This window comes from Xiphophorus hellerii, chromosome 9, assembly GCF_003331165.1.
Source record: "Xiphophorus hellerii strain 12219 chromosome 9, Xiphophorus_hellerii-4.1, whole genome shotgun sequence".
NCBI lineage: Eukaryota > Metazoa > Chordata > Actinopteri > Cyprinodontiformes > Poeciliidae > Xiphophorus > Xiphophorus hellerii.
Genome location: NC_045680.1, coordinates 19,222,617 through 19,294,705, shown reverse-complemented (window position 1 = coordinate 19,294,705; position 72,089 = coordinate 19,222,617). Strand labels below are relative to the sequence as shown.

The 72,089-nt window shown below is 41.4% G+C and overlaps 1 protein-coding gene across 2 annotated transcripts; it reads right to left on the bottom strand.

Annotated features, from left to right (window-relative positions):
* Positions 1-42,517: 42,517 nt before the first annotated feature.
* On the bottom strand, positions 42,518-69,928 carry midn (midnolin). 2 transcript variants are annotated; one of them, XM_032571745.1, is made up of 8 exons: positions 69,573-69,928; positions 67,312-67,891; positions 65,774-65,861; positions 65,580-65,642; positions 54,989-55,552; positions 54,114-54,237; positions 53,685-53,999; positions 42,518-46,190 (listed from the first exon to the last, which is right to left on the bottom strand). In XM_032571745.1, the coding sequence occupies exons 2-8, from the start codon at positions 67,530-67,532 to the stop codon at positions 45,928-45,930; spliced, it is 1,638 nt and encodes a 545-aa protein (XP_032427636.1). In that variant the 5' UTR covers positions 67,533-67,891; positions 69,573-69,928; the 3' UTR covers positions 42,518-45,927. The 2 variants fall into 2 exon arrangements, with proteins under 2 accessions (XP_032427636.1, XP_032427635.1); XM_032571744.1 differs by having other exon boundaries at positions 67,312-67,540.
* Positions 69,929-72,089: the final 2,161 nt, after the last annotated feature.

The following is a 72,089-nucleotide window of genomic DNA, read 5'->3' as shown; positions in this document are numbered from 1 at the left end:
GTGGCGTGTGTGCGTGTGTGTGTGTGGCAGGTAGTACTGGTTATGAAATCTTACTAAGAAGTGAATGAAAACCAGACGGGCCTGAGTTGAGCCAGGCCTTCTATTAACCTGTCCTTCCAGGGGAGAGGCTCGTAAACAAGGCCAAGATGGCAGGAAACGGCGGAGGGGGAGGTAACGAAGAGGTGGAGGTAAACCAGAGGCCTTGATGAGGAACTGAGAAGGTCAGAGTGAAGGCAGGGGGTGCGGTGGTGAGGGGGCTGGGGAGGTGCTGCCACAGGGACAGCACTTGCTACTTCAAAGAGAAGAAACGCAAGCATTGATCTGCGTGATCTCTCTGATGTTGCAGGCATGAACACAAAAAGGTACAAATGAGTGGAGATGATCTGGATGACAAGCTGTCACACTCTTTTAAGTCTCAATGCTGGGAGATGTTTTGTTTGAGGGGGTGAAGCGGAGATGAAATCATCCTTTTAGCCTGCGGCCAGGACTTTTTAGGCCTCATAAAAATCACTCCATCGAACCTGTGACTGATTCCAACTTAGCTGAAATGGCGGCTTGTCAGCATCGCCCCTGTAATGCAGCCAATTCTTAGACGTCTTCTTAAGTATGCCAAGAGTGCAGGGAAAGGTATGAGACTCGCATGATATTTACAGCAAAATTTAAAACAAGAATCTTAAAATATGAGATGATGAAGTGAAACTCTTTCTAAAGCAAATTGACATATTACTATTATGATCACGTTACCTGTAACATATCCTCTTTTATTTTGACAATAGTGAAAAAAACAGCAATAAACACATTCACCTGGAGTCAGCTAAATTTCTCAGTTTCATTTCAGACTGATTTATGTATATAATTATTTAGTCAATACGCACAAAGAGATTCAAATTCAATTAAGCACATTCCTATTTGATGCCAATTATTAAGAAAGGAGACCCAACCATCGAGTCATTTTTAACATTGCTGTAATCGCATCTCCTGTGTCAGTATGTTGTGACGGTGGACAGTTGACTTCCTCAGTTCAGTAACTTTGCAACAATCATCCATTCTGGGAACACATGTAGTCACTGCTGGGAGGAGAACCCATGGCAGACCCAGAATTTAGTGGTCGCTTTCAAACGTTGATTGAGCAGAATGTGGCTCTTTATGCCATTCTGCTTCTTTTGAAGTAACAAAGGCATAACCAGCTGCCATAACTGATTAATTAGCCAAGCAGCTAGCCTGTAGCCGGGTGCTTGACACACATGAGATTGTAGTTTACCAAGTTTACTTTTAAAACAGTTATGCCTCCTTGAGTTTTCATGCCATGAGTGCCTGTGTCAAACAAAAGCCACTTCTTCATCATCAAGTCTACTCGGTCAAAATGTGGCATCTGTCTACAGTTACTTAGAACAGCAAAACCCAAATGCCCACATGAACGTTCACACAGATCCAACCTTGTGTGTTGAATTGAGACTTTTTTTCTTTTCAGTTCTCCTTTTTAGCAGATGATGGAAGCAAACATGGCAGAGCCCAGAAATTTTGATGGAGCGTGCGTACGGGGAGCCGGGAGGAAAATCAGGACATTGATGGAGCAAAATGGAAAACAAAGGTCTTCTCCTCCTCTCCTCTCTCCGCTCTGCTCCTCTCCTCTCGCCCCCGCAGCCTCCTGAGCACAGCTGTCTACATGGCTGGGCTGTTTTCACTGACAAGCTGTGAGAGCCATGAAACAGGAGGGCACCAGGGACCCGGGCCACCTCGACAACATGCGCCCCCTCATTCTGCCCCCCTCCCCACAAACCCCCTCTGTTTCTTTGTTTTTATCCACACTAACAATCCTCCTCACTATTCCAAGCATTTCATCCCAGTCTTTCTTTCTTTCCTCTCTCATGCCCGCTCCTCTTTTTTTCTCTCTCTCCTCTCGGTTTCTATCAGATTTTACTGTTTGTGTCATTCTCTCTCCCCATACTGTCACCCTTTCCTACCCCCACCTCTTTCTTCTACCCCTTATTTCTGCCCTCCAGTGGCCTTCTCACACTGTCACATCTGCATGTTTTTGTTGCTGGGCTGTCATGTCCCGTGTTTTTGCCTCAGCCACACATCGCTTCGTACAAAGATGAAAAGGAAGGAAAGGTGGGGGGGAGAAGTGGAAAGTCCAGGCTGATCATGAGGAGGTTAAAAAAGCATCTGGGGTAAGAGGGAGGCAGGGTGAAAAAACCCCAACAACAAACAATTTCTTATTTTGACTCGCTCCGCGGCGCAATTGCAAGGCTGCCTGGGATTTAATAAGCACTTCTTTGGCATAAGGAGTCTCCTTGTTTTCGTTGTTGCCGAGGCGGAGGCACCGAGTGCCCCCCCAACCCCCTCCCCACCCTTTCCGTTTTCAGCTTTAGACAGCGGAGTCGGCAGTAGGGGGGTGGTAGAAGAGATCTCTGCCAGGGGCTAGGAGAAAAGGAGGAGAGTATCCCCTCTCGCCCCCGTTTGCTGTCCTCCCTGGCTGGGTGGAGCTTACGTGCAGAGTTTAGCTGAAGGGTAGGTGCAGGAGCTGAGGTAGTGATGACGGGGACAAGCTTCCCTGGAAAGCCCTTGAGGGAGACATCTTCTCTGCTGTAAATAAACAGCCCACTCTCCCTGCCTGCAACTGCTCCTTTCGTGAATCCCAAACCCTCAAGGACAGCTAAATATCACCCCTTCCTTTTTGCTTTTTCACTGTCCCTTTCTTTCACTTAGATTTTTTTTTCTTTCCTCCCCCAACTCTCTAAGACAGTGTCACCCTTACACACACACACACACCCCCACACACACACACCCCTTCTCTTAACACACCAGATCAAGGAAGATTAAAATGTGATCTTTGTAATTCCATTTTTGTCCCACACCCCAGCCCATACTATTGTGAAGTTTTTTTTTTCGTTTTTTTTAAAAAATCTTTCATTTCATTTTCAAGGAGAAGCAGACAACAATGAACAATGTGGGATTTGTTACATTCTTCTCATGAGAGAATACTTCTAAAGGCATCTTCTGGGGCAAAGAACAGAGGAGGGGGAGAAAAAAGTGGGGGAACACCCCCGCTGTGCAAATAAAATCAAAGTAAGAGCTATAACTCAGAACTTAACCATGTTATGGTATCAGATTTGTTTTGAGTTTATTGTTAAAACGATCCTGATTTCTGTGAGCGTCAGAAAGAGAAACACTCCTGCACTTTGCAGCACAGTAGTCTGTGGCAATAATCTTCATTTAAGTATGAAATAATTACATTTACATCTAATTAAACTGGATCTTCCTGTCACGGTTGTTAGGTAATTCAGAAAAGTCAAAGTGGCGGTTCTTAGATGCAGAGTGATGTATTTTGAGCAACATCACAATTTTTGGGGGGATCTTTTCGCAAACAACATAACATAATTTGGCTTACAGCTTGATCTCACAGAAATGAATTCAAGTCATGGCAATTTATTCACACTGAGGAAATATACGATCAATCACTTCTCTATGAATTTTCAACATAAAGAAGGAAATGAATTAAAATGAATATAAAATTTTGAATCTCACTGATGCAGCATAGTAACACAATTCATCTGTAATTTAAAGTACACTGCTCAAAAAAATAAAGGGAACACTTAAACAGGTGTTTAACACTTAAAGTGTTCCCTTTATTTTTTTGAGCAGTATATTTTAGTCACATGATCTGCTATTAAAACTATCAATGAATAATCTATAATTATGCATACAAATATTAATATAAAATAGGCAATCAATGAAAATATCATGAAATATAGCATGTCTTGCTTTTCAGTACACACTTCTTAGGCCAAATTCAATTATTTTCAAAAACGCTCCATTTCGGTTTTCATTATCTGTAAGCTATAATCACCTAAATAAACAAAAAATAAGTACTTGAAATGCATCTGTGGGATAAATCTATTTAATTAATGTACTTTCGTCACGTTTTTCTGCTAAATTGATTGACTAAGTTTAGTTAAATTCCCTTGATTTTCTCTCATTTAGTTAGATGCTCCTAGAACACAAAGTGACAAAGTTGAAAAATGTTATTTTCTAGATTTATCAAGTGTTTCTACATCGGGGCAAGTTACACTTTCCAGCTCTGGAGGGGTTTTGCCCTCTCCACCCTTTAACTTGTCCTTCAAAACATGTCTAGATCAGCCCTCGTTTGACAAGTCGTCGATTGCCACAGCATGAAAGTGAGATTTAAGGTCAAAGACAGATTTCTCACACATTCTCTGAGCAGCCACGCTCTCACCCAATACACATCAACACATCTGATTAGTTCGTTGCTCAGTCCACCCACATAGGGAGCACGTGGCGTACATGCTGCACGCATGCTGTATGTTTTGCCTCAACTGTGATGCTGCTTCTGATTCACTGAGGTCTGCTTTCAGCCTCTTTCTCCTCCTTTTTCTTCTTCTTCATCCCTCTGCTTCTCACAGACCTGTCGATGCTCGACTTTGCACCGTGGGATTGACCCACTTCTTACACCAGTGGTCTCAAGTGAAGGTCCCCGGCAAAACCAAATTGCATACACACTCAGAGTGACACATGCAAATGCTTACACAGTGATATTACCATATGACATTCTATATGGCAGCAGACATAACATAATATTTAAAGATAAATGCTCAGACGGTGGCTGGACGCATTCATGTTAAAAACAGAACATGTGAGTCTCATTCTTAGATTAACACACATACACTTACATTAAAAGCTAATGTAATTTTTGTCTCTACTAGTGATGGGACTTATGGCTCTTTGAAGGGAACCCAGTCTCTTCTAAACGACCATTCAGAAGATCCATTTCTGAAAATGTAAATTTTTCTAAGTATAAGTCGTTTTACCTTTGATGATGTTCAATATTATTATTATTATTATTATTATTATTTTGGGTGAAGTTCACCAAAGCAGTTGATTAATCTGTATTAAGTATCTTCTTGAAAAATAACAAATAAATAAATAATGTACATATTGTATAAAATATTAAATTTCAAATGCCCATGTAGTGTTTTACAAATGCTGTGTGAACTTAGAACATTTTAGCACTACAAAATTTAACTTCAGTTGCTTTGTCAGAAAGAGAAATCCTCTGTGCTCATCCATCAAGCCCATTCTTGTATTTTATTCATTTGCCAGTGAAATAATATAATTTTAAATTAAAAAGACACTGTGGTGTATGCAGAGCATTGCAAGCAAGCAAAGTTATACAGAAAAAAAAACACAGAACAGCTCTCATTAACTGAGACATGGATGGATGGATGGATGAATGGACAGACGGACGGCATATATCTAAGTATCTAAAAAATTAATCAGAGTTAGGTTTAACAGAGCAGAGTTGGCAGATTGCATTGCAGGTGGTTATTTTTCTGAGCATGACCAAGCTCTTAAGCAGGCCACACGTTTTCGGTAGGGTTGAAATTGAGGCCGTTACAGAAGGCTTGTGTTCAAAAACACTTTTGATGTGTATTTCAGCTCATTGTTGTCTTGTTGGAACAGTCACTTCAAGGTTCAGCAGTCTATCTGTCGATAACAAATGAAAATAAATTTGGAGGTAGGCCACTGTGGTCATTCCTGAATCTGTTCCACATATGGAGAAAAAAAAAAAATCAGTTTGATACTTGAGATCACATTGCTAAAAAAAAAAAAGTCGGTGAGGAGCGCTACATTTGTTTGTTGTAAAAATGCTTTATTGTATGCTTATGGCACGCCCCAGCTTTTCTCTTTTGTGTTTAAACATTTGTGCCTAAATGACTGGCGTTCTGAATGACATTAGGATGGGACATGACACTATTTCCTGTGAGGGCGTACTACAACGCCTAGCCTTGTGCAAAAGGAAAGTTATGCGTATTCAGACTTGCAGGCACATATGGAAGGCCATGGGGTTACTGTCTGCTTCCAGACTTGTGAAGAGGCCAACATATCAGGACAACATACATAGAATCCGAATGATGATAGCATCCCTAGAGCACTAAAGAAACAAGCGGCACAAGTCCAGGGTCAGACTTGCACAGGAGGATATGTGAGCCCTCCTGCTTAAACATTCATCAGATGCTTTCACAAGGAATATACCAAGACAATCAATAGTGATACAGCTGAGGAATACTGCTGTGAGTGAGGGTGCTGTAGCACACCTTTAATTTAAACAAAACATATGGCTTCCACATGGTGGTAGCTCACGTTTCAGTCACATACGCATAACAACAAATCTTGTTCACGTTTTATTTTCTGATGTATCTTTTATTGGAAATGGATATATGTGCTGTTCTTTCATAATTAAAGCAGCAGTCTAGCTTGGAAATATTTTCAATTTGCAAGCTGGAGGAGGCCCCTGCTTTAACACGTTGGCAGTTTTTTTTTTTCAGTAGGTAAAAATACAACACACCAATTAATTATTTTTTGTTCATTTTGATGTTGTCTGCTTACATTCAATGAAAAATCAAGATTTCTTATTGGAATATTCTCTCAGATCAATAACAAAATGTTTTTAATATAGATGTGTCAGCTTGATGAAAACTATGACTACTGCCCTCTTAACGTTTGTTATTTTCAAAAGATAGGTTTTAATCTGGGCTCATTAGAATAAGTATTCTAGTTTATTGACTATGATGATGTCAATAATTGTGTGCCTATATTTAATATTTGGATTTACAAAAGAATGGCAGATTTGCTCCCTAAAAAATATGTTTAACCAAGTTTCTTTTTCACCAACAAACTAAACGCAAGCTCCTGCAAGCACAAAAACTGAGTGATTATAGAGAGCATTGCAAAAATATTCCTTTCCAGAAGCTTCAGAATTTGTGAAGTTAAAACCATAATTGTTGGTGTGATGAAGTGGGATTTTATGATAGAGCAACACAAAGTTTTGTTTTTTTTTTACAAATAACTAGAGTTTCCTAAGTCAGCAGTTTTTAGAAACAACACTTTGCTGTGATTAAAGCTGCAAGTCTTATTTTGTATCTTTGTCCATCTTTAGAAGAAGGTGAAACTTTAACCTAATTTTATTTTATTTTATTTTTTTGTGAAATTGCTCAAGCTTAATAAGACTGCCAGGAAAACATCGGGAAACAGCAATTTTCAAGTCCAGCCACAAAATCTCAATTGTTTTCAAATCTGAACTTTGATTCTTCCATTGCAACTCAAGCATAAGCTTTGACCAAAATCACTGCAGTGAATTGAAATTCACGTGCAGAATGCTATCTTTCACATGCATGCTTTGTCCTCTTCAGAGTTTGTTGCAAAGTGCAAACCGGATTTCTTGCAACATCACATTTTCTGCCAGTCTTCCATTAAGGTCAGATTTATGTCTGGCACACCCAATGCTGTCCTGTCAGCAACAGCCTACTACTGGTACTGCAGATCTTAACAGCTCTTCCAGAGTTACTGTTGTTCACATGGCTGCCCTCATTGCCCTACAAGTCAGTCATGTCTTGGTGTTTTGCAGCTGGGTCAAACTCTTTTGACTTTCTGTAAATCGACTGAATAGTGAGACAATTCAAGCCTTGGGATATTGTGATTAAATCTGCTTTGAAATTCTCCACAACTTCATTGCTGACCTATGTGCAGTGTTCTTTGGTCTTCGTAATGATGCTTATTTACAAAAAGAAGAAGAAGATGGTGAAGCCTTATCTGAACAGTTTAAATGACATACATAAGATTTGATTTAGTGGTTTCAAAATTAATAGGGCTGAAAAGAAAAAAAAAACACAAGCATGCAACACTTCAAAATGAAGCACTTCTTCACGTTGGTCCACCACTTGAAGGTGGACCAACGTCCACCTTCCTTCCAACGAAGGACGTTGAAGGACCAACGTCCTTCAAGGTGGACGTTGGTCCACCTTGAAGGACCAGTATGCTGATATCAGTATGCTGATATCAGTATGCTGATATTAAGCATCAGGATACTTAATATCCTGATGCAGGATATTAAGTATCCTGCATCAGGATACTTAATATCCTGATGCACCGAAGCTTGTGGTTGAAACATGACACAATTTTAAAAAGTTCAATGAGTTTAAAAACAGAAACTTCCCATTCTTCTCCATGATTCACACAAAACACTCAAGGGAATAAACAAAACCAAAAAAAAACAGTAGTCAAATATCATTTCTTTCCCAACACATCCACTAATATTTTATTGTTGCAGAAAAGCGATCATTAAAGAGAAGGAACTCCCAGACCTTAAAGATGATTACATGTTGGCATCCAACCTGCGTCAAGGCAACATTAAAACATAAGCTGTGATTTCTGGAGGAATGTCTGTGATTACCTGAAACAGGTAGACAGACAAAAATAATTATTAAAATTGAACCTGTTTAAAGGTTCAGCCAGCGCCTCACATTTAGCTCACAGGGCTTTACAGACACAACTTAATAAGAGAGCAACATCATCTTGAAACCTTCAGCAATTGGAAATGCGACTTCAGAGTATTTTTTGACACTGAAAAAACTGTATATTGAACACACACAACCGCAGTTTCAAAATGATTCTGCGAGGCATGTGGAAGACGAGAGTTGGAGAGAGAGACGTGTGCCGGCAGAGGAGAGTCGTTGCCTGCTTGACGCATGTACATGCATGTCGGTAAACCCAAACGTATGTTTTGAAAAATGAGAAAAAAAGTTAGTTTTTAGAGTAGCAGTAACTCCAAGGAGGGGAAAGCAAAAAATAATAATAAATAAATTAAATGAAAACTTGTGGAGTCATAAATAGTTTTTGACTAGTGGCATTATGAAGGAAATTCCATCCAGTAATTAGAGCTGTGTGCAAAAACCTCAGATTCTGTTCAAGTTAATTCAGAGATTGTAGGGGAAAAAAAATAAATAAAAAAAGACTGCCCATCAGTTACAGCTCACAGTGCCTGTCAAATATCTCTGCAGCTTTGCACACCGTATTGTCATTACACTGTAGATGTATTGACATCTACAGTCATTACATGGACAGCTTAGGGTTCCAGCTTTCCATGAACCCTAAAGTATGAATGACGAATGTTCATACAAGTAGATACAAACATTCACAGTGCATAATTATCTCAGCTTAATCTGCTTTCTGTTGCAAACAGCTCGACAAGTAAAAAGGAAAAAAAGAAAATCCTGGTAAGGTGCAAACAAGAGAGACAGCAGTGAGAAAAGAGGAAGGAATGGACGACACAGGAAATGGAGTAAAAAAAAAAAACAACCCTGTGCATCACTAAAACAATAATGACTTCCACTAATTGTGTTTCCTATGGCCAATGTGAGTGTGGTGACATTTCAGCTCGGTGTTTGTCGGTCAAAAGATGAGCTAATTAATATGGTAATTCAGCTCCGACGCCTCCAGTGACAACCACACCCCCTCGTTAGGAGCTACAGGGACACAGGGTCGGATGCACCAGGAGAGATGGAGGAACAAAGAGATGAGCAGGAGACGACAGAGAACCAGAGAGGTCTTTTTCTGGGCTTCCCTTCTCAGCATCAGCCGTAGTCGCACACAACTCTATGACAGGAACAAGTGATTATTTCTAAAAAATGGGGAACTTTGTCAAAACTTATCCCACCCACTCTCTTCCTGGCGCTCTCTCTCTGTCACACACACGCACGCACAGACGCACGCACGCCTTCATGCGTGGGCACACACATGCACTGGTGGATATAAACACACACAGCTGTGCAAATATGCAAACGTGTAGTCAGAAGTGCACTGACACACAAAAAGAAACAGGACTTACAACTCAGAGGCATGTTTTTTAATTGATCCGAGGAAGCCAGTGGGTATCTCTGCCTGGCAGGATAAATGTGACATATCTCCAACAAATTGCATGATCCAATGAAGTATTTTTTACCTTTCACAAGAGCTGAACTAGACAAACATCTAGGTTAAAATTCAGGGGGGGGGGGTTACCTCAAAGTATTGAATTTTCTAGATTGGTTAACCCCGTAAATGTTTGAAGTGTTTAAATCTAAATCCTGTTGTGGTGTGCATAATAATTACATCACAAGTTGTGCACATCATTTCGGTGACTAAATGGGTTTTCCCTGACAGTTTTAGTGTTTTCCAACACAGTGAGACTGTGTTGTTTGTTGCGGCTACCAGTCCGCCTGTGTCATGTGAGACGCTCTGCTAGCTGTGCTCAGATATCCCCAACTGTCCACGTTTAAAAGACAAAGACCAAGGTCAGGAAGCAGATAAGCTATTTTTTCATAAGTTCTGTATGTGTGAAGAGCTGAATTATCATAAAGTCATAGAAAAACAAGGACTACACATGCTAGCATTAAGCTAGCATTTCAGGAAACTGACCTAGCTTAAATCATTATCAGGAGAAACAAAGAATGAGGTGACTTAAGACAAATAATGCAGGTGACGTGTGGTCAGCACACCGTAGGATTTCTTAACCTAGTTAACTCTGTGTTGAAACAATACATATGCTGTGGAATGTCCTGTTGGGACAAAAGTTTTGAAAGAATTAGAAAATTCTCCTCATTTGGACGCAATCGCATTACACATAGGGCGTATACCAACTGATGAAATGTAGTGTTTTATTGTAACGCACTTTAAAGCAAAGGGATTTTCAATAAAAAATAATGAACTGAATTTACTGAGGTGAATTTTATCTGCAAACAGCAATTCTTACGCAAATCAGATTGGTATCATAGAGAAACTAACTTGATCGGAACATAACTATGGCCTTTTTACTCTTTGGCAAAACACTCAAAAGACATTTTTTTCCCCCAAAAGAGGACAAACACTTTTTACTGCATGACTGACAGGATTCCCAAACCGATTATTTTTAGGTGGTAGATAATTTTCGTGTTATCAAAGCTGACTTTCAAATCAGCAGTTTTGTTTCTCTAAGCTTCAAGAAATACACACTTGGGCCGTAACGTTGCCAAAAACCCTTCACGTATTCTCTAATACAAACAAACTGCTCCTTCTCTGCACTGGAAATCTGAGAAAGGACATACAGTATGTGTTTGCATGTATGCATTTCAAACAAATGGAAGCACAACATGGGTTGTCAATGTGGAAATGTTATCTAAATTTCACAGGTGGAAAAACTTTGCTTTGGAATCAGGTCAGAGTAAGAGAGGCCAAAATCAATGTTTCATACTCTGATTTCCACTGTGGCTCCTTATTTTACACAGATGTGTCTATCTTTCTAAATTTTACCTTTGAAAGTTGCCAAATTGTGTAAATAGTGTAAATACGCTTTTCATTGTAAAAGTGTATTTAGTGAGTGCTAGTCCAATTAGTACTCGCTGAATGCTAATTGGGCTATTGCTATAACGTAGTGCTATCCATCGCTGCTTTTAAATGGTGAATGAAATGTTGTATATTGTCTCTGCGTAAATAAATATATAAACAGCATAAGGAAAAAGTAATATGTGGGAGCAAAAAAAATGCATATATTGACACAAAAAGTAGTGCATACCAATTAGGAAAAAAATAACTCAATGCATGTTATAATGGAGCTATTGTTAATGTTTCCATTAACAATATTGAAACATTAACACTATGTTTACATAGTGTTAATGGAATATTGGGCTGGGTATATACCAAAATATACCAAAAACAATATACCATTGTTTTAGGTATATTTTAAAATATACCTAAAACAAAAATTCTGCTATACTCCAAAGGGCAACAGCATCACAATTTGAGGTAAAGTGGAAATTCTAGCAGCATAAAAGGCTGTTTCTCAACTGCCGTTTTAATAGGCCAGCCTCTTCCTCTACCACCCACCACATCATTCCTCTTTACTGCTGTTCTTTCACCTCGCCTTAACACACACGTAGAACTATCACAAGGACGCACACACACACACGCGCGCAGACAAACATTTGCCTGGCTCATTAATTAACAGTACAAACAATTTACCGAAGTCAGCTCTTCCAGCTTTCCAGAGGAAGGAGCTTTTTTTTGCCCCCATTTGCAGAGGAATGTGAGGTGATCTAAACTGTCTAGTTAATGTAAATAATTTACCTTTACCTTTATCCTGAAGGGATCTTAATTGTGACTCCCTGGCTCAGCTTGCTGTAATTTATCAATGTCCTTCTTTGCTGGAAAAAAAAGATGCTCTGTCTATCGATGGGAGGGGTAGAAAGAAAAAAAATCCTTGGACTTTGAAATAAAGTGGAAGACACTGGAAAAGCACAAACACAATACAAAAGAAACATGCATACACAGTGGATTAATGGCAACTCTTCGCCAATTAGATGAGAGTTTGTTTGTTTTTTTGTTTTCATCCGATGCTGCTGGTCATCTGCTGTCTTGGGACATTGATCTATATATCAATGGAATAAACAGCAGAGGGAAGAATATAAACATTATGGACTGGGGCCATTCTAGCCTGAGAACATCTGAAGCATTGTCTGTGAATCTACTCACTCCAGTTCAAGATATGTTTTATTCCTCGAGACTGAATAATGCAAAGATGAGTTGGGGCCGTCGGCCATTCAGAAGGTAGGACAGTAACTGGAGCGCATGTGTGTATTTGCAAAAAATGGGAGAGTCAGAGTGGTGGAGTAAGTGAAGGGAGGGAGGGGAGGGAGGGGGGGGGGGGGGGCTGCCTCAATATTTTTCATTCTCGGCATATCAGCCTTGGAGGGCCTCGACGGCGCAGTAAAAAGCCATGCATCTTGGTCATGTGACTGTGAAAGCGTAATTGCAAGTCTCTCCAGTTGAAATGAAAGTAGAGTTTGGCCATTTCTCAACACAAGGGCTAAAAAGAGACCGCAAAACCTAAGCACTTCCCTTAGCGAGAAATGTCCCTGCACACCCACAGCCTGCGCACTTTACCAGAAGCTGCAGCAGCTGACAAGGCAACCATGGCGGGGTGTGTGTGTGTGTGCGTTTTCACACTCAAACTTTACACTGGTGTATGCTGATTTATCTGTTTTATTATGTTGCAATGATTAGTCACAAATCGGTTATTTGCCCTGTGAAAATCTTCTTAAACAGTTCTCAGCAAGTATTTAAAAAAAGGAGCTAGCTGAGCTTCAGAAAAAGTGAACAAATGTGCTGTGACCGGATTATATTTGACCTTCACAAACCACAACTGTACAGTTTCAGTCATCTTGTGATTTTATGAGCATGACTGGTTTGAAGCGAGATTATTTTAAGTGCAAAACTGCAGCCACCACCCACTTTTTGGGTTAACATTACTAAAACCAGTTCGGGTCCCTTTTTGCTTTCAGAACTGCCTTAATTATTTCTTAAATTGATTCAACAAGGTGTTGAAAACATCCTACAAAGATTTTGGTCCAAACTAACATGAGAGGATCACGTTTCTTGAAGTTTTGTCTGCCATGTCAACTTTTCGTTGCACCATGTACCAAAGGATCTCGCGCTACAATTTGGTCACCATGGAGCCCACTGGATTTAAGTAACAGTAAACAAGTTTGAGTTGATTTTAATATTGTAATAAGATGCTTTATCTTGCAGGCTACATCATGAGAAGGCTACAATGTGGTCATAAAGGCATAAACATGGCATCGACATTACTCAGGTAGTTGACGCAATGCTTGATTGGCACTAAGGGGACCAATCAAGTAGTAAAGCCTGGCAGACTTTACTAAGAAAAGTCCACCAGACCATTACGTTGCCTCCACCAGTTTGTTGATAAAAGGCCACATTTCAACTCTACCATCCAAACATCACAGCTGAAATCAACACTCATCAGAACAGCCCTCATTTGGTGCAAATTGTAGCCTCCGCTCCCTGTTCTTTGCTGACTGGAGAGGCACCCACTGTGGTTTTCTGCTACTTCAACGTTCAATCTGTTGTGCGTTCCTCACACCTTGCAACAAGTGGTTATCGGAGCTACTTTTTTTGGACCATTCTCTGTAAATCGAAAAGTCTGGTAGGTGGCTTAGAGCTACTTAAATCCTATTCCTTCAACATTCTGGTGCTCAGTCTCTTCTAGCAAGCCACCTTTACCGTTGTTAGATGCCCAAATGCATTAAGTTCGGTTGATTTGCTGTTTGTGTTCACTACTGATAAATGTGTGTTCATTTGTACACAGAACATAAGGCAAATTTTTCTATATGTGCACAGGGGCTATAAGACGAGCCAAAGCTATGGTGATGATAAGGGGTCAGCTAAGGGCCACGCTGATCCACTTACGCTCGTCATTGATCCCTTTGATACGCGGCGCTTTCTATATTGACATCTAAACATTCAGGCCGATGCTGGAAGGAATACAGTCTTCCATGTCTGAGCTCTTTATTGAACACAGCGAAAGACCCTAATGACGAACAATAGCTTCCAGTAAGACTTGTGCGCTGTTCTCCTTCACCTGCTGCGACCCCCGTTCTCATCTCAGAAGCACATTTCTGTCTTGCGGACTTTTATCAATAATTACCTCTGTCTTAGTGTATTTTGTTGGATTTTTTTTTGCTCCCGTTTTATTCTAGCTTTAGTCTCCATTTTCATGCCTGTCTGCATCTCTGTTCCTACCCCCCAACCCCTTTCCTGTGTTTCCCCACCCTGCGCACCTGCTTCTAAGACCCAGCCCTGTGCCTCACAGCCGGGTTGGGTGGAGAACAGACGGGGCCCTGTGTTTTCTGATAATCATCACATAGCTTGCATGCCTGCTCCTCTTCTGTGTCTCTGTGTTCTTTATCCTCAGTGCCCTGCCTGCCAGCTTACTTCAGACGCCCAGCCCTCTGCATCTGTCCTGCCATAGATCAGATGCCTGACAGGCTCACTCAGCACCCACAATGCCTCCGTTTCATTCTTTTCTCCTTTTGTCATGAATTGCATCAATTGCAGCTGTCAATGGCAAAGCACACATGTGGGATAAGTGTTCCCTTCTCAGCAAGTATGAGCAAGTTGAAGGATAACTTTTTTTAAGCAACAGTTCAGGGTTGTTGTTTTTTTGAAAGCCGAACATATTTAATTTTATCTCGAAAGACCCGCATTCCTTCCCATTCACGCCTTGTGCTTTCCGATTAAAAACCGCGACGTAATACGACCAACGAGTCTGAACTGCTTGGCTCCACAACTGCATGTTTGAAAAGGACGATCTGATAGAAAAGTATAACTAATCTCTGTCAACTGCCAAATGAGCCATAAAAGTAAACTGTAAAAACTATGCTAAGCGTCTAGTTTTATGACTTAATGTCAGCAGGGGCCTCCGGTCTTTGTCTTGCAGGTACGCACAGCACATGAGTGAGACAAAACTGGAAATTGTGGACCCGAGAAAACTGAAATGTTTACAAGAAATGACAACTAAACTTGTTATTTTAGGCTGATTAAATCTCTCGAAGGAAGCAAGACGTTACTTCTTAGAAGAAGTGCTGCGTCATGTCTTAATGTAATTTGCTTCACAATGTGGTTTTTACGCCTTATAGTTGTAGGAGTGTAAAATGTATAGGTGGCTTGGTTGATTTTGGCTCACCGTCTCAAATATTGCATAAACAGCAGACGCAGGGAATGTAATGCACAGGGAGTGGAGCCTTGGAGAGGATTCATGTAAAAAACCCACAGTATAAGCATCATATTCCTAAAACTCATAATCCTTTGCTTGAATTCTGTGGATGAGTTTTTGCATTCTTGTATGTAAACAGTTTGTCTTTCACAGAGAAAATGCAAATAAAAAGGAATATCAGCTTTTATAGTTTAAATGGGATAAACTCATAGTTGCTTCATCAGCTCCATTGCTACAAATGTGAAAAGGAGGTAAAAAGATTTCTTATTTTGACATCACATTTTCTATCCATCCATTTCCAATATCTACTTGTCCTTGCTAGGTCACAAGGGAGCTGGTGCCCATGTCCAACACAGAAGATATTTTCTATGTATTAAACAATTTTTAGAGGTATTACTATTGTTGTAAATTGAAAAAACACTGGAAGACTCTATCCTGGCTACTACTCGACAGTGCTTTTAATCATTTTCAGAAGCCAACATATTGAGTCTAGCGAAGAGAAGAATCAAAATGTGGGACCAGGATTTTCCTCCAGAGTTGTTTTTGTAATGTAAATGGAGAAAACAAGCTTAGTTTAAAAATTAGATGCCATGTTTGTCTTAAGTTCATGTTTGTTGGTAAATGATAAATCATCCAACGCTGGCAACAAAAGTCCTGATTTACTTGTGCGTTTTTAGCACGCACTTGTGGAAGGGACAGGACAGGAATACATATTCTCCAGTACTTAAATTGCTTTAAAACCTTACATTTGGAAATGTCAGTGGGTCGCTTAAATTTTACCAGAAACTGAAGCTGATCAGCTGTGTTGACTTTTTACAAACCACACATAACGGCAAAAAAAAAAGAATCTTTTTATATGGAAAGAAAATGCAATTCTGCCTTTCTCCCACTTACAGCATATTTCCAGCTCTAAACCACCCTGACACTTCTTTTTTCTCTTTTTTTTCCCCCTGCCTCGCCTGTCTCTTGATGCAGGTGTTCCCATTGCTTGGGTTTGAAAAGCAAAGAAGCTAGTGAAAGCTGAGGCTATTGAGCTAATGGTTCCTCATTCCCCACCCACGCTGCTTATTAGGACCTGCTTTAAATAACTGGAAAAAAAAAAAAAAAGAGAACGAGAGAAGCGGCAGCCGCTTCCCTCCGAAAAAACCCAATTCACAGATCCCCACCCGTGTGTGTTACTCCGGTTGGCAGCATGAGCGAGGATACCATCTTTCGGTGTCATTATGCGATCAAGTGGTTCTCAGTCATCCAGCGGCCTGCGCAGTTTGTACTTGAGGGAATGAAAACCCCCGCGGGCCCCTTCTAAGTATCTATTGTGTCTGTGTAAAGAAACCCAGATGGAACAGGGGGCCCCTGTTGTAGGCAAAATTGCTCATTTATTAATTCATGCTATCAGGTTGCTGGGTTTCATGTTTTACAAAAAGTGCCAGCTAGGAACAGATTAGCTATCAACACCAGCTGTTCAGGATCGACAGGCTGGACTCTCTGTCCCCTCCAGCAGCTCCTGATGTACCAAACGATCTGCATTCGTATGTGTTTATGTGCGCTCTTATTTTCTTTCCCACCGAAATTTCTCTTCTCTGCGAATGAACTTATAGCGACATTAGGATCAGGCAGAATGACAGCGACTCGAATCAATAGAGAAGATCAATACTTCGCAGACTGGCTGAAAAAATCCGGCCTGACTGACAGACGTCCGATCCAGTCTGCTCAGGTCTACGGGTTTGAATCCTGCCTGGTTTTGTTCAAGGTTGGACATGTTTAGATTTCACTTTGAAATGTTAAACAGTTTGTGGATGACTTTTGTTTCCAACCCATCAGTCAGAATTTCAAAAGCTGCAAACAAGCTATAAATCTAATTTAAAGTATATTGAAAGCCAGTTTTTTTCCCCTACCCCACTTACTTTCTTTTGTTTTTGAACAACCTTCATTCGCAAATATGTCTTGGAAACAGAAGTCTGCAACAAAATGACACATAGGTGCACATGAAAGCAACATACTTCACCACTTAGTTCTCTTCATTCACAGCACATTAAGTGAAAAAACACCCCTGTAAAATGTCAAAAAGCTGCACAGGAAAGCCACAGAGAGAACCCGGTTTCATTGTTTTTGCTTTTTGATTATACACAGGTTGAGTGGAAAGTCTATCTTCATCCACTGAAATAACCTTTTCTCTTGGAAAATTGGCATGTGCAGTTTTTCATAATTGCCATGCAGAAAAAGAAAAGACGCTTGCAGATGAATGAGACCACTGTAACCACTTGACACCAAGTTTGATCTTCTCATTTTCCCTCCTCTATTTATCTATGTCTTCAGACATGTCTGAGCAAAGCAACATTCTTACAAAAAAAGAAAAAAAACTGGTCTGTATATTAGCTTACATCCTTTCCCCACCTGCCTGACACCCGTTTGTTCTGAGACTTTTTTTTTTGTTTTGTTTTTTTTTGATGATAGACAGTGACAGACTTTAGCAGTTTCATGGTTCCTGCCTGTCTTCCGGCTGCAGCGTCTGGTGTGTGTTTGATGTAATCCAGGCTCGCTGCCGGCCCCGTCTCTGACTGTTAGCCCGTGACACCAAACTCAGACAGAGCTGAAGTCTGAAGGAGAGGAAGGAAGTGAGAAAGGAAGCAAACTTCCAAAAGAAAGAAAATCAACAGTGAATCTTCACCGTGTCAGCGACGTTATACGCTGTCACATGGGTTAAGGATTTTCATGAGTTTCAAAACATGAAATGCTACAGAATGAGACTGAGGACTCCATTTCATAAAATGCTTAGAATATAACTAAATATTTATTTATTATGTAACTGTGACTTTTTGTGTTTCTCATTAATATCTTTAAGATAAACGCCACACAAAAACTGGAACTTAAATTCTCACTCTATGCCCGATTCTTCAACTTGGAAGAAATTGCAATCTTCAGCATAAGCTATGTTGACAAACCTATTGGCTCACCCTTAAAAATCATTGAATTCAGGTTTTCTAATCACATCCAAGGACACAAGCATATAAACCCAGGCATGCAGCCTGCTTTTGTAAACATTTGTGAAAGAATGGACTGCCCAATAACTTGCCTGCCTGAGAGTGTTGTAACATGATAGTATCCGACCTGTGCAATGAGTCCAGTCTTTGCTCACTCTTAAGCATTTCACAGTCAGCTGTTACTAGCATTATCACAAAGTGGGAGTAGAAACATCAACAACTCAACAATGAATTTGTAGACCACATCAGAATCACAGAGTGGGGTCAGCGGATGGCGAGGCCTACAGTGTGCAGAGATCGCCAACCTTCTGCAGCATCAGTAACCACAGACCTCCTTCGTTTTGTCTTCAAATGGGCTCAAGAACAGCCTATACAAAGATTTATGGAATGGATTTTCAAGGCTAAATAGCTGCAAACCTTACATCACCAAGTACAACTCGCAGCGTCTGATGCAGTGATATAAAGCATACGGTACTGAACGGCAGTACAGACTTGTTCTCTGAAGTGGAAAATCATGCCTCTCTGTTTGGCAGTCCACTGGACAAAGTCCACTGGCCGTTTCCAGAAGAATGGCATTTGCCTGATTGCATTCTCAGGAGTAAAGTGATATGCAGAAGGGATTTTGGTGTGCAGATGTTTTTCAGGAGTTCCAGTAAAAGTAACTCCTAAATCTGCAGAGTTCTGAGATATTTTGGAAAATTTTATACTGCCAACTTTGTGGGAACAGTTCGGTTACGGCTTCTTTCTGTTACAACTTGATTGCGAACCGGTGCAAAAAGCTATCTTTAAAAAAAAGATAGCTTCTAAGTGGAGGAGCAAGATTGGGGTTGATGGACTTTACTGACCATCTTTTGAGGTGAATTAGAGCTGAGACCGTATGTCAAACATCCCTGTTTGACCTTAAAAATGTGATTCTGGAAGAATGGTCAAAAACTCCTTTGAACATTTTCTAAGCTTCATTTTACGTAAAAACTCTTCTAGATGCAAAAGATGGACTGACATCATATATTACACCCCATGGAATAACAATGGCATCTCATTCAAGTTTTTCATTGTGTGAAGACAGATAAGCAAATTCCTTTGAATTTAGGTCTGCTTTCAGTACTTTTCTGTTTCAAAATTTTCTGTAAATTTTACAGAGGGTGTAAATTGTGTGTGTAAACTGCAAATATGTTGCACTTACAAATATTTAATCTTGATATTTTAAATGGTACAATGCCAGAAACAATGTTATATCTTAAAGGGGCTGATCTCTAAATAAAATCAAATAAGCCAAATGTCTGGATTTAAAAGAAGTGCAATAAAAAATAAAATTTTTTTAATGAAAATTCAAAATTTTCTGCAGTATTTGTTTATATCTCAAAACAACATGTAAATGAGACAGAATCAAAAGCAACATCAAACAAATTGCAATTTATGATTCTCTAACGTCCAGAAATCAGTGAGCGTAAAGCAGTGAAATAAATTGCCAATTTGTATGTTTGTTTATTCTGACTACATCAGTCACACACTGGCAATGTAGGAAAGCCGATGTTTGCTTGAATTACTGAGTGGACTTGTAACTTAGTTTATTGAAAGAAACAACTTACAAACCATAATGGTTTCCCAAACTTTAACTAGAACATGCTCAAATTGGCTCTGACACAATTCCCAGGTTTGAGTTTAAACCTTCGAACGTAAATGGAAAGCGGCATGCGGATTTGATGAGAGACGAAAAACAGACCCAGCAAATCATAACTGAGTCAAACAAGTAAATACTTTTCAATTTAAAAAAAGAAAGACACAGTCTATTGTGAATTATTTAAAATGTAATAAAAGGGATAACCTTTTCTCCAGGGGATGTGGCTCCAGATATGCACGACTTCCTATATGAAAGAGGAGAGTGAAACCAGGCTACGACTGTGGAAGCAAATAGGTTTGCTTGAGAATCTTGGGCAGGTCATAAAAATAATCTACGTCTACCGACACAAATCCACAAAGGTGTTCTGTCAATAATCTTTTCATATAGAGTATTTATGGATGGGCCTGTCCAAAAATGTACCATTTATTTAAACTTTGACAGCAGAGGAATAAATTTAGTTCTTAATGACAGCTGAATCAGCCTTAATTTGCCATGATTAGGGGGAATTATGGGAAAGTAATTTTATAAGAAGTGTAAAAAATTACTCCTCCCAAGGACTAATGATATTGCTTTCAAGTGAATAACAAGAAATTAGCAAGAAATTATGTTTTAATGCTTGCCAGGGGTTTGAAAATCCACATGTCCTGATATTGGACTGTGATGGCTGAAGTTATTCATTAGGTCCATAATTAGCGTTGTGCGTCTGAACTGCCTGTAGCACTAACCTTTAAAAGTAAGTTACTGCTCTGTAACGTTTTACATGGGGTTTCTGGGAACTCTTCTCAAAGTGATCTCCACTTCGATTTTGCTAGCTAATTGAAGACTCATTTATGTTTATTTTTGTAACGTTTAAGAGTTTTTACAAAAAAGATATTTTATCTCTTATCACATTTAAAGACAGTGTTTAGCTACAGTATGATAACATTGAGCATTGCTCAAAACTACATTTGTTTGACAAGTGCATGTAAGAGACATTACATGCATTAGTTTAAAAAATTATTGTAGACCAATTTTACAAGGCATATAGTGAGGGCAAAGTTTGTCATTCTGCCAAAAAAGAAGCAAAAAACAGAATATCTAAGCATTGTGGAGTTCCAAAAAGGCTTGGCTTTGGAAAATTTAGTACCAAGTGAGATCTCCCAAACATTTTGATGATTTCAAATGCTTGGAAATGCTTGTATGGAAATTATTCTGTAGTCTTCTGAAACAACAACAGAACATTTTGAAAGGTGTGCATTACATGACATGATGCTGCTTTACTCTTTCAGAACCTGGTGATTCTCTGTGCTCTAGCAAAAAAATCCAGATGTGTAGGCACAGTTTGAGTCCTTATCGATGGTCTGCCTCTGTAGTCACAATAGTCACCATCAAGTCATCACATTTAAATCCACAAATCTCTTTACCTTAACCTGCTTCGTGCAGGCACTGGGCGAGAACTTAAGGTTACACACTCAACATTTCTTAACGTGCATTTTTACACCCAGTTCCAGGAATTTGTACCATCTGATACCGTTTATGGGACATGCAAGGTGTCACAGTTTTCATGGAGGAAATGACTAACTAACCATGGGACTCTACTTTACATGATATCTCTGCTGAGACTAAATTTATTCTGCCGCTGTGAGGTTTGAAGAAGTATGGTGAAGCAACAACAACAAAAAATTGCATTGTGTACTCTGAAATGCAAATATAAATACAGTTCCAGCAAATGCATCCGTATTCCTGGCACATTCCATTTCCTCTTGGGTACTTCTAAAACAAGCATGTGATAAAGGGTTCGGCTGGAGGTCATGGTGAGTCACAAAGCAGAGCGGGCTCGTGTTTCCTCTCAGGGGAGTCACAGAGTGTTTCATGCTTCCTTGTTGGCGGGATGTGGACGGGTAAGCAGAGGGAATCCCACAATATGACGAGGAAAGTCCACAGTGCCTCCCTTCAGACTGCCTTCTGTCTTTTCTCTGTTGCTCTCCTGGTTCGAGCACACATCCACACACACACCGACAAAAGGCATCGACGTGTGCTCCTTGCATCCTCAATCTGGGACCAAAGCTTTGAGTGCAAAGTCTTAGTGGATTTAAGAAGCAAAATTATGGTTGCTCTTTATAGATTATTGCTTCGTTCTACTCTGTAACTTTAGAGGATTTCCACTTTCAAGCTTTGTTTTCGAATGCGCGACCATGAAGCGTGGTAATTTAGATATGTGTTTCTTGGGACAGCTGGTGCCTCTTTGACAAAGAACATTACTCGCGCCTAGAGTAAACGAGCTTCAGTGGAAAACACAGTGATATGCTTTGAACGCGATCACCGTCGTGATGCAATAATGTGCAATGTGCCCTTTCAAAATTTTCTGGGGAATTAGCCTGGTCTGCGAAAATGTCATGGCCATTGCTCACCTTGGCGTTGCGCTTTCTCCCCCGTTAGCGCCTGACCTTATTTTCCTTATCAGCAGCAGCCATGCAAAACCTCTGCTCATCTGCTTATGTGTCGGATGTTTGTGGTACTCCATTATGAATTTGACGGGATCCAGGTCTGAGGAACTCTTTCTTTTCTCTGTGGTGACATGCATGTGTTATATGAATGGGGACTAAGGCAGTGAATGTTTCCATATTTTGACACCTTTCAAACCAGAAAGTATTTTACTCTGATTTTATGTGGCCGACCAACACAAGGTAGCACAAGCTAGTTTTGAATCTGCCTCCTCTGATACCCCTAGATAAAACTCGACCAATTACATTAAAAATGGATGCCATTGTCTGTAATTTAGACTGAACATAAATACAGCTATCGTGTAAAAGCCTCAGAGAGCATTAACAAACGGTATCATGCAGATCACGGAACACAACAGATATTTAATGGATAATGTAGTAGTGTATTTTAAATCAGGACTTTATTGCGCGATTCAATCAATCCACCTAAACCAGGGATCAGAAACCTTTACAATCCAGTCAGATTTACCCTGGAATTCTGGAAACTGAATTTATAGGGACACAATATTTGCATTTTTTGAGGGAAAAAATACACTTTTCACATTTCATAAAAGGACTCGACAAGAAAACCTTTTACCACTGGTTTAGTGTTCCTGTAAAATCAGAATAAAACTGCTAAAACAAGCCTCTCCACCTGTCTTTGTATTAAATCAGTATTATTTTTGTATCATTTCTGGTTAAAGTTATTCAATGGATGGCTCTGGAGTCTTGGCAGCAGAACCTTGACTTAAATCAACTAAACATTCATAATAAGCTGGTTGGAAAATGCTATTAGCTTTGCCCTTCATACTTCTCGTAAGAAGAAAGGCACTTTTTAAGTAAAGTGATGAGAAATCACATTTTCCATTTGTCACAAATTACGACAAAAACATGTGGAACCATGTGGTCTGATAAAATGTGACCAATTTTGAAATCTTATGCCCTTTTCACACTGTGTTTCATCCATTTTAACAGTAAAATGTGGTGCTGGCAGCATCATGGAGTGGAGATGCTATTCTTTGATAAGAACAACCTCAAAAATACACACGAGGAGACGCCATTTACTGATCAGGTGACTTCCAGAGTCAGATGGTTGCAGTGAATTTATTTAAAGTTGTCAGAAAGAGAAATGGCTTGAAAAGGTTTGGACGCAATGAAATTTGTGATTGCAAAGTGACGAAATGTGAACAAATTCAAAGGATTTAAATACTTTTGCTGGGCAGGTACTGTTTTGTTTTGACAGCATTGTTGTTTCATGATCTATCTAACAGCAAAGTGATCGAGCCTCCTGAATATTTGATGTAAATGTATTAGGGAAAGTCATAACAGCTCTGCAGATCTTAATTTATCCAGATGGAGCACTCATTGATTTAACCTGCAAATTTATGAATGGCACCTACCTTCCCCTCCCTCCACCGCTCACAGCAGTGTATGTCATGCTCATAAATCTAACATCCAAATTACACTGAGGGCTTTTTCCCCCCCTTGCAATTTATTTTCTGGGGGGTTTAACTATCTCACTTGAATTATTTAGTTGTGGATTTGATAGAGAGACTGGGGAGCAGCTATTGACCCGAAAGATTTAGATCCCGTTTTTCAGCTAAATGGCAGCATAAAACCCTTAGTGGAAGAACTGGGAGATGAGATTATTTGCTCTCAATAAAAATATATATATAGATATATTTATATCTATATATATGGCAAACAAAATAGCACAAGAAAGCAAAAAAAAAAATGCTGATGTTTTTCTATATTCTTTTTACGATGTAGAAAAATTATATAATCGATCACAAAGTAATCGTGTTTGCTGTACAGCTTGAACAGCAAACAAGCTGTGCAAATCTTAATGGGAATTTTGGCCAGCAGATGTAACAAAGGGTCACCAGTAAAAAGCCGAAGGCCACCAATCCCAACACTGGCTCAAACTGCCACACTTCTGCGACGACGATGATGACGACGATCCGAGGAATCATGCATCTGGGTCAATATGCTTCACTGCCACAGCTTCACCGAGGGCTGGGAGGGACACAGGACAGAGCACAGGGATCAATACATAATATCTTACAAATTGAATTTGACCTGGATCGACCCAGAGGGTGTGTGCGTGACCGGCTGGGACCTGTGGTCGAGCGCACGGTAAATCCTTCTGATCAGGGCAGAAAAGGCAGACGGGGAGGGGTGGGGTATAAGGCGAGTGGGGAGGGCGTCCTCTCAGAGGGGCGTCTGTTCAGGAGGAAAAGAGGCGTGAAGAGCTTGGGTGATGGAGGACAGCGAATATGGCCGAGGAGAGGTGATGTAGTGAGGGGGAAGAGACAGAGGTAGTACCGGTTTATTACCTCCAGTCAGGGCTTCGCCCACTTCTCCCAGGCATTAGCTTCAAGAGGCTTCACCACCAATCCATCTCTATAACAGTCAACTTGTTTGGACACAGTCAATTTTATGCTCTAATCCTGTGTTCTTCAAACGTTGTTTGTGTCTGTCGGTCTGAATGTTTCCAACCACAAAGTCTTTGTACAGACAGAGTAGAGAAATAAGTTTTTGAAGCACATCCTGAGGAAAAGGCATATTTATTTAAAGTCAGCGGTCCTTGTATTCCCATCATCCGGATGAATCTTTTATTATTTGAACGATTCTCTTTTTAGCTTACCGTCAGTAACTTTTCTAAGAATTGGGATTTTATTGTGGATTTCTTCTAATCAACACAGAGTCTAATGACCATGGTCAAATATATGCTTGCAAAATTAGTCAATGTACCTTGACAAACTGTTAACTGTACATATGTGTAAGTCATTAAATTGTACTCCAATGCGTAGACAAATAGCTGGCTGAGGTAGGTAGTTACTTTACTCTTTGTGTTACTGCACCATATGTTATTTCATCACGCTTCTGATTAGACGTAATATGCATGATGTTGACATGTACTAGTAACATGTGCAACGACAATACAATTGAATCTGAAATTGGTCAGGTACCACAATGACACACGAGAATGTGTCAAAGTTTTGACAACAAGCTTTCGATTTATGGTAAAAAGAAAATACATAATCTGTTATAATCCTCCATCTTTATCATTCCATCCAGAATCACCAGGACCCCCAACATGTTGCTGGTGATCAGAGGGCCTGATGGCACTGATTGATTGAATGCCACACTTCTGTCAGTCTGTCCCAGGGCAGCTGTCTCTACAATGTGGCGTACCACGAGTACACCAGCATTCATGTGCGTATGAACGAGTGAATGACTCGAAAGTGGTAGAGAAATGTTCTTTGGAGTCCTTGTGCTCGATACACAAGGACTCCAAACACAAGGACACGTGGCACGTGTGCAGACCATTTAACATGTACCAGGAATTCTACACATGCTTCTCGTTCAGGAAATCATATTGTTTTTATTTTCAAAGTACTATGTGTACAAAATGTGCGTTTAAATGATCTGACTATTTGCCAAGTCAGTCTCTGGTTTCAGACATTTTTGTTTTTATTCCAATTCCACGTTAAAATTTCTGTGCTAAAAAGTGATATTAGATTATTCATGCTGTTTTTTATCCCATCGTATACAATCAGTACAGCCAGGCAGCACACATATATAAACATCTTAGATGTCTTGAAAAGATAACTCCTTGCACTGTTAGATAACAAATGTTTTAGCAAGAGAGAAGCTAAAGTTTTACCCATAAAAGGTAACTCGTCGACAGGACGTCGACAGCGCCAGAAACATTGTCTGAAATTTTCTCAGGCCAGTCGTCGGGTCAAAGTGAAAAACAATCTGTGCAACGGAAAAGCTCTTGGTCAATTCTAACCCACGGGGCCTTTTGGCTCCGGTGACATGGGGGTTGATGTGTGGGTGTCGTTTACATGGGAGCCTCCTCATACGGGCAGCTCGCTGAGGTTCAGGGCACATTTATTTCAGTCTGTCTAATTGACATGTTGAGATCGATGGAGGAACAGAAAGCCTTTCTACAGAGTCTGCCAATACAGAGCCGCTCCCCTGGGCCTCCGCACGCCGGGGCCCCACCATCCTATCAGTCACAACTATAGCACTAAACTAAAAGACATAGCAACCCCCTCCCAGCATCACTTAACTGCACCCCCAGATGGAAACACAAATGCAGGCCGGGTAACAGAAACCGACCACTGCAGACACATACGCTCGCCGACAAACACACTAAATCCCTATTGATCCCCCACCCTGTGCACCAGAGGCCCCCCACGGTTCTGGAAGATGAGGCTGGGAGGGCGGCATGGCGCGAGAGTCTCGGATGATCTACTGATCCCACCACACACAACTGGATCATAACCAGTTGTAGCTGCTGGATGGCTTGTTTGTTTTCAGATTACCCTGAAGGACAACGCCGGCCATCTTATATAAAAGTGTTTATTTGACGTTATGGCCAGTTTGGTGAATCATACACCTGCTTTTATGGTGGAAAAAAAAACAAAAACTTTACCTTTTTGAAATTTTAAAATGTCTAAATATTTTTATTCATTTTATTTTATTTATAAATAAATAAATTATATTCTTTGAATATGGATGTACTTAGTCTGATTTTTTATGATTATGATAATTTTTCTTAGGACTATAACTTACAAAAGAAACAATTTCATATATTTAATAATCTTGACTGCAACTGAAAATGAAGCAACAACATGGTAAGCTTTATCCGATTTTTATAGAACTCTTAAAAAGTACAAGACACATAATGTTAGCAAATTCATTTAAAGATCTAAAATGGTAGGTGTTCATGGATTGATGCTTGCAATGAAAATGACAAAAAAATAAAATAAAATTCTCTAGCCAACTAAACGGTGCATTGTTTAGTTGTTCCCTGATATAAAATATTTTGTTGTGGATCTGTTCAGGATAACTCGTACATGTTCATAGTAGGGGAAATTTACAAGAATAATAATTTTAAGTAGGAGGAGATTCAGCACTTCTGCAGGAAACATCATTGGGACTTGAAAATCATCTTGATGTGTCACATCAACCAGACCATATGTTTTTTATATAGTTGCTGTAGATTTTTGACAATAAATCTTCCAGTCTTCTCTCGTCTTCTTCACTGGATATTTCTAGGTATTTTGATTTTGCCAAGTTTTCCTGAAATCCAAGCAGTGTTCTCCCACAGAAGTAGGACTTCTTTACTGCAAGAGTCGTGTACTACCAATTACAAATCTCTGAGTCCAGTTGTTGAGCAGATGCCATTTGCTTTCTGTGACGTCATAAAGTCACCTGTAGATGAAAGTTTCCTTTACGGAGAGTATATTTTATCTGACAAGTGCATTTTATAACCAACTACCAAAAGAAACTGACAATGACATGTCCCATAGGTTAAAAATGCTAAATGTGAAGCGACTTTACATCATTTTACAGAAAAGCCAGGCCTAGTAGTTTTAATACCCGATGAGCTGTACTGGGGAATTTGCTCCAAAATTCAGCTCTTAAACTGATTGTAGAATAGAGCAGATGTAAATGCCAACATAACATTCTTTCGAGAGAATAATTATCATAATCCAAGACAACTATATGTTCACAGTAGTCCAATATTTACCAGTGTAGGTGTGTGCATGTATGTGTGTTCATTTTAGCTGTGTGTAAATGGACTAATAAAGTCCACGATCCTCCAGCACCTGTTTTTCGTCTTTTATAGGGATATAAGAAAGGGGTGAGTAAAGGGAGGAGGGACAATAAGTCATTATTGGACCAACAGGCAGGTGTTCATTGCAAAGTACTCGTGTGTCTCAGTGCACATTTAAAACAGTGGCAGGACCTCCAATCATACAAACTCCATGGCGTCACAGTGCATGCGGTGGTGGATTTGGGGCTTACTCCATTTGCATTTCCTCAGGCCTTCTCTCCTAAGCCTCCCTGTCTTGTTGCACGTGTCTCATTGTATGAAGCCATCCCCAACAACATGCACAGTGTTGTGAACCCTCCCCTTTCCCACTATTTAAAAGAGATTTGTTGTCTAGTGATTTAGGCTTGAGGGTCAAACAAAATCGTATCACCACCTTTTCTTTAACACGTTGCTGCAACAGACAGCAGATGTGTTCAGAAGTGCCTTCCAATGTTTGGAGATGACACCTGCAGCCCAGTTGGGAGCTTTGAATGACATGTGAAAATGTAAAGGAGCAATACCAAGTGAAATATTGTCTATTGGTTTGGATTTTGAATTAGATATATTTAATCACATCAGTAACTTCAGTGTAGTTAACAGATGTTTTAGAAAACCTCTTCAGCTACAGTATGTGAAGAAACTTGTTAAATACTTTAGAGTAAATAAAGGAATATGACTTGGGACCCTCAACCACACACAATGCTGGTATGTGTTCATAACAACTACATGTTCACACTCATCCAATATCGAGTGATGTACGAATGGGCAAAAAATTTATATGGTGGTGATGTTTGATCTATGGTCTTTGACCTGCTGACACAGATTTAGGCTGATTTTTTTTTTTTTTAAGAAGATTATGCGTAATTGGACATAATTTTTCCAAGTCTTTCAGTGGAGACTGGTTGTTATCTGTCTATATTAACAGCAGATCCAACTCCTTGCCGCTGAGTAACAGAGCACTTACTGTCAAACAAGCTCAAGGACAAAGTCAATGTGCAACAGACAGATTAGTTTTAACATCTTACGGTAGCAGTTTGTCCAGTTAGCACAGCTATCATGGCAAAACAACTCTCTGTGGAGAATGTAGATTCCCTAATTCAGAGATTTCAAAAATGCTCTCAAATGTAAAAATCTATCTGTTAAAAGGTCTTTTACCCTGAATGACCTGCAGAAATGTCTGAACGTGCTCTGAAATACACTTTCCCTTAAATTAGCTTCTTTCCATTTGAAGTCCCCTTTGATCTTTTTTGAAGTTTAAAATATAGTTCACTTTAAGTTAACAGAGAATCTGTATTTGCTCATTCAGGTTGGTAACATCTCATAGGCACTAGGTTATTTTTTAAACTCCGAAGAGCAACTACTGTGGTGGATGGCTTGCAAGAAAAACAACTTAATTTTTATACCACCTGATCGCTAATCTAAAAAATATATATATATATATATATATATACACAGTGCATTACCTCAGATTGGTACGATTAGAGTCCATGCAGTACCTGTTCAATACTCTTGATGCTGTTCAGGATCTTCATCACTTATGAGGCATAGGGCAAAACACACCTTGGCCCCAGTCCATCGTATGTCCAACACAGAGGCACTGTAACATAACCACACACAGACCCAAGGCAGATTTAGGACCAGGCAAACCCCTCAAGTAAGGCCTGAACGGGGTTTGGAGTTGCTAACCCATGAGCCACAATGGTGCCCACAGAGTTCAGCTTTGTTACAAAGAATGACATGTTTTTGTACTTTCCCGTTGTTTCAAAATTGATGTTATTGCCAAGTAGTAATCTATTGATTATTCTTACGATTGTAGCACCCCGCTGCTCTGACCGCTAGTAACTGGGACAAGAACTTAAAACTCACTGGTGGGGTGGCTATTTGGGTTCGTTAAATTCTGGTAGATACCACACAGGTTTACCTATTTCGAGTAATTCCTTACTCGTCAAATTACCATATACTCCTTTGTGGTAACATAAATAACTCCAGACAACCAGCTACCTGAACAGTTTCTTTTAATAAGAACTTGGAAAAATAAAACCTTAGCTCCCCAATACCTCAAAATAATCAAAAAAACTTAAACATAGAAGGTCATCAATTCCTCACACTAAATGTTTCCCAAAATAAAATAAACCCGATAAGGCACTTCTTCTTTTCAGTCCCTTATATTTTACTCACTTGACTTTTGTGGGGTTTTTTTGTTTTTTTTAAACTTACTTTTAAGTGTTGTTTTACTATAACCAGAATTCCAATTTTGTCACTAACATAACTCCATATGTTTCCCGAAAATTTACAGTTCAAAAACACAATATCACACATGGGCCCATACTCCCTCACACACATACTGTCCGGTACCGGTTCGAGTTTTCGTTGCAGGCCTGATGAAGCTAGGGTATGATGTCGCTACGACAATCCTCTTCTCCCCGTTTAAACAATGAACCAATTCAAACCTGTTCGCTCAGCCGACGTCCCCTCCGTCAAAGACGCTTCGCGAGTCCAATCTCTTTTAAAACTCCACCACGCGAGTTGCAGGACTACTCCTCCGTCGCGCTGAAATCAGTGTCGCCATGTTGACATGTTCCTCTCGCCCGCGTTCTTCTTGGATCAGCCGCAGTTTTTCCTCCGTGCTTTTTACTTGCGCAGATATCAAACACACCTTGTGCTGAACACGCCCTAAAAACCCAGTTTCTTCTCGCACCTCAACCTCTGCGAACATTAGCAGCGGTCTCCATTAGCTTCCTCCTTGTCCTCTCTCCCGCGTTCTTCTTCCCATAATTCCCTTGTCCCGTTTTTCTCTCTGTGTTGAGTTCACTTGTCCCTCGTTAACCTAAACTACTTTCATAGATAGGAAATTCAATACAGTCTTTAAACAAATGAGATCATTGATCACACAAGAATACACTTATTTAAGTATACAAGTCACCTCCAGAAAAGTTTTGGATTTTTTCCCATCATTTATATAATCACTCGGATTAAAAATATACAAAAACAATAATACACATTTCTCACTTATCCCTTTTTTTCTTTTTTTTTTTTTTACATAAGACCAACCTCGTAAATATTTTGTAAATATTAAAGGGCCTTAAGTGCATGGTTTTTTAACCAGGGGCTACACAATTAACCAACATAACAGCAGTATTACTATCGCATATCAACATCAGTCCAATTTTTCACAGTTGAGCTTCCCTAACAATAACTTTTCTGTGGTTTTTAAAATTAACTAGTAACAATAATGGCTCACTTTCCAAGTTAACCTGAAGAAAAGCTTTACAAAAATCTGAAATTATATTCAATTCAATAATAAAGAAGCAGGCTCACAAATACGCTTATAAAAAATAGTCCAGCTTTTCGTTTATGCATTCATCTTCAGTCAGTTTAATAGATGAACTCTCACCTTGCCCAGACATTTATAGCTTTTGTGTTCAGGTTTGCGACGGGATTTGACACCTTTGTTCGTCACACACAGAAACATCGACCAGCTACGTGCCGTCACGACGCGCTACGCCACCCATTTGTTGAGGCCGGGATGATGAGAAATACATTTTCCGGTTAGTCCGTAAAGCTACCCTTATGTTAATTATCTAACAGACATCAATCAATAAAATCCTCCCAGGCCGAACTTGAAAACTGGACTTTATGCTGCTAACACTTGGCTTTCGTCAACAACTCAGGCGGAAGAGAGAGCTCCGCGCAACGCAAGCAATAACCCGGGCCGGAACACGATAAATAAATAATAAATAAATAATAAAATATAATATAATGAAGCTTCGAGGCAGATAAATTTTCCTTGAGGAATTTTAATAATCGAGGTACTCGAATCACTGGAGGAATCGTTTCAGCCCTATTGCCAAGTCAACCCATATAAGAAGAGGTCAGGTGATTGTCATGAACTAAAACAAAACCTCATGTTTTGTTTTAGAAATCCAAAGAACAACAACAACAAAAAAACAATAAAACATAATGAATTGTTTTATCAAAGATCTCTGTGCAAGTTTAGTAATATGTGGGTTTGGCAGATTTGAGAAAGTCAAAGTCAATGTTTTGAAAATATGCACATTTGTTTTGATACTCAATTCCATATTGTGGTACACTTACAGTTATGATTTTACATACGCAATTCTTACTGACACGCACAAAAAAAAACCCTGTTATTATAATTTGCGGGAAAGTTTCTGAGCAACAGAGACACAGCATCTCTGCAGCGTCACCAGTTCACTTATGTCTCATTAGCATGTTGCACATGATGAATGCTTTCTTCTAAAACAGCTTTTACTTGTTTTATGTGTCACGCACATAAAGCAAGTGAAAGAAACTAAATGATACATAGTTAATTTTATTTATTTATTTAAATAAATAAATACCAGCCTTAAAAGTGTGGCAGGATTTTTTTCCCACAAAGTGGATACTTTGTACTCCATGTTTTGCCCTGGAGTTCGACTGAAGGGTGTCAGAGACATTTGGACATTTCAATACAAATTGAAAGCTTCTTTTTTTTCAGAAATGTTCAGCTCTAGGGTTCTTCATTTGAAAATAAGATGGAGTGGAGAGAGCGGGAAAGGACATGCTGCTAAGCACTGTGCCTCCGCACAACTCCTCAATTCACCCTTTGTAGCTGTAGCTTGTCTTTGTAAGGAGCTGTATACATAAATAATATGCAAACATTAAAAAAAAAAAACACTTAAGCTCAAGGGCCGTGAATAGTTTTGCAACATGCTGTGTGAAGTCTGATTGAATAATGATGTAATGGTTGTGTCCAGGAAACCAAAATAGAGGGAAAGAATCTATGAATAGATTATGCACAAACATTGCCATGTTTTAAACAATAGGAATGCAGACTCAACATAAAATCCTGCTGGCATTTTATTTGGCGATGACTGAACACGGGAGTCTAGTTGTGTCTGGTTGTGTGAACAAAGGATCTACACTTGGTTCACACACCACAAATCTGTAAAAGCACTATTATAGTTTAAATATGTGCCTGTAACCGTACTGTTAACTTGGCGCTTTAATATTCATCAGTCACACTTGTGTGCTTTTCTCGTAGTTCTCATGCCGCTTTTGCATTGTTGTCGGTGAGAGTGTTGAACATATGGGGGATTTTCCAACACAGTGCTCTTAACAAAAAAAAAAAACTTTATCTATTTGCACAGCTCAGCACAGAATCACGATTTTCAAGAGAACTGCCCTTTCTGTGTTTCACTGCAAGCTTTCAGAAAAAAAAAAAAAAAAAAGTTCCCTGCGCCTTTGTTTGCTCTGCGTGCGCCCTGTGGCTGTTTGCCTCTCGGTCGTAGTGTGTACTAGAAATGACGTCAAGACGGTGAGAAAGGCGAGTCTCCCTCACCGCTTCAGGTTTCAGTTTGTTGCCATGGCAGCGGCAGCCACTTCCTGCCAGAGTGAGCCTTCCTGTGTTCATTCAGCTTTGTGTGTACGCTCAGGAGGAGTTACGAAGCGCACTGTTTACATTACCATATATGGGCTTTAATGAACAATGGGCAAAGGGCTTCCCCCAAAAAGCTAAATAAACACCATTAATGGTAACCGCACACGTGCATGTTTGGGCCCAGTCGATTACACACTAACACACACAGAAAGCCATGAGCGCTGGTTCTTATCCTACAAAACTGCACCCATTTGCACACAATTATCTCCATTTATAGTTAAATGGTATGAAAATATGTGTCGGGCTCAGTGTGAGGTTTCTAGGGATGGGAGCAAATATTGCAAGCACTTGGGGTGAGGTTTGAGTTTATTTGATTTTAAAGTTTTTGTAATGTACAGTTACTTAGATCCTGACAGTTAATGTGGTAGCTTTTATCAAATCATCACACATGCAAGTTAATGTGGTAGCTTTTATCAAATCATCACACATGCACTCCAAATGTTTTTTTTGTTGTTGTTGTTGTTTTTTGTTTTTTTATGGTTGCACGCCTCTTACTTGGGGAGGTCTTAAATACACCTTTTTCTCAGTGGAAACTTTGTCAAACCCACGCATACAACTGGTATTTCCTCGCTAAGTGCTCTGCAAGGCAAGGAAAAAAAAAAAAAAGAGGCAGAAAAGGAACAAAAACACAAGAAGCGGGGGGTGCAGTTGTCAGAAACAGTTTGTGTTGGAGAAGAGCTGAGACTCTCACTCCCTAAGAGGGATTTCTGCCCTTTTACTCAGTGTTTAATGCTGACATCTCTCACACACAGCTGTACTCTTGGTTGATTACCAGGATCTTTGCCCTTCCTGGTGTCTCCGAGGGAAGGGGGGCATGCTTATCTCTGCTTCGCTCCCGGCTGGAGGAGGGACCGTCTCATTGACATTCAGCACACAAGTCTTCACGCCCTCTGTCTGTATCTGTGACCTCCGCTGTTTCGACACACCGCCACGCCGTTCCATAACTCGCAGGGCCATGCTCGCTAATGTGGGGGTTAGATGGAAGGGCGGCCGAGTCGAGACAGGGCAAGGTGGATCACAAAGGTGAGGCCGATGATGGGTGCTGGCAGAGACAGGGCAGCAAATATGCCCTGACTGTTCCAGCGGCAATGAATACCTGTTGGAGGGCATCCAAATTGCCGGCCTGCCCTTTTTAGATTATGTGCTTAGTGTGAGAAGTCATATTGTTTGTGGATGATGAGTAAGGAGTTTGCTTTCCACAATTACCGTATTTTCCAGACTTTAAGTGTTTGGCTGGTTCTACAACTTGCAGATTTTCCTCTTCATGGCGCTTTTTTTTTTTTTTTTGACTGATGCGTTAAATGTTAATGTATATTTACTGACATGAACCAAGGATTAGACATTACGGTCTGCAGCCACTAAAAGCAACATGGCCGAAAGCTGAAAGGAACAAATCCATAGTTCACAATGCTTTTTTTTTTTTTTTTTTTTTGACCGACGCAACATATGTCCTGGAGCAACTTATAGTCTGGAGAATACGGCAACTCTAACACAGGCCTAATGAGGCAACGAGACTGATAATCCCCAGAATGTGAGGCTCAGGAGACCTCAAAGTGTGTCAGGTTACAGAGGAGACCCAGTTAGAAGTACGGCACTGAACTGACATATTACACATCCTCAGCCCTGACTTAAGCTTTCCTGCTATGCCATTCAGCAGCGTGTAATCATAGAGGAGGGGTTAATACCACATTGTCAGGGATTTTACTGCATGTGGAAAAACTGTGCAATTAACTCCTGTCATGTACTGAGAAGAAGGTGTAAAGGTAAGAAACTGTGCTACTACCTTACAGGATCTAGGTCAGTTCCTACTATGCAAATTAGTTAGGTGGTGGCCCTGTAACTCAGAATAGTGTGCTTCTGCAATACATAATGCTACAGACGCATAAAAGCGTCGCGAAAAAAATGACCTTCCTAGGCAATTTCACCCCTACAGCTGCTAAAGGTCACCAGAGCAACTTCTGAAATGTGCCTGATCTTGTCAGGGGAAAGAGAGGTGGAGGACACCAGCAACAAGAGCATTTGACATACGGCAGCTGTGAGAAGCCTCCCAAGAGCTAAATATGTACCTGCAGCACTGAAAGTGCACGCATACTTACACTGACACTTTTTTTTGTTCCTATTTCTACAAAAAACACACAATAAACTGCAGTAGCCTGCTACTTTAAAGACTGAAGATCACACAGCATGAACAGATGTCTTTCAAAAGTTTCATTTTGTCCATGTTTGGCCATGTTAGAGCAACAAGCATGGGCAAAAAGTTCAAATGTTCTCTAAACTGACTGGGATGACTGTGGCTCTGTGGGTGGAGTAGATTTCTCGCAATATATAAGCTGTGAGCAGCTCTGGACAAGAAATTTAACCCCAAGTTGCCTACATGAGTGTATCAGTCCATGAATGTGTGTGAATTTGTGATAGTAATTGAGTATATGTGGCTCTAGTATGATACTCCTACTAGTCGGAATCACTATGAACTTGCATTAGAATGGAAATTCAGTCTATTTACCATTTTGCACCTTCCACTTGTCTGCTGTGTTGCCAACATGGCTTGTGGGAAGCTCCAAAGAGGAGTTCCTGTTTAAGTATCTACTGTCTCCATCTCCTTCATAGATAGACCTTCTTGCTGATTAAAAATCTCCCGGCCGTTTAGATTATGTGGATGATCTTACATTGGTAGGTTTGCAATTGTGCCACTCTCAGTGCCCTGTAAGAGTTGTAAAGTCTGAGATTTTATTTTTTTCTGTGTGTTTGTTCACCAGTGTAATCTGGCCTTCACACTTAGATTTGTGCTAAAGTTAAATTTCATACCAGTGGACGTACTTAATGGGGTGACTTTTGAACGAAGTTGGTTCTGCTGGATTTTATTTAAGGGTGTTAGGAAAGGGGATTGAATTTTATTAGCACAAAAAAAAGTTATAACTTTGTAACATTGTCCTCCCATCTAATAATTGTGCTTCTTTGTGTTGGTATTTCAAATAAAATCCCAATGAAAATGCATCAAAGTTTGTAGTTGTAAAACAACATCTAAGAGATATAAATACTCTTACATCACACCACAAGACAAGATTTTGTCCCTGAGTCTTATTTTTGCTTGGAACATTTATAAAGAAATCCAATTTAGCTCTTTGACAAACCCCCCCCCCCCCCCCCCCCCCCACACACACACACACACACACAAAATACATATTTCTTTTAGCGAGGTCTGGTTTTCTCCAGTTGCTAAATTGTTGCCCACATGTTTCTGATTCATCCAGTGATTCATTTTCATTTGATTTGTCTCAAACTGATGCTGTCTCCTGGCGGTTAGCAGCTTGAGTGACCATTCGTTTCACAAAGGATCGAATGGGATGGAGAGAGCGGTCCCATCTGTAGCGATCACAGCTGGATCAGCTGCACGTTCGCAAAAGCAATATGGGAAAAAAAACCCAAAACTGACGTGCTAGTCCCTCCAACTAGAGTGGAGGAGGTATTAGGAGGCATATGACTAATGGGCAAATGGCAGAGTTGTTTGCACCTTCATTATCGGTGCACCATGGTTCTCTGTGATTGGCTGCACGAAACCCTACTTCACTAAGTAATACTTTGACATTTCTGTTCATTCTCACAAGTACACCCATAGTCTTAAAATAAATCGCAGTACATTTGACGGGGAGCGAGTCCTCAGTGAACGTCAGGAACCTGTTTTGTTGCTAAGCAGCCCGGACTATTATATAGCAGAACAGAACATTTGTACTAATACTCTGCAGAAATATTATTTAGAGATTGCTGGGGTTTTTATTTTTTTTCTCTGAGAGCAGTGTTTCATGTGATTGCTGAGTGTCCTGTTCCTGGGTGGGTGCGCGCATCCTGTTTACCCAGTCTCCAGGATTTATTTTAACCGCGACCTCTGCACCAATACCACCCCCGGGTCGCAAAGTCGGACTCTGAGGTCAACTCCTCGCTGATGGGGGATAGACAGCTGTACAACGTCGAGTGCAACTTATGCTTGTGTGTGTCGTCTCAGCGCGGCTCCGCCGAGAGACTCTGCTCATGCTTGTGTTTCTGTGAGCCTCTAAAAGATATCAAAGGTTCCCTCCACTGCCTCGCAGCTGCACAAATATCCATCAGGTAACGTCCCGAACAGAAACCATTCTCCTCTTTCAACTACGCAGGGAACAAACACAAATAGACAAAAGACAACAAGGTCCCCGCTGACCGAGCGAACGGCCCCCCGGGGGCCTTAGAGAGGAGGAGATGCGAGGACGAGCGCCGATGTCTATGCCCTGACCACCAAGAAAATGCATCTTCAGTGTGCGCGTTGGAGTTCGCTCCATTACTCTCGAGTGCAGATGGGGCTTTCATCAGAGCAAAGAGGATGTTTGTTTTTCTTATGTAAAATGATGAAAGCGTGCCCTTAAACAGGGGGCAAAATGCCTGACAGAATGTAGGAAGAAGGCAGGGGGAGAGGTAGTTATCTGACAGCAGCCCTGGTTTAATCGCATCCAGTGCAGCAAGTGGTTATTTTGGGAAGTTTGTATCAGATTTGAACACATTGCACTTCCTATCAACACATGCTTCAGTTCCAAACACCTGAAAATGGCTCCGCAAGACTAGCTTCCCCCCCCTAACTTGCAGAGGGCATGTATTTACGATATTATTGTTCTCCACTTTGCTATCTGCAAAATGTATGATATTTTATAAAATACTGCTCTGCGCCGTCTTGATCACAGGAAGCCATTGTACTGCTGTATGCACCTCTGGGTCTGTGCTCACCTCACCATGCTGTCTGTCCTTGGCGACATTTGGGTGGATATTTATTTCTATTTCACATTTTTCTACTTTTACAGTGTAGTTGCTGTTCAGCGAGGTTCTGAGATGTATTTCATGGTCAGAAATACACACACAAAAAAAAATCATTGTTGTAAGAGTCGTGTCAGTACATCCTTAACAAGACCTGGTTCTATATTCAGCTCAGCCAGTGTGAGTGAGCCGATTCATGGTCACAGCTCCAGCTGACCGTTCTCAACCAAGTTCACAGCTCCAATTTAGTTGATGATCTCATTCACAAATTAAAATATATATTATGCCTCACATTTTTGATGACATAAAATGTACAGTATATTATAATGGACAAATTTCAAAGACAGCTGTTTCTGTTCACTAATCCTGGTGCTTTACTGAACAGAAAACATACCTTTTGACCAAAAAAAAAAAGTGCTCCATTTCAACTACATTTGTACATGGGGTCATATTTTAACCCTCTGATTACTGGCACTTGACAACGCACTGTCAAAAATCAACGAAATCTCTAGGTGACTTGAATATAATTTTGATCATAAGGGAGTTACGAGACCACAATGCTCCTCTACAATGAACGTTTGGCTTCATTACAGACTTTAGCTGGCAAAAATCTCCTGCCATGTAAGTTAAAGATATTTGTGCAGTTACTTCAGTTTCTTACCTGTAAGATGGTCTAAAAAAAGATTTTAAAAAATGTAACAGAATATAGCTACAGTTTTGTTGGCACATGGTTACTCTTAATATTTAGGTTTGGTGTTTGAGCCTTCAGTAAATATTTTTGAATATAAAGTGAAGTCAAAGCCAGCGAAATCAAGCTTAAATCTTTTGATCACATCAAATACATTATCGTTAGACGACATCAGGATAAGCTTGGCTCACTTAAAGTTCATCATGTAAAAAAAACAACATTGTTCAGTTCAAAGTTCTCAAAAAAGTTAAATCTGTTCATGCACGCTTTCCGTGCACGACACTGCGGTGTGCATGCCGGTGACATCGGGCCTTTAAGTCTGAGAGATGCAGCTTTACCAGCAGTCTGTTAGTTTGATTTGGTAAGGAGACAAATAAAAAAGTTAGTGCATCTGCTTAAAGCTGCTTGTGCTTTTTAGCTCATTAACGAAATTACAGGACTAAAAACATTGCATTTTAGATAGACTGGGAGCAGTGTTTCCTGTGTGGGAATAATTACTTCCTTTTCACTTCCTCTTTAGTGCAAAGTATATTTGCAGCCTATTTACATGCATGAAACACATTCACTGGCAAGCTCAGAAAGCACAAAGGGGGCTTCTTTGACATTCTTAGCTCCTAAACTCACACATCATGCATGCAGACACATGGAAACGCAGATGAAAGTATTTATATATCAACTTTGAACTTTCAGGGTGTACTACATCTGCTTTCTTGCGTCAAGACATTCTGGGATATTTTCCGTTGTGCTCGTGTTTACGTGCGTCTGTCTTAAGTTTAAGGCAGGATACAGCTGAAGCAACCTTATCTCCGATCACACGACGACGTGTGAAACACCACTGCTGTGGAACTCCTCTCAATCCCGAAGCCACAGGGTTTCAGTTTGCGGTGGCAGCTGACTTCTTCTGTGTTCTCTGAAGGAGGCAGTTAAATCCACCGGCGGCAAAAGCTCGCTGCAAAAAAGCTGCGGAGGCTGAGAGTTGAGACGCAGTCAGAAATAGGCAGCGACTTCTCAGAAAAAGGCTTTCGGTAGTTGCAGTATGACTGGAAGTCATGAGAAGAAGTTGTCGGTGCACTGCTGCGCAATTGTGCTCGTGTTGTATCCAGTAAAACGCAGAAACAGCGAGCACTTATGAGACAGAAGGCAGAGGCTCGGCATTAGGGAGTCTGTTGGCTGCACCTGTAATGCTAACTGTAAATGTGTGTCAACATTCACACTTGTGGTTTTGTTGTGTTTGTGTCTCAGCTAACTGACAGAGAGAAGGGTAAACCGCTCCTCGGAGCAACACACTGTCGTGATAAATTTGGTTCTTTCTATTTTCAGCCTTGTCTCGTTTTAGACTCGACACTTTTCTTGGAGTAGTCCACAACCAAAACTCAGTTGATCCCAGTAAGAAGAAGAGGAGAACGAAAAACAGAATTGGCTCCATCAACCAACAGCTGTGGCAGCACCACATGCTACAACAGTCCCCAGGAAACTCACTTTTTAAGCTGCAATACAACTTAGCAACGGTACAGCAGGTGGTGACTCATCCATTATGAATAAATCTGTATCAGTGGGAATAAATGTTGTTTTTACAGAAGTTATGACCCAAAGAAAACATGTACAATGTTAATAAAACTGCCCCCAACATGCATCCTTATGGAACTCCATAATTAACATGGTACTGTTGAGAAAGATACATTTCCATATCAAAACCTGCACTGGGACCCATTGAAATCACAACATTACATTACCAACTGTCTTCTTGTCTGGTCAAGAGAAGGTCATTACAGACGTTTACTGAAGCAGGAAATCTGTGTTGGTACTTTGTATAATATGTCGCTGTCATATCTCCAGCTGACATGATTAATGCGTGGTAATGCTCGTAAACTGCTGAAAGACTGACTGGTACCAAGTAAACGTTTGTAAATCACTCAAATAAATTCACCTTTATTTGCAGCAGCATAATCTCACGCCAAAACATCGTCCTCCATTTAGCATTAGCATGAAACAAAGGATGACTGTGCAAAAAAGCAGGTCTTCCCAGTGTGGCAGATATGTGATGATGTGATTCCTATCCAAAGTTGCTGGAAACATTTTTAGTGTGAACTCTTTACACCAGGATGGTCTTGTGGATTCCACAATACAACTTACATTTAATTTATTATTTGGTTATTCAAAAGGATTGGATAGTGATTCAAACATACAACCAAATTAACGTGGAAAAGGTTGATTAGACACAAAGTTGAACTGCAATAAGCCAAGACCAAGTGTTGACCAGTTTGCAGAAAGGGATTGGACAAAGTATTGATTGTAGGGGTCTCAGTAATTACGCCACCATGAAATAAATTAAAATAAAAACACAAAGAAAAGACTAGTATTTCTTAATATGGGTGTTTCCTGATTGAATAAATGGACAAAATTTCATGGATGGATTTTTCTCAATTTTGTAACGTGGAACTGTGCTGTCGCAATTTAATGTTTTTTGGGTTTTTTTTTTTTTTAAAGAAACATCTTTTCAAATGGGTGCCAAAATGTCTGACAGGCACTGTACTTTGGAGTTTCCAAAGCATAGTTCTTTAATGAACCATCACAGATACTCATCTCTGCTTGGGAGCCACACCTTGCCACAGGCCATGAGCCAGTGCAGATAAGGAATAGAAAAAGGGACAAGAGCCAGGTGGAAGAAAAAGCCAAAGGATATAGCAAGTCCTCAGCTGTTATCAGGAAGAACAAAAGAGTTCTGGCTGGTCTGACAAGAATTTCTTCATGTTGAGGCGCAAGAAATTAGTGTGAGGGCAAAGACGATTTTGTCTTATTACAGGAGAGCTAGTTTCAATATGAGTTCATCTGTGTTTTCACTTAAATGGCAAGCCTATCGACCCAAAACTTGCTGCAGTTTCTCACTGCCACATCGTCGCCATTAGAGCTCTATTCTGACATGTCTTCTATTCTCTCATGTCCCTTTTCTTCCTCTAAGAAAGTTCCAGTGTCAGTGGATCAAAATGCATAAAATCTGATGGAGTGCTTCCAAACATGTGATGCTGTTGGTTTGCATATTTAAGGAGACAGGTCTTTCTGCTTCCCAGGCCTGCTGTCTTCTGCCTACATCGTGAGCGATGGGATGCTTTGAGCGTGTGAGGAATTTTATTAATTAATTCTCAAATGGAGAAGAGAACGCATGCAAACAGTATCGTTCTGTACATATGTATGAGCCAACATCATTTCTATCAATTGGCTTCAAAGATCAGCAAAAACAGCTCAGATCGATCATCGGTTGCATCAGCTTTTTATACATGGAAGGGCCATATTTTATTGATGCAACTCGAGGCTTCTTTGCGTTTCGAAATGACTCTTATATTGAGTTACTTTGTGAAATAAAAGGCAGAGGAGTTTGTTTGATTCAACGTTATTGAATGAACACACATGAAGACCAGCCGATGTTCTCATTTTGCTTTTTATTTATTTATTACCTAAAAAAAGAAAATGTTCTATCACAAGTCACACTGAAATGTATTGCTTAAGAAAAAAAAATATATTCATGTCTTTTTTGTTTTTAAACCCTTTTTTCTCTTTTTTTGCGTTTTTTTTTTGTTTTTTTTAACTTTTCGGAAACAAGTCTCGGTTTCCGTCATAATCCACCAAAAGAAACAAAAAGAAAAGCTTGCTTTCCGACACGAGCGTGAGCTGCGGCCCGTGCCCCGACAACCTTCTCCCCCACCGATTTTTTGTTTTGTTTGTTTTTCTTAAAAATGCACAAAGAAATACATAATTCACAGTTACCATTTTGGTTTCATAAATTAATACAGTCACACATGTGCTACACCGGTCTAGAGCTAGAACATTGTAAATTGTATTCTTGAAACCTGTTATTTTCAATAGTTGGCTACAAGAAAGAACAGGCAACTTAAATGATCAGGATTTCCACCAACGTACTGTCTCTTATTTATCCTCTCTGTAATGCTTTTTGTCATCTTTTTTTTTTGTTTGTTTTGTTTCTTCTTTTTGAGTTTCACACAGAAGTGAGGCACACACAGAGTATATTTCATACATATACGTAAAAAAGAAAAAAAAAAAAAATCAGAATAAATAAAATTTGGGAGGGGCTCGGGGTTCATTTGTCCTTTAATAATTGTCATATCCACGGAAACAGGAAGTGCATGTAGTCTGGAGTCCTTACAGGACCTTTCTCATTCTGAGTCAGGACTGCTTCTTTCCATCTAAGTACTGCTCGGAGGGACATGAGGTTCAAATAACAGAGCAACAAACATGGCAACACAATAAAGAAACGGGACAAAGACCTTGTTTGAGGAATAACACCCACCACTGAATAGTACTGGCTTCGCTCAAACAAGATTCACCCCTAAAATCTATGACCGTCATGGCTGCGAATACTACAGTCACATATTAACCAATGAAAACGAGCTTCAATCGACACTGACACTGCAAGGGCAATTTTTAAGGCACAGAAGCCTTGACATAATAGAGACTCCACCAGCTAAAAGCACTAAACAACAAATGCCCAGTGTCCTCAGTGACAACAAAATGGTGCCTTGATGAAAAGTCCAACGACGATATGCACAGAAAGTTTAAAAAAAAAAAAACAAACAAGAAAGAAAAGAAAAAACATTCCCATTCCCATTGTCCCCAAATGTCTTTTTTTTTCTTCTTTTTTTTTAGTGAAAGGTAAGGCCACTTAAAAAAATAAAAATTAAACAAAAACAAACAAAAACTATGAGGTTTACCCAAAAAAAGGTAATCTCTCACTGCAATCTCTCGGAGTGCAATAGTGGTGTAGGGCGGTCAGTCAGACAGGCTGATAAACGATGCTTCTCTCGGGTGGATTTTGACGGACAGTTCTTTTAAATCCACCGGTCTGCTGGTTCCCCGCGGACGTATGTCCACGCGAGCCTCTGTTGGCGTTCGGGCCAGGAGGAGGAGGAGGAGGCTTGGCTAAACAGTTTTTGTCGGCTGTCTGGGTAACGAAAAGAAAAAGAAAAAAAAAACAGTGCTTGGGGCGTTGAGAGAGAGAGAGAGAGAGGAAGAGAGTCATTTGCTCTTTTGCTCATCATCATCTTCATCGTAACATAACAGGAATGTTCGAGGCCGAGCCACAACACGAGTTCATCTTCATCTGTTTTGGTTTTGCATTGTCACTCTTTAGCAGGACACGTTTTTTTTTTCTATAAACAAACATTAAAACGTTAGGTTACAAAAACCTAACCAACAAAAGCAGCATTGTTTCTTTTTTTTCTTTTCACAAATTCATGCATGTTGTTAACCTTCATTACCAAAGCACCACTTTGTATTTTCTCTTCCATCAATATATATAAAAAAGGATCTTTGTAATTTCACACCTTTGCATGCAAAGAAATGTCACCTTTTTCCTCCTGTAGCTTTGATTTTCTTTTTTTTCTCTTTTGTGTCGTTTTAAGCTCCCATGTGTAGCAGCAAAACTGTGAAAGGCCTAACCTGATATGACAATGGGTGTACTGGTCCAGGCACTAGATAATGATGCCAGAAAAAAATGACGCCGCTGCTCCTCCCTCTTTTGATAAAACTAGTGATAAAGGGCCTCAAACTTTGAGCGAGCCGCTTCGGTCAACCCACGCCTCCGCTGCGGCTGATCGACACGGCGTGAGGAGATCGTAGGGTTTACTCAGGAGGTGACAACAAAACAATGGAATATTCTAAAAAAAAAAAAATAAGAAGAATAAAAGCCAAACATACACACACACCCTCATAAACATTTGTAAATCGTCACAGTTATGTACACAAACTCCCTCGGATAAGTCAATTCAGGTCTGCAAGACGTCAACCTGGGGCTGGATGATGGGGATCGCTCTGTATGGTTTGCTGTGGCGAGACGAGATAATTCCACAAATGGGCAAACAAATGGTTGAATGGATGCACATATTTGCTGACAGTCAACAACTTGACTAAAAGCCGCAGAGGGCTGCTGTTTTTAGAAAACAGCAGATAGGAAGAGAAACAAAAATAGAGTTTTCTATCATATATTTTTTCTTTAAAGATTTTAAAATCCTCTAAAGCACTTTGTAATATTAATTCATTTTGTTCATTTATTAATCGTTCCTATCGATACCCTTTGTCACTGAGGTCAACATCAATACTTCAATAGTCATTTTCTGTTTTTTTAATTATTATTATTATTATTATTATTATTATTATTATTATTATATTTCAGGCCCCACCACCACCTCCTCCCCCTTGCACATATTGACCAGCTGTTATAAATCAACATCATGTGCAAATAAACAAGTACTTTGAACTGTTATATGAAAACCTGAATGCTTTGTGAACAATGCTACATATTGTTTGTTTTTTTTTGTTTATAAAATATAATATGCTTAAAAGTGGAAAAAAGAAAAAGAAAAAAAGTTTAACCACTCCGTAACAGAGAAAAAACAAAACTGGACTCCGATTGATTGGTTTTGAGAACAATAAGAATGCCCATCGGAATATTTCCACAGTCTCTGGTGCTCCTGTTCTGTTCATAAGTCCAGTGTGGATCTCTTCATTTCTGCCCAGAGTGCACTTTAAAAAAATGTAGGGAAAAAAAAAAAAAAAAAAATTCTGAAAATACCACCACCACTCACTAAATTCTGCTTTGCTCAAGTGGAGATATGATCTGTGATATCACACCTCAAAAATAAAAGTCTTGTACACTGTAAAGTCCAGTTGTTTTGCCTGTAAAGTCCAAGCATCACACTGAAGTTCCTTTGCTATTGTTGCTGCTTTTCACAAGGTCAGCTGTGAAGGACAGAATGGGATTAGCGTCTGCAGGGGGGGGACGGGGAAGGGGTTGTTTCTCCCATGTGGCAGATAACAGTCACAAGGACAACTTTTTCTCTCCCCTCACCTCCTGCCAAGACACAGCCTTCATAATATAATTCCACATTAATCCCAAGAAACGCTTCACAAATTCTACGAATCTTCACGAAGAATGGGGGTGGAAAAGGTTCAGGCCATCACGAACTCGGACTTTAAGTCGGCCTTGACGTCGGGCTTCCAGACCGAGTCGTCAAAGTCCAGATCCAGGGAGCCCTCGCTGGACATGCTGCTGTTGCTGTTGCTACGCCCAGCCTTGCGGTTCGGCAGCCACTGGTAGGGCCCTCGCTGGTCCCGCCTGGCCTTCCGGCGCAGACGCTTCTGCTGCATCAGCAGCTGCAGACGTTCCACCTTGCAGCGAGTCGCTCGGTTCTCAGTCTGACGTATGCGGTCACCTGCGCAAAACAAAGGGGCACGTTAGTACTTCTGTTTGAGACTTGTATTGAGTAACTGGTGAAATAAAGAAACAAGATCATGTAGTTTTTTTAAACCGCTCAATAAATGCATTATAAGTGGAAGGTAGTGGTGCTCATTTATCATGCTGTTTGTCGTTTCTGGCGGAAAATTCTGTGTGATAAGAATTTTGATCCAAAACTGACAGCATGACTGGAAATGTTATGTTTGCTATTTTCTCCACTTTGGTCCACAAGAGCATCAATAAATATCAGTAATTTTGGCAATATTATTAAATTCAGTCACTATGTGCAGTTTAGTGATATAAGTCACACTTTTTTTAAAATAAGTGGTGTCATGAGGGCACCTATTTCAAATGAGAACGTTTTTCAAGAACAATATTCGTGTTTGAATGCTGTTCCAAGAACCTAGTTTTTAGTTACCTAAAAAATGAGTTACACATAGTTTTTTATAATACTCTTTATCGTTATCACAATAGTCCCACAAAATATCGAAATAAAGTCCATATTGCCCAGCCTGATGGGTTATACACACATTATAAAATATATCTTAAAAGTTGCACAAAATTCTTGCACGAAACCAATTTCCTATTTTCAAATATCTAAAAAAGCCAATCCTATTTTTTTTTGTTTTTTGATAATATTTCGTTAACATGTTTCGCTCCTTCCCTGTGTGCCTCAAACTTAAAAGCAGACACTCCATGGGGCTGACTGTTAAACCTTTTGGTTAACTTCCCATCAGCTTCCTCCCTCTGAGTGGGGAAACCTTTTTTTTTTTTTTTTCCAGAACAGAATCTCCTTGAGAGCCATAAGCAGGGCCGATAAAGGTAAAAACACATGAAAGAGCCAGCACAGGCTCGTGGCTCCCTATGATATTTGCAAACACAATTAAGTATGACATGCTTCAGTGGGTGTGTGTTCTCCTAAGTGCATTTCTAGCTGTTGATGTGCCTATAGGAGACTCCAGTCTCCAGGGAGAGGTCTTACATTGCACTGCGAATGCTATCCCAACACCGGCCAAGTCGAGCCTAATTCCATTTATGCGTATATTCGGAGGGCTTAGAAGGAAGGGAAGGCAACCGCAATCTATTAGCTAGCTCCATTAGTATCTGTCTTGGAATTAAATAATTAAATATTGGGCTAGGATGTCAATAAACCGAAGCACAGCGGCCATCTCTGCCGTGCACGAGAACACACACAAGGACACACTGGAATCCGCATTACACAAACACACACACCCCCCACAAACCCACACGCACACACACACGATGTGTACAGTCATGCATGGCTATGGATGCACACAAGCACTTTCTCAAAAGGTCCACACACACACACACACACACACACACACCCATGGACACAGCACCAACAGGCGCAGTAGCTTTTAACGTGGATCGATGGCAAATTAAAAAGACCTATTGATTAAACCTTAGCTCTAGTGCAGTCATCCATCTCCAGCCCCGGACAACGCTATTGGCTTTCAATAGAAAATGCAAGCGAATGGAAATTGTAAGCGATGAGAGAGCGAGAAGCGAGAGAGAGAGACTAAAATAGTTCTTTTTTCTTCTATTTCTTTATTATAGCTCTAGCTTCCAAATCGCAGCTCGTTGAGTGCCCCCCTCTTCCTCCAAACATTGCGCCCTTTTTACCCCTTGGCTCGCCCCTCCCTCTCCAGTATCTTGGCCCATGTCTCCCCAGAGACAGCTAGGTAGGGCTGTGCGGAGAAGAGAAAGAGGTGGAGGGACGCAGCGAGGAGGGACAGCGGCGTGGGTTAAGGAATTCCTCCCACTGAGCCCAGGGGGATGGAATAAACGATGGAGGAAAAAGGTGGAGGGTAAAGGATCAGCCGTAGGTGTCAGTTTGCAGAATCGATTATGGCCTCCTCTGCTTTCCCCCTCTCTATCGGAATGAATTCCGGACTCGGTGTGGGCTTCATTTACCTCTTTTCTCTGATTTGCTTATCAGGTTGAGCAGTGCAAAGCATTTTCCCCTTCCGGGACTATTTATTATGCTATAGCAGTGTACACTTAAGTAAAGTGGTGAGAGGCTTTTGGAAAACTAGAAAAGGAGGCAACGAGTCAAAAAAGGTTAACGTCTTTACATTGCATTAGTCGTACCTTTTTTTTTTTTTTTTTACTTCAATATGGTCAGCCCTGACACCAGCATACATGTGCATCCAGATGCTGCACTTTGTCTGAGGACAATGTGTCACCCCTCGGGAACGAAGCCAGAGGTGAGGACTGGGTGAGGGGGGGATGGACGGCAATACATCCATTGTTCCTTCTGCACCATGTGATAGCCACAAACGTTGCTGCGAGGCTTTGTTCTCCTCACTGGTTCTCCCTTTGCCTCCTTATTATGTGCACAGACTAGTCTGAAGAGAAGCTGGCCGCACATAATGAAACAGCAGAAAGCCACTGTTTGCCTATGGACTTAAATCTGTTTCTCTGCACCAATTTGCTTCCCTTTACCTTGACAAGATAGTCCGCTAGTCTTGATCTTGGTTTCTAAAGGAGGGGGTACATCTGCTCTCATCTCAGCATTGCAGAAGGAAACACACACACACATACACAGAGGGCAGTTTGGTGGGGCGGCAGGAGGTCTTGGCCTTTGGCTTGGCAAGAGTTCTGGGAATGTGCTTGGAGCACCACCAAACTGGTGTGTGTGTGCGTGTGTGAGTTTGGCCATTCATGAGCGTCACTACCGGAGCCCTGGGCGGCTGGGCCGGACACAACTGGCCGCAGGGATCTCCAGACTATGTTTATGACAGTAGGGCTATTATTAGGGCTGAATACAAAAAGAACAGACAATCCACGTAGCACAGGCACACACACATACACACGCAGATTGGCTCAGTCTGACTGGATGGGCTGGGGTTTGACGCAAGCACAATTGCACCCACAGAGAGCTGACATAGGGTATAAATGGAAAGGAGAGATTTAGGAAACCCTTACCCAAACACAACCTTGTGTGACACAGGAAAGACAAACAAGGAAGCAACAATGGTTCCTTTTTTTAGAAATGCACCACCGGTATCAAACAGAGTACAGCTCAAGGGCACAGAGGAAGGAAATGCCAGTCTCTTTCCCTCTTTTATCATAACACCAGCCACACCAAAATCCCCTGAGCGGTCCATTCTCCCTCTCCAAAATGATCCTAGCCCGTCCCTTTGAAGCACGTTTCGTAAATATGCCAGACGTTGTAGAAAAAAATTAGAAAAACAGTCAAAGAGCAAAGAGGTGATCTATGAATAATCAATGCATCAGTCAGTTTCCCTTGCCTTTGAGCCCAGCCCAGCAACACAGCTAGGACTGAAGAAGGGGGCGGGGGGGGCGATAGATGGTCCAGTGGGTGGGTAGAGTGGGTGGACGGAGGAGTAAGCAGGCAAAGGATGAAGAGAGAAAGGAAGAATAAAAAAAGGAGGAGGGCTGCAGCATCCAGGACACAGAGGGAGATTAAAGGAGCTTCTCCTTCTATTGATTGTGTAAAGATTGGCCTTCATTTGCAGTTGTCTTATTGCTGTTGTTTGTTTGTTTGTCTTGATAAGTCTTGTGATCTTGCACAGAGAACATTGTGTTTGCTGAGCATCCAGGAAACCAGAGGAAGGAGTGAGGGAGGGAGGGGAAGACAATGGAGGGGGAAAAAACGAGGCCAGGAAAGGAGAGGAAGGGAGAATCACACTGCAGCAATATCTGCTTTGGTTTCAATCTAGTATTACTGACCGCACTCTCTCCATTGTAGGTGCAAATAAAATAAACAATTCATTTTCGAATTAAACTGGTATAATAATGACCAGTAAGACATACATTTAAATGTATCTTAGACTATTATTGTAAGGGGGAAAAAAAAACAGAGATGGATAAAAACAAATAAACAAAAAAACAAAAACAAAACAATTGTTGACCACAACAATTGCTTGTCAGGTTTTCAGATTAGTCAGCCTTAATTGGTCAGAGGGCCAGCTAAAAAAATATTTTTTTTAATTGTTTTTTTTCTTTACCTGTGAACATACCAAGTATAAGTGCTACCAGGTTGAGATGGACTTTCTCTAGCCAAAAAGCAAAAAACAAACAAAAAAAAAACAAAAAACACTGGGACTACTGTTTTTGTAATGCTAACTAGACATGCTGATAGTGATAGTAACAGATGATTTATTGGTTATTAGTCAACATTTGCTTTAATATATTAGGAAATCCCTACTTTACATCACCTGCTTTTGTACATGCATAGTGAAACTTTGCTCCTACTTTGACTGCCAGTGACAGGAAGCAAAAAGGTATTTTGAGCAAAGTTCTTTGAGTTTCCTTTACCATAGTTCCTAAAAAGAGGTTGAAATCAGCCAAAATCTCTACCAGAGAGTGACAGCTTTACAAAAAGCAGAGTTCAAAAATGTGCCTCAACGGTTTGATAATCCTATATGGAATTAAAAGCTATAGTTAGTATACCCAGTTCCACTCAGTAAAAAACAAAAAAATACTCAACCTACAGAGATACATACTGAAGCAACCAATCAAAGCAGAGGTAATATGAGCATCTTGACAGCCAGTGAAAGGGCACTGACGGCCCTGCAGGGACACAAGCTCTTCAATGACTTTTAGACTTCATTTGCATTCCCTCCTTCTTCTCCTCTCCTTCCCGACTATGAAAGGGCAACTGATGTGCTTGGCTAGCTTTCCTGGATACCTCTGTGGCTGTGTAGAGTCGCTGGGGGCATTTGGTGAGTTTTAGTGGCGCATGTGCATCCCAGTGAATATTGGCTGGCGATGAGAGAGGAGTCAAGTTTGCTGGCAGAATGAGTACCATGTGGGTCATGGTTTTAAGTACAAGACTCGATAAGGTTAAGGGCAAAGAATCTTTCTCTGTCTCTGCCTCATTCACAGTCACCCTTCCTTTTCCCCTGCCTTGCCCTGTCTTAGCCTGCACGAAGTTAACATGAACTGACAAATCAAAAGGAGACAAGGGCAAGTTAAAGGATGTGGAAGACACACATGAGGGGGAAGGGAGCTGTTGGAGAACCTTTTAGAGCCAACTTTGCTTCAGTTTTGCCCAGTCTTTGTGTGCTCAGTTTGAACGAAAGCAGCTGTAGGGCTAAAAGGTACCATATAATCCCATGGGCCTCCCCTTCTCTGACCCACAATGGTCCAGCATGGTGCTCTATATACACCCCTCACACAATAGGATAGCCTGGGCAGGGGGTGATCGACACTGAAGGCTGCAGGGCGGATGGTGGGGTCAGTCCACGCTACATAGCAAAGGAATTTAGCTTAACAATCAGTCTGCTAGACCATGCTAATGCCCTCCTGTTCAAACTCAACATGACTCCCATGTTGACAAATCCTCACAACTCAGCAGTTTTACACAGCGAGAGCGGAAAAGCTGGCTGCTTGTATAAGCCCTGGGACTAACTGCATGTGAATGTGTTGAGATTTTTTTTCTACTCATGAACTTGCAGCAGAAAGGGTAAAGACTCAAGAGACAGCCGAGCTAGGTGACATTTTCGAGAGGCTGCCTCAACCTGAGTTCGGCTATGTGCACATACTCGGGCAGATGAGAAGTGCACTTTTTCTTTAACTGGAGCTGAATGAATGAAGGTTCCTCTGAAGCGGAGTTAAGCTGGAGTGTTAAGTCCAGTAAGTCCTCCATCAATTGTCGAGTGATAAGATTGTCCTACAGAGCTCAGTCATTGGTTTGCTTGTAGCCTGCTATGTAGAATAGAAAACAAAGAGGCACATGGAGTCTGCCATTGTGTCACTAAGGTTTGTAATACTCAGCAAGTCAAGTCTGGCTCCTATTTCACCCTTAGCCTCTGGTTAAAACTTAACATTTGATATGGTTGATGGCAGAATATAAACACTCATAGGATAAGTAGCTCGGAGTTGTGGATTCAACAACCCTTGTTCTCCAGTCTCTCCTCCTTCTCTCACTGCTGTAGAGCTCACAAAGAAAATGCTTCTCAGGGCAGATTTTTGGAATAAGTCTATTTTTAAAGGCCAAATGAACACAGACAATGTATTGATGCACAACACAGACGTGGAAAGAGACGGGGCGAATAGGAGACGGACAGAGAGATGGATTCTACAGTCGGGGCTGTTTTTGTCAGCTAATAGGGAGAGGGGGCAGTGGCGTGGGTGGTTGAGTGCAGATGAAGTGACATGGCAAGAATAGGGAAAGGGGGAGGGGAAGAAAGGGCGGGGTGAGTATGGACAAGTGGGGAAGTGAAGGAATGGTCTTTTCTAAAATAGGAAAATAAGCCTGTGTTATTACAACTGTTCAGTGAACACTTCTGAAGGTACTCAGAGTATGGCAGTGGAATAGTGGTTAATCCCACTGATTTACAATAACTTTGAATGTTCTTGTACCGCTTTCAAGCAGGGAACACACAACATGGGACAAAGCCAGAAGACAACAATGAATATGTATGTGTTTCTTTTTCAGTCAACAAAAAATATTAAACACTAAGCACTTTCTTTTAGGGCCCACCCAAAGAGGTCAATTCCACAATATGTGGTCATTGTCCACAAGATTCACTAGTGTTTCACTATAGAGTGGTTGAATTTCCTCAGCAGAAGATAAGGAGGCATTAGAAGACAATGCAGTTTTTCTCCACACAGTCAGTCTAACCTCACAACACTGCCTGAATGTTATCAGTTCTGGACATCTGTCAGACACTCAACATCCTGAGTGGCTGCTCAGAAAAAAGGGTTTGAAAGCATCTAAGCTCTGCACCAGAATCGTATCATGTGCACTCCAACACCTGTCCTGGCCCAGCCCTCTTAAAAAGAGAACCTGTCAAGGTTTGTCCGGCCCATGCATGTCCCAGCTGCAGCTCTTCTTTAGGACACAGGCTAAGTAACCCAAAGCCTAATCTAATCTAAACATAGCCCAGCCCAGGCTTGAAAAGGTAAACCTATCTCCTTGATGCACAAAAACAAAGCCAACTCTACTGACTGACAAGTGGAGCCAGACTGAACATGCCTGGAGAAGCTTGTATTGCATTACTAAGGAGACCCCCATCTCCTTTATTCACTTCCTCTTTTTGTAAACCCAAGAGACATATATGCTTGAGTGTTCTTGTTCTTCAGTCAGAATTTTCAGTTCAACTACTGTCAGTATTTTAAAAGATAAAAATAAGCACATGAAGCACAGTGATGTAAAATCATCCCAAACAAACTGAGATACCCATGAAGAGTTATGAGAACAGAAACAGAAAGACAGAGATGACAATGGATTTTTCATTTGATTGCGAAACAAGAACAGAGCTTTGCAAAAATGAGTGGCTGTATTGTCATTTAACACAAATGTGCACACAGACATACTCCCCCAAAGCGGTGCCAAATGCAAGAACATCTGCTTCGTGAGGCCATTAGGGCGTTAAGGGACTAACAAAGACTCAGAGTAAGTAGGGGTGAGGGGTGTGCTTCTGTTTGTGTTTTTGACATGCTTAGATGAAAAGGTGTATGGAGAGGGCTCACTCACCAGGGGGTTTGCACATGCGGATCTGGCTCTGGCACTGCACCAGTGGATGAAGAGTTGGAGGAGGGCTGCCAGCAGGCACAGAGGTAGCTTTGGCAGAGAGGCCCGTCATCCCAGCAACTGGGGGTGAAGGAGGTGGTGAGGGGGATGGGGAGGTGGGCGACCCACACTGAGTCTGGTAACGGAGCTGGGTGAGGGAGGGGGGCATGCCCTGGTAGTGCCGAGTGGCACTCAGGAGGTCGTTGAGGATCTGCAGGATGGTACCGATATCACGTCTTGGACGCCCATTGCTGTCTTGGCAGTTAGGGTGCAAAGTGCCTGAGAGAGGAAGAAAGATAGAGAAAAGTTTTACAAAATGATGCACTATAACTTGTTTGACTTCATTTTGTGCAGCAAGCAAGATTTTCAGTGTGGAGCTCAATGTCTGTTTACCTGAAAAGGTCCCTGAGAAGACTCCGGGAGCGTGGTTGACAAAGCTCTCAATAATGGCTCCAGGTTTTCGTGAGCGTGCTGAAGGACTAGAGCCACTGCCAGGGCTGTTGGTGCTGCAGTTAGCCTGAAGCAAAAACACAATAGAGACAAAAATTAAGTGTGAGTGTTTGTGAAATACACTTTCCAGTTTATTACACAAGCAAATGTTCATATATGGGAGCTGTGAAAACCTTTTTAAAAATCCCTATATTTACATCATGAAAGCTTACAGTAGTTTACTATTCCATACAGTACCAGGTTACTTCAAACTTTGGCTTAATACATCTTGCCATTTTTTAGACGCCACCTTAGCTTTATTGCAATTATTTAATGCAAGTGAAACTGAACTGCTGACAAAAACCTCTTTGCGTGTAGTTCTATTTAAGAGAATGCATGTTGTAGCATAATGAGGAATAATCATATCTTCTTCTCTTTGTTAAATATTGAGTTCACTGATATTTGTTTACTTTCACTTTTCACAGCAGATCGCATGCAGGTCAAGAGAGTATGAACAGCACATTTCGCTGTTAAAGATTTTCTAAGTTAAATAAATGATCATAAAAGTTTATGACTGATGACTGACGGCAAGAAAGCGGTTTGCTAAGTCACTCTATCTTTAGCCCTACAGCAGTTTGACTAAGCCAAAGATTCCTCTCCATTAGTCTGGTTGCTACATCGGAGAATTGAATATTTGTGTGCATGATAAAGTTTGTCTTACTATTTAATTATGACAAAATATGGATGAATTTAGTGTAGATGTAAGATAAGCCATAGATCTCTTCACAAAAAAATACTTAAATATAAAACGGAAGAACATGCATTTCTTGGGGTCTTACCTCAGGGCACACAACCGGGGCTACAGGGCTGACCTGGCCAATGTCATGGCTGGGTTGACTGGAGGAGGGCTGGTGGTAGTGGTGATGGTGATGATGATGATGATGGTGTTGATGAGACGGAGAGCGGAAAAGTCCCCCAGGGATGTGAGATGGGCGAGGGGAGTGGGGTGGCGGAGTAGGGGGGCTACAGTGAGGGGAGGAGGGCGACTGGTGGTACATAGGAGGGAGCGGCTGGTGGTGCGTGTTTGGCAATGGGAAGGTAGGTGAGCCTGAGGAAGAGGAGGAGGAAGGGACAGGATGGGGACTGGGGTGATTGTGTGGTTGCTGGGGGTGGTGGTGGGGGGAGAGCGGGTGAATGTGGGGAACTCGGGATGGCTGCACTGTGGGGTGCACTGTGGGCTGTCCTGTGGCGGCCTCTGTGTTTCCCCGGCTGATAAGGTGCCGGTGCTGGAGCTGGGGACCCCCAGATTGCTGTGCTGCCAACTGAAGCTGAACGAACATCATGTGGTCCCCTACACGCAGTGCCAGGGTGAGCGGGGAGCGGCCGGACAGGAAGTCACTGACCTGTATACACATAAACATAAAAACAGAAATTACTTGAGTAATGTTTGCATTTTATGAGCCCTCTCAGTATGTTTTTCTCAAGTGAAGCAAACTGAATTAAATTCCTTCATGGTAAATGAATATTTTTTTTGTTATAGATAGCATTTGAGTTAAACACAAAAGCGCTTTGAGCCCCTCTTCTCGTAGAGACACAGGCATACCACATTTAGACCACCATCCAATCATTCACAGTTCTGTAACAGTGGACTATTTACTTCTGAATAAGGAGACCTATTGGAAAACACACAAACACACACAGAGTCCACTCTTTGCTCTCCTCCAACTGCCTCTGGGTCCACTCTTAGTCAGCAGTGTCATTCAGCTCAGAGACAAAGGCCACCCTTCTGTCTGGCTTGTTGCCTGAAAAATCTGTCCCACGTTCAGGAAATACACCCCGCCTGCCTCTCAAGCACAGAATAGTCAATTGTCTGTGGATCTGCAGCGGATCTGGAAGTGCTGCCCATTTTTGGAATTCTGGCAACGATCAACAAGGGCCAAGTGTCGAGGTCTTCACTGACCCACCCATGGCCCGGATAGATGCACGCAACGGCTGATTTGTTAGGACTTGGCTTGGAAGCTTCACGCTAAATACCAAACATTCTGTGCTGAATGTGGCTTTTAAAGTCTGCGTCTTTTCAACGCGGAGTCATAAGGGGTCAGAAAGGTTCTTGGTCTTGAAGATTCAACAGTGATGACATCTAAAGCTGTTCCCAAACTAAAGCAAACAGAAACCACCCTTTACTAGCAAATACAAAGTGACACATTTATCCAAAAATATTTCAACAGTCCTTGCTGCCTGTGTGCTTTTAGACCCAAGGGGGAAAGGAGTCAGAAACAACAATCTAAATAAGGGCAGAAAAGAGAATGGATTTTGGCAGGAGATGGAGAGGATGAAGGGCCATTTGTTCTTGCTTGGCCTTTGTACTATGTACATTTTTCAACGTTACTTCTAAGATCTTGGCAACGGTTAACCCCAAAATCACCAGCCTGTCCTCAAAAAGAACTCTCCATTTTCTTGTGCTTATTTATTTCTCTATCGACCGCGACTCCTGTATTGCCAGGGTGACCTTTAGACATCGCTATTGACATGGTGAGGGGGAAAAGCAGATGGAAAACGAGAGGATAGACAACTAAAAGATCTGAGCGAGTTGAGATGATATGATGGCTGAAGTTCAAATACCAAAGTAGCAAAAAAAATTATTATTCAGGAGGTCCCAGTACAAACATAACTAAGGTTTCCTGTCTTTTCTGAATGCAAATTCAGCTGCTGATGGATTGTTGATACAGTCCACACCCGCAATGATTACCGCAGCATGGTAAGGCAACAAACTCAGCAGGCGTAAGGTGTGGTGTGAAGTGAGGAGGAGGGCAGGGTGGGGCAGGGTATTGCATGAAACTCTCTCTATACACCAAAGGTTGCCTGATAGAAAGGAGGCGTGTGTATGTATGCGACTCAAAGGGGGAGGCGGAATCCAAAGGTCGTGGGGGGAAGGAGAAAGAAAAAAGACAAGGCCTGACTAAGGCAGTGACTGACAGCTGTCAGGAGAGAGTCAACAGTCAGCCAACACTACGTCAAAGACCCCAAGGGAGACCACAAAACAAGCACAGAGAAAAGCATGTGGGGGGTTGGTGCTATTGCTAATGAGTGAGTATTTCTCTCTGCTCCTGATCACACCTCTCATTCTATACAGTATTCATATTGATTCTAAACTCCACCTGAGACATTTAATTGAGAAATCAGAAAAACTAACAACTGTTACTACAAAAAACATGTGCAAAACTCAGTGCTAAAGTAGAAGGTCGTGAGTGTAATGAACTTTACCTACACCTGTATCTGGGTGTGTGAGCATCAGACAAAAGAGAGTGCATTTGGCAATCTCTTTCCCGAAAGGATCATGTGAAATTAGGACTCCTACGTATTTATCATGACAATAGCCTATGATTTTCCAGGCTCATATTTTTAGAGATTGGAATGATTTTCATCCAATTACCTATGTACACCAATACAAAACTTTGTTATGAGTTTATGACAGACTTATAAAGCATGGATGTACTGTATAAATGCAATATTTCTAAAATACAATAGAGTCTTAGAAACACAAATTTCTAAACTCTCCCAGGTCTGGAAAATATTTCAATCCAAAATCATTGTTTAGGAACATTTAAAGGTGCCAAGACTAAGCAGGGTATTTGCTTTACAACTTTGTTTTTTCTGTGTGAGGGTGTGCAAGCAAAGGCAAAAAAGAAAGTGACAAAAAAGACATGACAGTGAGTGACAGCAGGAGAAACAAAGAGGAGGCTTGATTACCCTTATAATAACTAGTGTGGATTATTCAAAACCACCAAGATGAAAATCATGTACTCCCACTGAGCTCACAATACCACATGGCAGGCTTCAAATTAGCCTCCAAGCGAGGCAAGCTTTCTTCCTCGCACCTCGTTAGTTTTTTCCTTCTTCTCCTTCTTTTCCCTCCTCCATTCGATTTTTGACACTCACAAGTCTCAGCCATCGAGTCATGAAGTCAAATTAGAAGTTGCTTGCACAGCCCGTGTTAGATCTCACATGCATGTGAGCTAAATGTGTGTAACACTGAATGTGACTCATTTGGGGTCTCTGCAGATACAAATGCCACCAACCACAACCTCGGCTTCAGGCAAGCAACTAAAAGGCCACAAACCCACATAAACATCCACGTCTCATTAGAAGGGAAAATGACAGGGAACATCTCGATGACTATCTGATTGGCAGCTCATATCTCTGCGGTCATCTTCCACATTCCCCCAGAAGATAAACACAAAGAGCCACATTGAAACCTTCAGGTGTGAAATTCCTCTCCTGAAAACATGCCGTTTCCCCAACAATTCTTAGACCCCCAGAAAAGAAAATATAAGAGAAGGGCAAATGGTCTGTGTTGCTCTGAGCTGTGGAGTGGAACACCTGAAATAGTTCTTATCTCTTAAGGGATGGGAGGAGGCGGAAGATGTTGCAGCCTGCCTGCCAGAGGCTAGATTGGCAAGCGATCGTGTAACAACAAGCCTTTTCCAGACGGACAGAGACTAAGAGAGAAACAAGAGGAGGAAATGTGTTGGAGAGTATGTCTATATGTCTATGAGAGAAAGATGGTAGATGGGAGGGAGTGGGGCTCTCTGGCGCTGGAGAGTTGGCTAGTAAATGATTCCCAGTGGTCTCGGCTAGCAGCTCAGCTCCAGTCCAAACATGCCTGTCTGCTCTCTAGAGCCCAGCCAAGACAGCTAATGTAGCTGGCCACCGCTGACGTCAGGACCAACACTAGATAGGCTTTCTAGACATTACAGGCAAACAAAAGAGAGTTTTGTTTTTGCTGGTTTTTCAGCCTCTAACCATCCGCCACTTTTCTTCTAGGTTCAACTTTTGCCATTTTATAGGAAAGGCACAATGACTGTCGGTCTCTTAGCCATTATGTAACTTTGAAGTTTTGGTAGACCCCTATTTCTCTAGGTATAAAGTGAAGACATCTACTGTTGGACTTTTCCTATATACCAAATATGAATTAATATCCACCAGGGGCATGTTCTGTACTAGTTTGGCAACTGACAAGTTCAAATAAATCTCCACACTCCACACAGTGTTCTGTAAGTGTTCAATAAATAATATTTACTAGCAGGAAGAATTGGATTAGAATTAGAAGAATTAGAATTGTTCTGATTTAATCAGGGTTGCTAATCTGTTATATTTGATAAAATTCAGCTGGTAAGAATGGTCACCAGAACCAAGATAAATGGAAATAAAGTACTGTGAAGTTTTCAGAAGTCATTTTAGCTGTTTATAACTGTTTACCTCCACAAATTATAAAATGACATGGCTACAACCAAAAATAAATTTATATATAGAGGTTTGAATACACAGCTATAACATGACATACATGTTTACAGGTAAGAACTGGAGACAGGAAGTGCCACAAAGACCAATTGTAGGTAGAAAATGTAAGTATAAATTCGAAAAGATAGACAGATTTTAACCACTAAAGGACAAGGAAGGTGGAGGGCCCCTCTGAGACAAAGGAATCCATCATCGTGCTAAAAAGGCTGCAATGACAAAAGTGGCATGCAAAAAAAAATAAGGAGCTGGCTACCAAGCCAGTCCCATCAATCCCTCAGTTTCATCACTGCCGGCCAGGACGAAGTATTTTGTTTAGCAGGAGGCGTTGGTTGCCATGCACCGAATGGGAAGAATATGATAAGGGGCAGTTTGGAGGGATGAGTAGTGGAGACAAGATGGAGGAGAGGGAGAGGAGGGGAAAAGGTGGTATGAGGGACAGACAGTACCAGGATGGTGAAGGGGGGATGGAGGATGCGGGCAATGGGGGTAGGGTGTCAGAATGGTAGAGGGTGATGAAATATTCAGCGAGAGTGTGCCTCTGGCTCCCACCCCCTTTTTTTTCCCCTTTCGACATCTCTGCCTGACAGTTTTATTTATTGGGGTCCCTGTGGTTCAAGGAACTCATTTGCAGTCGTTCTTCCTTTGCACACTAAGCGAAGTAAGGCAGAGAGATAAGGACTGAGGGAGGAAGAGAGAGGCTGAGAGTCTAAAAGAGGCTGGGAGGGAGGTGGTGGGGGATGGAGCGTGCTGGCAGCTCTGAGCTGACATTCATGAACAACTGAGCAGCTTTGTGTCAGCGAAAAGAGGATAGAGGATTGGAAGGCGGGACAGGAGGGGGTTGGAGGGAGGGAAGTCACAAGAGAAGGAAGCCGGTTTCTCCAGCCACATTTCGGTTCCAATCCAGCTGCTCACCTGTCGAACGGCAAGGTGAAAGGTAAGCTTCAAAAAGCTGCTTACTAACCTGCCCATCGACCTAGATGGTTTGATCGCACCAGGACACTATTGATAGTCTCTGAGCAGACACACAAGCTAAAGATGCAATAACAGGCTCTTGAAAGAGACAAGAAAAAAAATCAATGAGTTGCACCATGCCCTAAATCCTAAAGGTAGCCAGGAGGGGGTAGAAGGCTCCTGAATGGGTATATTAGAAAGATAGCTGTCTGTAATACGGTCTGATAAGAAACAGACAATGTGAGCAATAAGTAATGTCCAGCTCACTTCCAGAGAATTTATTCACCTGAGTTAAAAGAGAACCTAGACTGGCAAACAATCAAGTTCATGCAAATAGTGCACCATATACTTGATTTAAACTAACCACAACCCTAGAACTGACAAAACAAAATGACCACAATTGCTGTTGTGAGGATGTGGATACAGTTAACAACAACATATGCTGCAAATGAAGTTAAAGGTACAAGAGAAAAAGTTAAGGGAAAGACAGTGAGGGAATAGGGATACAGGAAGTCAACAAAGCAGTGCAGAAACAGCTGTGGTGCATCCGTGAAGAATGCTTAAGTCTTTCCAAAACTTCCTCTTTCAAAATCTCTTCGTAAAAACCTCAGTCACTTTGACCTATGCCTGTCTGTTTCAGACTGGGAGCTTTAAATATGGGTGGTGGCTATAAGACCTGATATTCCTGGCCTCCATCCTCCCACACAGTAGCCACACTAGTCACGATGCCTGCTACTCCAATCACAAAAGCACAGTGTCACAGAGGAATGGAAAACAATGACAGTCACGACTCGAACATAGGCAAATAAGACTCCCCTGGCCGCTCAACGAGGGAACACACAAAGATAAAGACATTAAAAATGAATGTTGGCACATGCGTACGCCCACATAAGCCCAATGCGACCAGATGCATGTGTACAATAGGACAATGAAATCCACAGCAAAATCCACCTCTCTCTTGATTGCCCCACAACACACCTTGATTCCCTAAGCTCATTCCAACATCTTCCTTCGACTGTGTGTTTAAGCAATACAAAAGGGATTACACAGGTGCAAAAATACTGTGTGATCAGCTTATTAATGCAATTTTCAAGGCCAGGATTTACATGAGAAGGGACTGAATGGGCCTTCAGATCAGCATTGTCTTTTCTTCCGTATACAATTTGATTTAGACATCCAGTAACAAATTAATTTCTGTAGCTTTCATTGATAGAACAAAGAAAGCAAATTATCATTGTAGAGACCAAAGACTCTTTCTCTTAAGCTACAAGCAATAAAAAATGCTTCTTTTTTTTCTACTTCAATGATGGCAAAAGGACACGGGGATCTTGTCACACTGGCCATTGGACTCAGTTGGTAATTTTTCAATTCTTTGCACTCAGAAATCCTCAATGCAATTACTCTCCAATGATTTCCAGTAGAGCCAATAGGGTTGATTAACTAGCATGTAGATAAGGTGGTGCACAGGTAGCAAGACTGGAAAGAGAAACATATCGACCATGTGCATTGAGCTGTTTTACACACAGCCTCGAACTGAGACATAAACAGTCACAGGTACACAAATCTTTCTGTATGTTACGGCCTTTATTGCCCAACGGCATGTGTAGTCATCCCATCAACTACCCCCAATATTCCAGGGTATACCATACACAAACACAGCTGGACGTATTACTGAATGACTCGTCCAGACCTCTTCCCTTTCATCTCCCCTCCACCTGTCATGTCGACTTTGGCACTCCCTGAGGGATGCAGAGCGCAGGAAATTAGGTAAGGGTGACTCAGAGGTAACTGCAGACAGATTGTTAGGTCTTTTTAGTTTGCATCTGTCTGATTGCAGGGACAATGGCAAAGCTGAGCTCCATCCGTGGTTACTTGAGTGAGACAAAGATGAGAGGGGACTGTGGGTTCGTGGGGAGAAGGCGGGGGGAGCATAAGGACGAGAGGTGCCTGTCGGTGGGAGCGAGAGAGGAAAAGTAGAGCAGATATGTAACAGTGTATTCTACTGGGACATATGGAATGACAGCACACAGCTTCCTCCTTCAGCAATCTGTGCGCAAAATTTTGTCAATTTGCAGCCAGCTGAGCATCACTCCAGTTGGGCAGGGCATTGATTCTGAAATCAGGATCCACCACTCTCGCTTGACTCGGCGACAGCAGCCAATGCATGCATGAAGTATAAGCAAGGACCGTGGGGTTACAGCTCATCTTAAAGAGTGACTCAAGCATTGATGGTTTGTGAGCTGGGCAGTTTGGTGCTGATGCTTTAAGACAGGAACAAAGAGATGACTAAATGGGGGAAGTGCATTTGGAGGGGGATGGTGAGGGTGATGGCTGCCCGCCTGGTTGGCTTTTATTCAAGCATCAACGTGCATCAATGAGCAAATAGTCTCTGTGTTTCGAAAGTAACACAATTTTTTTTTGTTTCTGTCAACTGCAATAATCAATAAAAGATGAAATTATGTCACTGCTTGAGTTCCCTTCATGTTACTTGACTGGCTGCTATACAAGTATACGTTCGCTTTATTATATGGTTCAGGTTTTTTATTACAAAGATCGTAAATCCTACTAAGTACATCCTTTCAATTCAGATCTGTGAGTGTAAATATAAGCTGTACACACAATGTCTCCTTAGCAGACAGAAGGAGAAGAAAGTAGTGCAGGCGAGCGCATTCTGATGGGCTGTCAGGAGTCAGTGGCTTAATACAGCTTAGATGTCATGAAAAAAAGGCCCTAGTTGATGCCAGACGAGGAATTAAGGCAGCTAAAGAAGCCAGCCATCATGGCCAAACAGAGGCAGCTACAGCCAAACTTGCAAACCGCAGCACATTTAAATTATAGGGCCTTGAGAGAGCTGTTAAGCAGGAACAAGAGAGGGAGAAGGAGAAAATGGGGGACACTGGGGAGAAAAACATAATTTCGATAATTACCAGATCTCGACTTCCATAAAACATTTTCCCTATAACGTGACACACACACACACACACACATTCCTCAGACAAATCAGCATGTTCTAGCAAGCTGCTTTCCTAGTGATATAGCCGCTAGCCGGGGACATCTAATCCAGATAAAGGAGAACACATGAGGTGATCCACCCAGTCCATATTCCATGAACACACACTTCCTGGAAAAACACTCAAACTTGAAACGGGACCTCACTTAACCAGAGAGACATTTAGAAAGATAAGTGCTTAAATAAAGGGGGTCTGCGGGTTTATGTCCACTTCATCTGCGACTACCAAAAACCACCCTGAATCACCCGGAGGCTATTTTTAGGTGTTTAGGGATATCAGTTACCGTGTCAGACACTTTTAAAAAGCTAAGTGCATTGATTGATTTTTGATAGCCCCCCCCCCCCCCCCCCCGAGTTAGAAGGAAGAAAGGAAATGAAGGAGAGCTTTTGTGCTCCTATTTTCTAATCTTACCCCGTATCACTAATCTCCCCACCATCTAGAGCATTCCATTTTGCTGCATGAATTATAAATTCAATCAATTTCTCAGGATATGAACACACAAAAGCAGTGTTAGGCCTTTTCGTGAACTTTCCCACTCATTTTAATATGATTCACACGCTGCTCTTTAATGTCACAGTCCTCTTATGCAGGACTACAATCAGCATATGAATCTGGAAGTAATGTAAACGGTAAGCAGTTCTTAAGAAAAAGTGTATCTGACTCATAACGAATCTTAGCGAAATAGGGTTACGACTCAGACGAGAGGCAAAGTGAGGAAGCTGCTGTTCTGGGTTGGCAGTTGAATTATCATCTACATCTGGTAAAAAAAACCATATATATATATATATATATATATATATATATATATATATATATATATATGTGTGTGTGGGTTTTTTTCTTCTTCTTTTTTATTGACGGGCAAGGCTTACTTCCAGCACACTAGTGCTAAAACAAAAAAAAACCACACACAGAGCGACATGTCCACACACCTACACACATGCAGTCATCTGCTGTCAGCGCTACGAGGCGCATGCTGAGTTCACACACAGACGACGAGGCCAGGATTTCCATCATAAAATTATCAGGGAGGCCATAGTGAACCACAGCTTGCTAACTCTGAGCAGTCCGCATCCTCCGATAAAAATTCTGACTGAGCGCAGGTCGGTGTCGTTCACTGGACAAAACCTTGCACACCCGAGTGCTCAGTTTCACCATCGGTTTGACATCACACTGATGCAGTTACGTACGTCTCACCGTTGCCCAACAGCGCCAATAGGAAGTGGATGTGAGTCAGTCAGTCAGCTGCACACAGCTTCATACGTCACAATGTTGTTTAAGTGTGTTCGGCCTTATCACCTCTTTTCTCGCCAAGTTTCTTTCTGTGGCCGATGCAAAGCTTTTTTTTTTCTGCTTTACTCTCACTATTGATCATTTCAGTGAGTCATATCACACTGACTCAAATACATACTGTATTTAATAAGGCCTAAAGAGCTGTTTCACTGTAAGTGCAGGGTGTGGGCCCATCTTAGGACATATATGCATGCGCGGCTTCCAGGAACCCTATGCTAATACAGAATGAGAAGGCTGCCATCTGATGATCCAGCACTCTGTTTATGAGTGAGTGAGACTACAGTATACTCAATTGCCATGCAGCCTCAGCACACTTCCTGGAAACTAGCCAGTATGCGTGCGTGTATGTGCGCGTGTGCATCTGTGTGTCTGTTAAGTCCGTGAAATACAGAAGAAGTGGAGAGAGAGATTGTAGAAATAGAAACATGAAAGTGAGCATCAGGCTTCTTATGCGCTCACAAATAAGTCTTTTTGTGTGTAGTTTACTCTCTGATAGCCTCTCGCAGCAGCGTGCATGCACACCCCAACGCACACGCGCACACACACACGCTATCGCAGACGTTACTAGGATACAGAAGGGTGTTGCTGCTTATTATATCCCAACAGCTCACACAGGACGCCTAGCTTGGCTTGTTTAGGGGGCCAAGATTAAACAATTGAAACATCATTGTGCAGCGTTGCACAGCTTGTATCAAATTAAGTAATTTCTGAACACAGCTAACTACAGTTAAAACTCTTAAAAAAAACAACAAAAAGAAGCAAAGGGTCACAAAATATCCAGATGCTGAGAAAGCTCATAAGCAGAGAGAACAATAAATATAAAAATCTGTTCATTTGCAACGTTCTTATAATTTAAAGCAAACAACTTCCTTACCTGAGTTTCTGTTAGACTCTCCAAGGCTTGCATTACTGACTGCTCTGGTCTTGATGCCTGAGACTGCACAGAAATAAAAAAGACATTTATGATTTATGTAAGCAGATGCATTTTTGCAGCTTTTAAATAAACTGAATGTGCTTTCTCTAATTTTATTCCAAGCTAAACCAAAATAACATTAGGACGAGGCTTACCATTAATCCTGCTTCGACTGTTGGTACAAGTGTTAACTTGCTCCCATCAGAGATGCCTAGATCCTGGAGTTTGCCTGAACTTAGTCGCCTGCAGGGTTACACAGATCGAGATAATTAGACTGTGCTGACAGTATCTTCTCTCTCTATAGACACCCAAACACCCCTCAGCAAGGAGTGCTTGGGGGACTTCGGGGGTGTTAGGCAGACTTCAAAACTAGTTTGGAAAAGAGCCGTGGGTGAAAAGCTTCATGAAAGAGATGTATTGATTGGGCTGTCATTTTTCAATTTCGACTATAGTGCAGCTTGACAAGTGCTCGCAGTGGATATTTGGCACTGCTGCCACTTGCCTAAGTGGAGGTAAGTACTTTCTTCTGGCTGTGCGAACAGGCAGAACAAACTGCAAAAGCTGTGACAAGAAACAAATGGCTCCACAACGCAGTTCTATGATTGGTGGCTTAAACAATTTTACAATTTTAGATTTTAGACAACCACACATCCCAAAATGGGTTCTCTTCATTCTGCACTTTGATGTTTGTTGCAGAACAGGAGCAGCCATACCTGCTCCAAAATATTGCTTCCCTGTAGATCGCGACACACCACGAACATTCATGTGTTGCTCTTCTTCTTCCCCAAGCAAAGGATACTTAGGACAGCCTGCTGCACATGCATAACCCAAATGTTACCCTGTGCAGCTGAACAAAGGCTGGCAGTAGGCCTACACTTCCGAGGCGCAAGAGGAGATTAAGAATGGGGTGTTCAGGTTTTAAAGGATGATGTGATTTATAGGGTGATTACAATAGGTAGGAGAGGAAACAGATCGAAAAACAATGCCAACTGTTTGCATGTAAAGCAACCTCCCTTTCCAGTTTTGAAATAACGCCACCTGCGCTGCCTTTCGCTTGTTTAAGTTGCAGAGCGTTTGAGAGCTTTAGTCTTAAATAACAAAAGGGTTAACTATTCCTTCTCCCTTGCAGGCCTGCTTTAATACTGCTATGGCTGCAGTTCCTGAGTATTCAACAATACTCTAGCCAGTCGATCCCACTACATTATTATCCCAAATGTGAGTGTTGTTAAGCATCTTATCAATGTCCGCTGCCACATACGTGAAACTCCTCTTATGAATGCATGTTTTGATTCATACAGCAGAGCTATAGAGCCATGCTTTCTGCATTTGAATCAATTCAAGTCTGCAGATTTCATCTCCCAACAGTCCTCACGCAGTTTTAGCAACGGTGTGCTAAAACTCACTCAGCAGTTTAATGTGAATGCTTTTCATGTACAAGAAGACCACCGCAGGCAAGGTTACTCCTGCTATTCTTTCTGTGTGGACCGGGGGAAAAAAAATCACCTGAGCATGAAAGGGTTAATGCAACAAATGTGCCCATCTTAAAACTGCAGAATACTGTTAGGGCTGGTGATGTCAGTGCGCGTAAAGAGAGGTTTCTTAAAGGAAAATACCACATAGAAATCGCGAGATCGTTATCCTACACAATGCATTCTGTTAAAACACCACCGTCCACCTTGGACGATTTACTCACGTTTCTTTGTGCAGCAGAGCGAGTCTCTCTTTGGGTACTTTGAGTCTTTGCGAGAGCCTTCTCTTCAGTCCCTCCACGGTCTCCTCCTGGGGCAGGGAGAGCTCGAAGCGTGTGCCGGTGGTGGAGTGGATGTACAGATTCATGGAGGGTTCAGCCGGGACGGCCTCGCAGGACGAAGTCCCGCGACTGGTGCAGCTCCGGGCGCTAGGATGCTGGTCCATTCGATAACCTGTGCTCGGAGACGGCGGGGGGGAAGGGACGGGAAGGGAGGAGGGAGGGAAGACAAGACGAGCAAGAGTCGGGATGAAGAAAGGGTTTAGGAGGAGGAAGCGGAATCCGTCGCTTCGACTATCGTCTCTTGGAAGGCAGCATTCAGAGCTTTCTGTCTATTAACCCTTCCGTGCGTCCTCCGGGCGTCAGAATAAAACCAAGTCCGGTCGATTTCATGAGAACGTCCCCGCAGGAAATCAACTAACACTGCAGAGTGGCTTTTCTCTTTTTTGCTTGATCTCCTTATTTAAATCTCCTTGCAGCGGTTTTTTTCTTTCCTTTCCAAGTTGCAAGCAAGTCTTCCGAAATGCTACATTGGGCAAAAGCCAAACAGAAACGGAATGATATTGTCAGCAAAACAAAACAAAAAATGTAGGCGATCGTATGTAATAACCTTGAAAAATGCGAGGTTTGATTAGAAAAAAAAATTACTAGTAATAAACTCCTTCTGAATGTTAACTGAGGTTGCTGCAACCTTCAGAGGAGCGGAGCTGCAAGCCCTGTTCGGCTTAGAAGCGAGAGGCTCTCCGCAGCGCTCTCAAACCTACAGCAGCCCCAGTGGATGTACCGACAATGAACATTGTCACAAAGTATCCCACTTCCACCATCGACGAAAATCCGCCCACAACCCCCGGAGCGACCGAGCCAATCGCGGCAGAGCTCTTTCAGGACGCTGCTGATGTCGGCCAATTAAAATGTGAGATCCACACCCACGTGGAGGGCAGACGCGTTTAGGCCATTCATAATAAATTACAGCACAGAACAAAGTATGTGCCCACACCGCAGAAGCTCAAAGCTGCTTGTCCGTGTTCCTTTAAATCTACCAAGGCAGAGGAGGATTGGAATAATATGTTTATATCAATGATTACCGGCTTAACTAACTGGTACTTACACTTTCTATTATTTTCAAATTTCTCAGCATTAATTTCTAAACAGACTGCGTGTGAGGGGGAACTGTGCGACACGCTCAAAATTGCACTTCTCCTCAAAAATAACTACTCATCAGAGTGCAGACTACTATTCTGAAGCACCATACTGTAAAAGTATCAGTATTAAAGATAAAGGTTCTGGCAGGTTTTTGGGTTGTTTTTTTTTTCTTTCAGGTAGCGCTATCTACTTTAAAAGCCTGTTGCAAACCGTAACGACCTGTTTTCAGTAAGTCTTATCAGATATACTGTAATATTTATAGAACTTCCCCCATGAGCCCAGAAGCATGCAGTCGTGCGGCATCACTAAAACGGCCGAGAATATTATGCAAATGTCCACATTGTAAACAATCAGCTATTCCCGCAGGGAACAAGGATACCACGTAACTCATAATGGGTCCTGTATTTCTCCCACGTGTTCCAGCGAAAAGAAACCGGAATACGGCAGCCAATTGAGCATGTTCGTGCAAGATGTTACATCATGCACTGCTCCAATCACCTTTTGTGATCCTCTACTCTTAATTTGGAAAAAAAAAAGAAGAAGGGAAATGTGTCAGAGAACACTTGGAGGTATATTTACTTAAGAGACGTCGACCCGCCTTCAGAGTAAAAAGAAGATCTCTGGGCAAACTGACATTAAAGAAGATACTCAGTCGCCCCCTAGTGGAATAGGCTTCCACAATAAAAACCTGCAGTCGTGCCATTCATTCTTTAGTAAACTAATATTATCAGTAAACTTACCATATATATATATATATATATATATATATATATATATATATATATATATATATATATATATATATATATAACTGATGTGTAGTGTAGCATATTTAGTTTTCACTTTTAAGTATCACGATACAAGGAGACAATTATCCTTCTATGCGCATGATGACACATCTCAAGTTCAAAGTGTTATTTGCGACGAAATAAATTAGTTGCGTTGTTAGAATTTACACGAGGAAAGTTGACCCTTCCTATATAGAACAAAGCCCGAGTCAAGCTTTTCTAAAACTTCTCAACCACAGGCAAACTTTCTAAAAAATGCTATAATTGCGTACTTACCAATTATTGTGGCGAAAACTGTAAAGCTTCGCTGGGAATTGAGCTGAGTTCCAGTCTGTTCCCCCAGCTTTGGTATGTAAGGCAAAACCAAACTCTTAGATAAATCCAAAACAATTTGAATATCATCCACAACAGTTTTGTATCTCTTAGGTCTCCGTATTTCGCTGGCTCCTGTGTGTGTCACAGCGCGCCTCTTCACGCACTTTAATAGCAGTCCGGGAAGTGTTGACCAATAGCAGCGGATATGTCCCAATGCGTCCGGCTGTTCTTGGTACGCCGGTGTGTTTCTCGGTGATAACAGCGTAGCCGGGAAGGTGAGACTCCTCTTTAAACCGGCTCCGTTCGGATATGGGTGGAGAGAAGAGTTCTTGTTGTGTCAACAGTTGATTTAAGGTGGAACTCCATCTTCGCTCTGCAGCGGGATCACGGCAGTGGTGTGGGGGAGGGTCCACGCAAAGCAGCAGCTGACAGAGGTATTCAATATCCAGCTGCGTCAAAAAGCCGTGACCATGCCTGCGTCTCAAAGAGGGGGCTCGCAACTGAATTACACACTATACGGTGAAAGTGAATTCTCCAAGTCGGTGTCATGCCACCTTAAAAGAACGTCAATGAAATGAAGCCTTCGAGTCAGGGGCGTTGCCAACCACTGACGACGTACGTGTCACCGGGCAACAGAGCAGGTAAACACCCTCCCCTGGATACTGGCCCTGTTCACCGGTAAACAAAAAACTCTGCTGGCAGGGTTCGCCGCTTTGTTTAGGGAAATAATATACGCGCTGTCAAAGCTTCATGAGCATAAGCAAAACAAACAAATCGCCGGATAATTAGTTAGACGTAATCAGTAAATCTCAATCTGTTAAAAGCATTATTAAGTAAAATACCCGGAATCAAACCGTACTATTCTGTCTTTATGACCAGATTGTATTGGGATAATTTGATTATATATTTCTGAATATGAATTGAATTTGTGTGTCTTGCGGGGTGCTTCATTTGTTGCACAATAAACCAGTTTGAATAGAAACCTTTAAAAATATTGGTGTTGTATTCCAGTCAGGCACAACATTATGGACTTTTGACAAGTGTAAGAAATAACACTGATTACATCCTCTTCGTGCCATTAGCTGGTGAGTGTTATATGTTAGTCAGCAAGTGAACAATGTGTTCTGAGGGGAAAAAAGCAAGCAAAAGAATATGAGCAAGTTTGACAAAGGAGAACTTCTGATGATTCAGGACATCTCGAGAACTTCATGTCTTGTGGGGTGATCCTGGTTTGCAGAGGTCTTTACACGTATCTGTCAAAGGTGGGGGAAAAAGTGGTGGGGAAAACAATGGCAAAAAGGGTTTGATGTTTGTTTGATAAGGAGGGTGACAAGTTTGAGGTGCTGAATTTCCTTTCATATTTCCCCAGATCTTAATCCTACTGTGCAGTTGGACAAGCAACTCTGATCCATGGAGGCTCCATGTTAAATGAGTTTTTTTTAAATGTTGACTAAGTCACAGATTTAGACCTTTAACATACAGTACTTCTCCCTACCGTAACCTTTTGCACCTCTCCGACAAGTAGGCTTCTGCATTCATACAATTTTTGGATGTGTTCCACCACAATGTTCCACTTGGAGATATGCAGTTTGCAGTTTAACCTAATTGTTAAGAAAGTATTATTTTCTCATTAAGTTCAATAGAAAGTTACAATATAAAAAAATCATTTTTTGTTTTTGTTTTTTTTTTGTCTTTAAACTGAACCTCTATACACTGTAAATGATGCTAAGACGTGGGCTGTTTCCGCAAAAATGTTGATATAAAGTCAGTCCATTGTAGCCTTGTGGAGTGATTGTTTCCATCATGATAAAGTTCACATCAAGGACACAAGCAACATGTTGTGCAATGTGATAGTAAGAAAAATAAATAATTACATAAAAATGGACTTGACAAGAACTGTCCCTCCTTGCTGCCTCCGGCTCAGGAGCAGCACAGACTGTCTGTCTGATAACAGCAAGCTACACTCCTCCCCACTTTGCAGGGGACACTGTGCCCCACCAGCATGTTATCATGCTGCCTAAGAACTGAATCATCCTTTTGTGCATCTGTGTGTGTGCGTGTGTGTACAAGGGAGAAAGAGACAGAAAATGCAGTGTGTGTTCAAAAGAAAACACTGGTGTTATCTCACAGAGGCTACATAAGCAGACAAAGGTGGCTGTCTTTTCGTAGCCTAGGCGGCTCCCTCTTGCTGCTTATCTGCCTCGGTGTCTTTATTCCTCACTGGAAGATGCTGACTCAGTGAAAGAAAGTGAAAGGAGTTGGTTCGACTCCTACTTGAAACGAAACCCCCCCTGTTGGAGTCGAATGCTGCACCTCATAAGCTTGTTTCGATGCTTGTCATGCTGGTTTGTGAGACTCTGGCCAGGAGAAAGAGCTAACTGGTTCTGATGTTTGTCACTCTGGTCACTCGAGAGTCAGTTTCTTTCTTGGCTGCGCTTGTCAGCATTTTTGGCTGGGGTCGAACGGAATACCCTGACC

What these genes read in the sequence shown, in the direction of transcription:
- midn (XM_032571745.1), bottom strand. Translation starts at nt 67,532, where the DNA reads ATGGACCAGCATCCTAGCGCCCGGAGCTGCACCAGTCGCGGGACTTCG. An exon ending in GCTCTGCTGCACAAAGAAAC is followed by an intron (nt 65,862 to 67,311) that starts GTGAGTAAATCG and finishes GTAACCCTGCAG; the next exon opens with GCGACTAAGTTCAGGCAAAC. An exon ending in CCGCATGTGCAAACCCCCTG is followed by an intron (nt 46,191 to 53,684) that starts GTGAGTGAGCCC and finishes TGTTTTGCGCAG; the next exon opens with GTGACCGCATACGTCAGACT.